Below are 72,089 nucleotides of genomic sequence, written 5' to 3'. Positions count from 1 at the left end.
AAAGGAAGAGAAAGGAGGGAAGAGGAGGCAGAGGAAGGGAAAAAGGGGAAAAAATGGTAAAATGGATACTTGCCAAACTTAAAAACACAGGGTCAAAGCATAGACACATAACAATGTTTATTAAATCACTGAAAAGAACAAGGAAAAAAAAATCCATGCCTTCCCTATAGGGGATTTACATATAGTTAATAGCTGTACTGAACAATAACTCCACTGTCCAATCAATACCTCATTCATATTCCTTCATGTAGTCACTCTGAAATATGCCTGTGTAACTGTGGAGTATAGGCCCTGAGTATATGGTGGTGAATAAGGCAGGCAAACATCAGGGGTCCTGTGGAATTTACAATCTAAGGGCAGATAAAATAAGAAGTAAATTGTACCTTCAATTATTAGATGATGATAGTGCTAAGGGTTAAAAAAGCAAAGGAAGGGACAAAGGAGCTGGGGTAGTTGCAATTTCAGGTGAAGAAGAAATGCTTGGTGGCTATCTGGACTGTAGGGTGGATGTGTATATGGTGGAGATGTGGAGTGATGCAGGTGTGGATTGTGAAGGAGGTGAGCATGGCAGAGCTGTGTGTGGTGGAGGTGTGTTTGGTAGAGCTGCGTGTGGTGGACATGTGCGGTAGCATGGGTGTGTGTGTGTGGTGAAGGTATTTGGTGGTGGAAGTGCGTGGTGGGGATGGTGAATGTGTATGGTAGTGAGGTATGTGATGGTGGATGTGTGTGTAGTAGAGATGCTTGTGGTGGAGCTATGTGTGGTGGTACTGTTGTTTGTGGTGGTGCTGTTGTTTGTGGTACTGGGGTGCCCCTGTAATAGGCACCCCTCCTGGTGCCTCTGGTCCTGGTTCCATCCTGTATCAGTGACCATGGGTTCTGCCTGTTCAAGACTGAGATGAGCCTGAGGCTTTTCTGTCTACTGCTCCAGTGGTAAGCTTTCTCCTCAGGCTCACCCCAGGCTTGTCTACCTTCCTATGCTTTAGGATATGTGGCCTCATGGGGTCAGTATTGATTTTAAGCCTCGGGGTTCTTTTCAAACATAAGTCAGATCAGAGTGCCTTCTGCTTGCTTCCCTAACCCCATGCCTCTTCATTTTTATCATAGGAAAACTTGAAGGCCTACAGAGCCTTCCAAGTGCCCACCAAGCTCTGCACCTATTAATCTTCAGCCTTCCCCCTCTTGCCTTCAGCTTCAAGCACACTGGCCTCTTGCAGGACACTGAACATCCCAGGCTGGCTTCAGCCCAAGTCTTTGAATGAACTGTTGTCTATGCCTGGAATTGTCTTCCCTGGGATTCCTAATTGTCCTCACCTTCTACAGTCTTTGCTCAAATGCTACTTTCCCAGTCACACCTTCTAATGATCACACACCTGCCCCACTCTTCACCTGCCTCCTGCTTTCTTTTCTCCAAGTGCTTGTCATCTTCTAATAGCCTATTTATTTAAAGTCTCCCTCTATAGAAAATTGAAACTCTGCAAGGTCAGGGAATAACATTATATCTCCATTGTGTCCTTGGACGTGGATGTTATTCTGCATTGCTAGAGGCAATTATTATGTATTTTGTTTCCAGTGGAGAGATGGCAGGTGTATGCAGCCACCTGTCAGTGTGATGGTATGTGGGTGCATTTGTGAAGCCACTGTGGAGGTGATTATGTTTGTGGGTATCTCATGTTTATACCTGGGGGGGACACTGTGCAATCCTTTAATCTCTAAGACTGGATATGGGTCCTGGAACATACACATGTATGCGCATGTGTGGGCTGTGCCCACTACATTCTATGAGCTCAGAGTTCTGGAGATTATTGCCTGGTCAAGGGAGAACTCCAGGCAAAGGAGAGTCTCTCCTCCCTCAACCTCTTTCTTTCTTTTTCTCAACATATGACATTTAGGTGTATTCTATTTACAACTGACATGCAAAGAAAAAAGTGTAGAATATTAGTATACTATATATGTGATAATTAAGCTTATCAGTTAAGAATCACATAGCTTATGTATGCCTCTTGGACCAAGTAATTTAGATCAACATTTGTAAAATGTTGAAATGCCATTTAGATTTGAAATCATTTTGAATTGGGTCATAATCATTTAATGAATGAATGACTGAATGGATTTATTTATTTTTTACTTTAGCTTATCCAGAAACACAAAAACACAGAATTTTTTTAAATTGAGGTATAATTGACTTATTGTATTCTATCAGATATACAACATAATGATTTAATATTAGCATGTGTTGCAAAATGATCACTACAATAAGTCTAGTAAACATGCAACACTAAGCAACAACGTCATTACACATTTTTTTCTTTTGATGAGAACATTTAAGATTACTCTTTTAGAGAAATATCTATTTAGATCTTCTGCCCATTTTTTGATTGGATTGTTTGTTTTTTTGATATCGAGCTCTATGAGCTGTTTGTATATTTTGTAGATTAATCCCTTGTTGGCCTCTTCCTTTGAAAATATTTTTTCTCCCATTCTGTGAGTTATCTTTTTTTTTGCTTATGGTTTCCTTTGCTGTGCAAAAACTTTTAAGTTTAATCAAGCCCCATTTGTTTATTTTTGTTTTTCTTTTCTTTTCTTTTTCCTGCATTTTTAGGGTCTTGCCTATGGCATATGGAATTTCCCAGGCTCAGGGTTGATTCAGAGCTACAGCTGCTGGCCTACACCACAGCCACAGCAATGCTGCATCTGAGTCACAGCTTGTGGCAATGCTGGATCCTTAACCTACTGAATGAGGCCAGGGATGGAACCTGAATCCTCATGGTTACTAGTCGGGTTCTTAACCCGCTGAGCCACGTGGGAAATCTGTTTTTATTTTCATTACTCTAGGAGCTGAATCAAAGAAGATATTGCTGTAATTTACGTCAGAGAGTATTCTACCTGTATTTTCCTCTAAGAGTTTTATAGTATTCAGCCTTTCGCTTAGGTTTTTAATCCATTTTGAGTTTATTTTTGTGTATGGTGTTAGAAAATGTTCTAATCGCATCCTTTTACATGTAGCTGTTCAATTTTACCAGCCCCACTTATTGAAGGGAGTGTATTTTCTCCATTGTATATTCTTTCCTCTTTTGTCATAGAGTAGTTGACCATAGGTGCATGGGTTTATCTCTGGACTTTCTATCCTATTCCATTGATCTATATTTTTGTTTATAAGTGGAAGCTTGCGCCTTTTGACCACCCTCACCCATTTTACCCACCCCTTACCCCCTGCTCCTGGCTACCACTAGTCTGTTTTGTTTTTTTGTATCTGTGAGTTCAGAGTTTTTAAAATTATTATTTTATTTAGATTTTATATATATTCTCACCTATCTTTTAAATAAACTAGAGTACAGTTGAGTAGAAAACATTTGAAGGATTGCCTTATTTATTTATTTTGTAGAACTTGTGTTTCATTTATATATTTGGATGTAGTTGGGTATATAGTTACATCCATAGATAGGTACCTCCTGGGTAGTGGGTAGAGATGTAAGATACATTTCTTCTTATACTGGGTCATGGTAAAAAAAGTTTGAAGTCTAGTGAGGCCATTCTAATATTCCTTAAACATAATATATCCTAAACATACATATTCATGAATCACTTTTAGAATTTGCAGTCTGCTGGATGGGGCTCCTCTGACTGGTCTGTCTATGAGGGGCTTTAGTCCATCCCAAATCAACCTGCACCTCCCTACCTTGGGAGGTGCAAGGCTGGTGGCTTTGTCACTCTGCAAGGCTGGTGGCTGTCCAAGGTCCCCTTTACCCACTAGACTTCAGTGTTGCGGGATGAAGCAAACCAAGGTTTGATATTTAGAGCATCTGATATCAGAACAAGGGCTAAACCTAGATCCAGACAGATGTCTCAGTGTCCTACATTTCCTTAAACCCAAGACTATGCACCAACATTAAGGTCTTTTCAGCCTAGTTGTTTATTGCTGTAATTGGATTCTAAATTTCTCTCTTATGGACAAAGCTCTTTCTCCCTCTATCTATCTATCTATCTATCTATCTATCTATCTATCTATCTATCTATCTATCTATATGTATTTTTTTTTTGTGATGCGCCTATGGCATGTGGAGATTCCTGAGCAAGGGATCAAACCTGTGCCACATCAGCGACCTAGCTACTGCAGTGACAAAACCAGAACCTCAACATACTGTGCCACAAATGACTCCTGTATGTTTCACTAAAGAATAACAACCCCATCCCAATTTTATGGGAAGAGCCTGACAATTTTATGGGAAGGCCTTAAAAAGGAGAGTTTTATGAACTTACCTGCCCTTGAGCATCCCAGTGGTCAGATTTTCCTTTTCTTTTTTGTATATGGAAAGGAAGGGGGGCACTAACCCAACAACACGGAACCACCATCAACCTATAGCCAGCACATAGACCCAATGGCAGAGAGACACCCTCTTGCCTTAATGTCATTACAACTACTGCCCTTTTGGTTAAAGCCACTGAGAAAATCATTGTGGGTTCCCCTTTAATCTTATTTGTACCTCATGCAGGAGAAGCCTTCCTGATTTCTCATCACACTCAACATTTCTCAGTCAGATGCCTCACCTCCTGCAAAGTCCGTAAGTTAACTCTCCTTGCACAACTCTTTTATATTCTAATATCCTTAACCCTGCTACTCTCCTCCCCTCCATCTGATGTCTCTCATGACTGTTTAATGCTAACAGATCACCTTATGACTCCTCATGATGATCCACAGAAAATTTCTTTGAGTAACTCTGATTTCTTTTATGGTTCGCTGATGTTTCCTATTTAAAAGGCGACAATGGCAAATATTGTGATGTGTATGCTATTACAGTTCTTTCTGATGTTTTTGAGGCAGCAGCTTTGCCACGGACACTTCATTCCAACAGACTGAATTATACAATTTTGCACAGGTTTGTACTTTAACAAGTTTGTACCAAACTGCCAATATTTTTACTGATATTAGACATGCTTTCCGTGTAGCTAATGATTTCAGAATGTTGTGGAAGCAGCATGTCTTCCTTTCTTCTAGTGAAAATAAAGTAAAAAAAATGGTCCCTGTGTTCAGAAATTATTAGGTGCAATACTCTTATCTGCCACTTTAGCTATTATTAAAATTCTGGGGCATTCTAAATTTGATTTTCTGCAAGGAATACTGCCCTTAATGGGACCAACAGCAGCCATGGTCCAAAGGGAAATTTCCCCAAATGATACTTTAGAAAAGCTGGCTGAGAAGCTTAACAGTTGACCTTGGAAAGGCAAAACAAGATTGGAAATTCAACAATTGTTGGTGTGATGAAGAGAGAAAACTCTGGTTCAGACCAAGCAAAAACCCACTCCTACCAGGGTCTCTTAAATTCCCACTCCCTACCACTCACTGTACATGCATTAAACCATTTGTCTACTGAAAAATAGTAGCATTCATGAGTCAATGTTGGTAGGAAAAAATTAACAAGGCCACAAAAAATTGCCTGCCTTCACTTGTCCCACTTTCTGAAGTACAACCAAGGGACATCTGTTCAAATTGTTCCAGGACATTTTAATTGGCCCAATGGACCATTCAAGTTCTGGTAAATGGATTTTATTTAACTCCTTTTGTCTCATGGATATAAATATATTTTAGTCATGGTATGCATGTTTTCACAATGGTCTGGAGTCTTCCCTCACAACACGCTACTGCCTCTTTTGTGGCTAAAGTCCTCTTGGAAAAGATTATCCCTACCTGGAGAGCTCATCTCAAATTTCATAGTGATTGATGAGTAAAACCTATTTTACTGGCTAGGTACTTTGACAAGTCTGTGCTGTTAGTCAGGTTTTATAACACTTCCACTGTGCTTATCACCCTCTATGCTCTGGTTTAGTCAAATGCACTAATGACATTATTAAGATTTGATTGGCAAATTTCGTAGAGGCCCTCCAAATATCTTGGCCAAAAGCATTACCATTGGTCCTTCTAAATCTCAAGTCCACTCTTTTTGGTACTATAAACTCTCACCCCATGAGATAGTCATATGCCCAGTGGATTTGGCTCTTGCTTTTTTGGACCCAAAACTGGTAAAAGGAGAAATATCTCAACATTGCAAAGACCCAATTGCTTCTATTTAAAATAACCATTCTTTGGTAGAGCAATATTTTCACAGTGCACTTTCAGGATATGCAGACCTTATGCATCATAGCTTGCAACCCAGATATTTCATTTAATGGAAAAATCACCCTCAGAAGAACTCCTTTAACCTCACTGGAAAGGCTTCTGTTGGGTACTACATCTTTTCTCCTGCCAGACTCCAAGGAATAGACTCCTGGATTCATGTAACACACCAATATACTGCGATAGTCTATATGGGAAAAGAATCTGGAAAAGAATGGATGTTTCTATGTGTATAACTGAATCATTTTGTTGTACAGCAGAAATTACAGCAATATTGTAAATCAACTATTCTTCAGTAAAACTTTAAAAAATGAAAAAAAAAAGAAAAAAAGGATCAAACCCTGACTGGACCTGGCCACATCATCTGGTGACCTGAAAGTAAAGATTTATTGGAATTGATGATTGCATCTGATAAGACAACTTTCCCAAGATATCCAGACCAGGCCTGTGAGGATTTTGTTGCCAAATCTTTGATGATACGTAACACTTCAGATCACTTTCAATGTCCATGATCTTGATGATACTGGACTTTAAGTAAAAAGTGCCTGAGACTTATCTCTCCTACCCCTCTTTGTTACTTGAATTTGACCTTAATAGATCTCCAATCTGTGCACTTTCCCTCTAACTTGAGATAATACATCCAGGAAAGGTGCTTCTTGATATTGAGACAAAAAGTCACTGAAAGTAGAAAACCTGACTCTTGATCAGTTATGCTTTCAGAGAAAGATCTTGCTTCAAAGAGGGAAATATAAAAAATTAATAAACAGAAACCTCAATTAAATAGAGTTGGGAGACCAGAAGGGGAAGCTCTCACACCCTGCAATTGTAGCAGAGCCCCATGGGATGAAAAAACTCCTTTTTTTCTGACAAGGACTCAGCCAACAAGTAATTCAGAGCAAGAAAGATGTGGACTCTAACAAAAATGATATAAAAGAACTTACAAAACAGAAACTCAAAAATTTTGAAACCAAATTTATGATTACCAAAGGGGGTTGGGATTGACATATACACACTACTATACATAAAATAGATGGGTAACAAGGACCTACTGTATAGCACAGGGTAATCAATTCAATATTGTGTAATAACCTATTTGGGAAAAGAATCTGAAAAAGAATGGATGTATGCATGTATAGGTATAACTGATTTACTTTGTTGTACATCTGAAACTAACACAAATTTATCAGTCGACCATACTCCAATAACATTTATTTATTTATTTTTTAAAAGGCACGGGCATTTTGTTTTCTACAGCCCCCCCCCCAACTTCCTTTTTCCCCTCTATAAAAGTGTTCTCCTTCCCTTGTTCTGCAGGGACTTGCATGTGGCTCACTATGTTTGCAGACATCAAATTGTAATTCTCTGCTAATCCCAAATAAATCTATATTTGCTAGAGAGATGGCTGGCAGTCTGTTTATTTAAGGTCAACAAAGCTCACATTTGTAGCAGAAAAGTCAGCTCCTAGCCTGGATGGGAAATGCTGAACTGAATTTCAAATCAAGAGGTGGAGATACTTTTCTCCTAAGATCATCATTACTGAGGCCTGAGGCATGTGACAGAGACTGGATTTGGAAGGCAAGGTCAGGGGTCTGTTCTGACCTTTCTAAGTTTTGAGGTGTCTTCAGGACTGTCAATTTGTATCAAAATCAGAGAACCAAATTCTCTGATTTGAGGCTACCAACCCAGTTCACCCTGTGCCAACTAACTCCCTTGTTTTAGTCTGTTTAGGAAGCTATAACAAAATACCATAACTGGGTAGTTTATACAGCAAGCATTTATTTCTCATAGTTCTGGAGCCTGGAAGTCCAAGATCAAGGTGCTAGCAGATTTGGTGTCTGATGGGAGCCCTCTCCCTAAATTCCTAATGGCCGCCTTCTTGCAGTGTCCTCATAGTGGAGCAAGAGAGGGCTTTCCTCCTTTTCATCTTCCCATCAAAGGGGCTCCTCCCTCATGATCTCATCTAAGACTACATACCTCCTGAAGGCATTACCTCCAAATGTCATTACACTTGGGCTTCAACATGTGAATCTGGGAGTGGAGGGCACAAACTTTCAGTAAATAACACCTCTTGCCTCTCTAGTACTCCTCATGAGTAATACCACTGTCCCTTCCGTGTACTGGGGGTTTTATGGGAACAGAAGATTAAAGGTAGAGTAGTGCTGTGCAGCAGAGAAGGGAACAAGTGAGGGCAGGGCTCGAATTGGTTCAGGGAAGGGCAGAACTGACTCATAGTTGTGCAAAAGCAAATGAACTGGGCACCCAAGGCTTCAGTTCCGGGGTGAGTAGTCATAGCAGTTGAGCACTCCGTCTGAGCCATGTTCTGCCCTTTACATATCATAATTCATTTAATGGTACAATTCTATTGCCTCAGTTTTACATATAAAGAAAGCAAGGCTCAGAGACACCACATAATCTTCAAGGCCATACCATATAGATAGAAATGGTGGCTCCTGGTCACTCTGTGTGTCATTCTGGCTCCTAGCAGCAGTAGGAGTGTGTGAGGGAGGGCAATGGCCCACAAGGACTCAAAAGTCAGAGGTAGCCAGAATGCTCAAGGTGTACCATGGTTTCACTGGTCCTGCAAATGTTGGGTCCACAGATGTTATATACATTTGCTTTCCCTTGCCAGAAGTCCCTTTAATGGATGCCAGCTTTCTATAACTAGGCAGACTGCTGGTACTCCCAGTATGAGCCTTGGGGAAGCTAACACTTTGTAGCAAGTGGTTGCTTCAAGTCAAGGAATCTTAGGGATCCACTTAATTCTATAGGAAGAAAGGGGTTAGGGAGGCAAGGCCTCAGAAATGTAGAAAGCTGGGCACCAACATGCTTATTTATCATGTGGTTTCAGCAACAGAACCCTGAACCATAGCGATTCTGACAGCTATATGCTCCTTGGCTGGGCCCTTCTGTAGCTTCTCTGATTTCTTGTTTGGTCAATGCTGTTCACTTGCCGGCCTCAGATAAAAGAGGGCTATTTTGCTACTGTGTGCCCTGTGGACTCTTCTCGGTGGCACCCAGAGTTTGTGTGGGTCTTCCCTGCTTTCCTGACTTCTTCTTCTTCACTCATCCTACCTCTGCTGGAGAATGTTTGGAGCTTATAAGTAAGACTCTGGGTAAGGTGATTGCTAAGTTCCCTTTCCAGGGACCCCTGCACTCTGTAGCTCATTCTTGTCACACTCACCAGCCTCAAACCAGGGAGAATGATGGCCCCATAGCCTCAATAATGGGCCCTTGGACATCAGGCTTATTTCCACACTTAGCTGAGAACCACTACTAAGCATTGAGTGTTTCCCACGCGTTAAGACTTTACTGTGACATTCTGCTTTCTACTGACTTTTCTACCTATTATTTCCCCTGTTATTTAATTTTTAAAAGGAGATCTACAGGAAATACAGTGAGGATGACCCATTCTTTAGCTTCATTTAAGCAATGTCACATGACTTCATTTCCTCAGCTCTGTGTCTATGGGATCCATCCACGTTGTTGGAGTAATAAGAGTGTATTCATTTTATTGCCTGTGGTTCCAAGCTTTGGGCTTTTAAGAATAAAACCAGGGAGTTCCCATCATGGCGCAGTGGTTAACGAATCTGACTAGGAACCATGAGGTTGCGGGTTCAATCCCTGGCCTTGCTCAGTGGGTTAACGATCTGGCATTGCCGTGAGCTGTGGTGTAGGTTGCAGACGCAGCTCGGATCCCGCGTTGCTGTGGCTCTGGCGTAGGCCGGCGGCTACAGCTCCGATTCGACCCCTAGCCTGGGAACCTCCATATGCCACGGGAGCGGCCCAAAGAAGTAGCAAAAAAAAAAAAAAAAAAAAAAAAAAAAAGACAAAAACAAACAAACAAACAAAAAGAAGAAAACCATAAGAAAATGTTGGCATATGCCTTTTGGTAGTTATTTCCAAGCAATTTATTTCCACTGGACATAGGCCCATTCCACCTGAATTTTATTTTATTTTTTTCATTTTTATGGCTGCACCTGTGGCATATTCCATATTCCTGGCCTAGGGGTCGAATCAAAGCTGCAGATGCAGGCCTATGCCACAGCCATGGCAACACTGGATCTGAGCCGTGTCTACGACCTGTGCCACAGCTTGTGGCAACTCCAGATCCTTTATCCACTGAGTAAGGCCAGGGATTGAATCTGCATCCTCATGGACACTATGTCAGGTTCTTAACCCACTGAGCCACAGTAGGAACTACTCCAGCTGAGTTTTAAAGCTTACATCATGAAGGCCTCTCCTCCATGTCCAGCGTCATGAACGATTGTCTTAAGAATGATGTGAATACATTGTATGAATTATCACTTGGCTCTGTGGCCCTCATTAAATTCTACAAGTTCACTAGACATTTGGGAAAAATTGATTAAAAAAACTAGGCAGCTACTACACACCAAACTACAAACTAAGACCAGATAGGTATATTTTTGAAATTGCTTTTATTATTAAATGAAACACAAATAACAGAAAACCAGTGTATGACATAAGACATTTGAGTTGCCACCCTATAACCACTACCCAGATAAAAACAGTCTTCCACTGGTCTCCACATGCCCACCCCAGTCACACTTGCTTCATCCACCACAGTGACTTCCAAATAATTTTATAACAATCATGTCTGCATTTCTTTATAGCTTTATCACCCAAAGTGCATCCTTGGACATTATGATTTAGTCTTATCCTTAATGCATCTCACAATTCACAATCTGCTATAGTTCCTGGGCCTTTGATTTATAGTTTCACCTAATCTGGAGATTGCTGTTTTTATAATCATGGTGCTGTTTAGCCTGCTTCTTTGTCCTCAGAACTTTCTGCAAACTGGTTCAGAGGCTTGTTCAAGTCCGAGTTTAGTCCCTTTGGCAGGAAAAGGAATGGTAGTGGTGCATTCCTTCATTAGGGGGCCCCTCATGTCTAATCCGTCTTTTGTGATATAATCAACTATTGATGCTCAACGCCCAAAACCATTCAGTCCATTACTTCATTGAGGGTTAAAAATGTAATATTTGAATACAATCTTTCTTTTTTAAAATTAGTTGAAATTCCTCTTTACTTTTCCTCTTTACTTTTTATTTTCCTATTGGTATAAATCACATAATAAAGGCAAGGTAAATGCCCTATTTTTCCTTTAATTTACTAGTTTTCAAGCTAGTAAATCTATCATATATTAATCTCCAAGTCTAGGCAAATACTTTTTTTTGGTATCATTATGAGATTATGATTTTTAAGTGTATATGATACATTTAAATATTTTACAATGATTATTGTTACTGAAATTGTCCCATGTTTGGCAGGTGGGAGCCCTTTCAAGTTGACCCTTGGGTTCTTTGTCATGACCTTAGTAGTTCTGCCACTGGCCATCATGGCAAGATGTTCTAGGCTCATTCTTATGCCAGATCTGAAATCAGTCATTTGTTCAAGTCTCCTTGGTTTCTTTAGCAGGGAAATGGTGTCTCAAAACCATAATCTGTTCTGGGAGCTGGAATACTCAATACTACTTGGTTGGTCTCTATTTCTAAGCCTTTTAATTGCGCAAAGCTGAAACATTAGACACTTCATAAATTCACACCTACAAATTAAATTCAGGTCCACAGATTTTTGTAACTAAATATCCTATATATTACATCTTTTTCTCTGTTCTTAAACACTGAGAATCCTGGTTTTCAAGGTAATAGGGAATGATAGAATTAGCATATTTTATTATTATTTGTTTGCTTTTCCCTATATCACATACACAAATTTCAGCAAAAATAATACTAATACAGCCATCAACTTTTTAACGACTGAAAATACATTAATATTTTTGTTGCATTTGTTCTCTCCATTCTCCTTCACTTTAAAATAAGTTTATACTTTGCATGGTTGGGCCATATAGCTGCTGCAAACTACATTCTATGTCTTTCAACTTTCACTCAGTATTAGTTCTACAAGAAATTCTGCATTTAATGCTCACCTCCATTTTTTTATGTCAATTTCTTATGTCATTTTCTTTGTCTGAAGCACATTCTCTACCAGACACATAAAAAATGGCTCATAGGAACAATCTTCTTTGAGCTCTTGCATGATGATAACCATTTATCTATTATCACAGTATTTATCAGTTTTGCTGGTCATGAAATCATTGACCCACATTTTCTTTCTTTGTTTGTTGTTACTCATTTTCTTTTGGCATGAGTATTGCTGTCCAAGAGATTGATGATAGTCTAATTTCTTTCCCTTGCCAGTCGTTTGCTCCCTTTTTCCTACATGCCCAATTGATTTTTTTTCTTTTTCTCTCAAGTCCAACAATCTTACTAGTGTGTGTCTTGGTACCACTCATTCTAGGTTGATATCCTGATTTATGGCATACACTTTCAAATGTAGGTTCAAATCTTTTTTTCTCTTTCTTGAAATTTTCTTGAATAATAGCTTTTAGAATTTATTCTGTTATTTTGCTTTATTTTTCTTTATCAGGTACTCCTATTATCCATATAGTGGATTTTCCTAGTGAAATTTTTTTTTGTCTTTTTTTTTTTTTTGCCTATTTTAGGGCCGCTCCTGTGGCATATGGACGTTCCCATGCTATGGGTCTAATCGGAGCTGTAGCTGCTGGCCTATGCCATAGCCACAGCAACTCGGGATCTGAGCTGCATCTGCGACCTACACCACAGCTCAAGGCAATGCCAGATCGTTAACCCATTAAGAAAGGCCAGGGATTGAACCTGCAACCTCATGGTTCCTAGTTGGATTCATTAACCATTGAACCACGACGGGAACTCCACCTATGTCAAATTTATTTATTTTTTTACTTTTTCTTAAATCTACTTCATTTGCTTCTTTCTTTATTGATTTACATTTTTGAAAATTTCCTTTCCTTTTCTATTTATATTCACATTTTTGTATGTTATTTTTGTGTTCCTTATAGTTTATTTTTTTGTGATAGCAGTTTTTCTGTTATTCTAATGCTTTCTTGAATAAAAAATGAGTTTTCTATGTTCGATTTTGGTTGTTCTTTCATGTCATATTATTTTCATAATGAGTTCTTTTTAAACTCATAAGTGATCTGTTTCATGGGAGACTTTTTCTGGCATGTTTCTATTTTTTGTAGGGATTTTATTCAACTCTCATTTTTTTTTTCTTTCTTATAATAGCATTGGTGGAATTTTGTAACCGAGAAGGACCCTACAGGGGCTTCCTGGGATAGACCCTCCTCCCTACCATGTCCTCTGGGTGCTTTTTTTTGTAGGAAAACTTTATCCTCCTAAGTCTTCTCAGAGTTCCAGAGAACAAATTTAATCATAGAGGTGAGAAAATGCATAAACAAAGGAAAAGAGTTAAACAAGACAAAATAATAAGAGTTTAGCCATTAAACTAAGAAATTTTAGTTCCTCCTCAAAGGCTACCAATAACCTGAGTCATATCCTTGAGCTATTTTGGAGATAGTGAATTCCCCACCAGGTGGAAGAAGTTAATTGCATGCTGACCATAAGCACATAGATCCCAGACTGACTGGAACCAGAAGCTTAGTGATGCTGTGTTCTGATTACCTTACCACTTATAAATCAGAAGAATGTCTGTGAGCTAATCATGTACTCCCCAAACCCTCTCCCTCACCCTATCTTTAAAAAACTTTCCCTAAAGCCATCAGGGAGTTCAGGTCTTTTGAGCTGAGATTAATTCCAGTTTGTACCAACTTGCCCTGTATCAAAACTGGCAAAGTGATGAAGACAGAGCTCTCAGGTACTGCCATATGCCAGGCTTCTTCAGGAATGTTTAGTTTATTGGCATAAAAATAGAAATTAGAATTGTCAATAATATACATGTATTAATTACTATTATCAATATCATCAGCCTGATGCTTGACTATACTTCCATTAAAAGAAATAGTGTTGTCTATATCAATCCTAATGTGACCACCTAAATGAGCTCAAAACTCTGGAACTAATTATTCTCTCATGCTGAAAAATGAGAATGATTGTTGATTTGGTACAAAGGGATTCATTAGTTTCAGGGCTCCTTCAGGGATTGTTGCTGCTCGCTCTGAAAGTTTGATCTCTTTCAACTCAAATTAAACAGCCTCAGGTATTGAATAAACAGTACAACTGAAAAATATTTTCCCAAGTGCTGGGATGGGAAATGGGAGTTGGACATGGTATCCATGTGTGGCTCAGGCCACACAGCACATGTGGCCTGAGCCTGGCCTCTGGGGACAGGGAATGTTGGCAAGGGCCTAGAGATTACCATAATTAGTCCTTCTTAATCAGTACCATGTGGGGTCCTCCCCAGAGTGTTTCATAGGAAACTTTAAAAAAAAGTGGATGCATACTTTCCGTAATAATGGAAGCAGTCAGCAGGGGACTTATACTGGAGGAATCATACTTTCTCAAAAAGCAGACTAATCAGAAACTCTCAGGAAGGGAAATCTCTGTGGCTTGCTGGCAGCAAATTCACTCAACATGGATCATACTTACATATTTATATGCATATATATATGTGTGAATTATGTTTATGCACATAGACACACATTTATTATTTATTTAGAACATATTTTATACTTATAGAAAAGTTAGAAAAATAGGAAAAAGAATGTACTGTTCCTTCAACTTCTTCTAATGAGTATAGTTATCCAAATCGGGAAGTTAACTAAAGTACAGTCTTTACTCGCGTTTCACAAACTTCTTCACTAATGGCTATTTTGTCATTATTAGATGAAGGCTAATCAAGAATGCCACAGAAGGAATGGTATGTCCTCCCCAGAGCATTATATCAGTGGATACCTGATGTCAGTCTGTCTTGTTAGTGATGATGCTAACCTTGATTAGCAAAGACAGGTTTTGAGTTAGGAGATGTTGGAGAAACACACACCACAGCAAACAGAATGTTTCAACCTAGCAAGTGGTCAGCTGTTGTTTTGAGAAGTCTATTCAACTCCTCCAGCAGGGGCACGTACATCCTAAGAAGGCTTTTATTCCTCAGGCCTAGGCCATGCAAAACCACCATCCCTTTGGAGTTCCCATTGTGGCTCAGCGGCTAACGAATCTGACTAGCATCCATGAGGACACAAATTTGATGCCCGGCCTTGCTCTGTGGGTTAAGGATCCAGCGTTGTTGTGGCTATGGCGTGGGCCAGTGGCTACAGTTCTGATTCGACCCCTAGCCTGGGAACCTGCATGTGCCGTGGGTGCAGCCCTGAAAAGCAAAAAAACAAAACAAAAAACAAACACCATGCCTTCTTCAGAGGCTAAAAAATGTGGCTGGCTTGATGGAAGGCCAGCTGGCTTTGGCTTCATCAATCCTATCTTCTGAGTTAGTGTTTCTCATACATATTTGACCATGACCTATAATTGTAACAATAATAAGAATGATGAAAATAACAAAATAATTGCCATTTACTGAATTAGGCATCATTTACATTTATTATTATTTAATTTGCATTCATATATTACATATATGAGTTATATAACATTTATTCTTAAATAATTTATAATATTATTTTAAAATATTTATTATTTTTTTCATTCAATTCTTGTGATAACCTTTAGGTAGGCACTATCATTATTCTTAAAAAAATTGAGACCCAACGAGATCAGGAAATTTGCTCAAGGTCAAAAAGACATAGAGTCAGGAGTCAAGTCCAGGCCTCTGGGCCCTCAAGTCTGACATTACATGCCACACCACACTGCCTCCAACTGGCCAAAGGGCCATAAGTGTAATATATGTTGTGAAAGGACACAGTCCACTTTTGTACACACACCCCCCATATCACACATACATTCTCACTCATTTATGAACACAGTCACACCCACAGTTACACTCACTCAGTCACAACTGAAATACAAGTTGTGCAGAATCTATCTTTACCTGATATTTTTGTCTTATATTCCATTTCATTTTTTAAAATGCTGGACTTTGCCAACGACATTAATGGTTCTCTAAAGGATGGAGAAACCCTGTCTGCTGCCCACTACGATGGGAGATACCCACACTATCCTCTCTTCTATGAGTGACCAGATAGCAGAGGGACCCAGAGAGTGAGGACAGTCCACACTGTCCACAGATATTTCTGGGAAAGCCTGTTAATTATGAACGTGTAATATGGGTTAAATTTTTTGAGTTTCCTCATGTAAATTTTGAAGATACTTGATTCAGTAATTTGTCATCCCTTTTGCTTAATAGGAATTATGTGTTTTTATAGTCACAAGAGAATGGTCAAAGTAATCTTTAAAAAATGTTTTGTTGGAAGTTTTTTAATCACAGTTTCAATTTCAGTACTTGTGACTTGTCCATTCATCTTTTCTATTTCATCTTGGTTTAGTCTTGGAAGATCGTACTTTTCTAAGAATTTGTCCATTTCTTCTAAGTTGTCCATTTTATTGGCATATAATTGCATTTAGTAGTCTCTTATGATCCTTTGTATTTCTGTGATGTACATTGGAACTTCTCCTTTTTCATTTCTAATTTTATTGATTTGAGTCCACTCTCTTTTTTTTCTTGATATACAGATCTGTGGAACAGGATAGAAAGCCCAGAATTAAACCCATGCACCTACAGTCAACTAATCTATGACAAAGGAGGCAAGAATATACAATGGAGAAAAGACAGTCCCTTCAATAAGTAAGTGGTGCTGGTAAAACTGGACAGCCACATGTAAAAAAATGATATTAGAACACTTCCTAACACCATACACAAAAATAAACTCAAAATGGATTAAAGACCTAAATATGAGACCAGATACTATAATACTCTTAGAGGAAAACATAGGCCAAACACTCTCTGACATAAATGACAGCAATATCTTCTCAGACCCACCTCCTAGAGTAATGACAATAAAAACAAAAATAAACAAATGGAACTTTATTAAACTTAAAAATTTCTGCACAGCAAAGGAAACTCTAAACAAAACAAAAAGACAACCCACAGAATGGGAGAAAATATTTGCAAATGAAGCGACTGACATGGGATTAATCTCCAATATTTATAAACACCTCCTACGACTCAATACCAAAAACACAAACTCCATCAAAAAATGGGCAGAAGATCTAAACAGAAATTCTCCAAAGAAGACATACAGATGGCCAAAAAAATACATGAAAAGATGTTCAACATCACTAATTGTTAGAGAAATGCAAATCAAAACCATTATGAAGTACCACCTTACACCAGCCAGAATGGCCATCATCCAAAATTCTACAAACAATAAATGCTGGAGAGGGTGTGGAGAAAAGGGAACACTGTGACACTGTTGGTGGGAATGTAAATTGGTGCAACCACTGTGGAAAACCATATGGAGATTTTCCAGAAAACTAAAAATGGAATTACCATTTGATCCAGCTATCCCACTATCTATCCAGAGAGGGCATTTATCCAGAGAAGGCCCTGACTCAAAAAGATACATGTACTCCAATGTTCATTGTAGCACTATACACAATAGCCAAGACATGGAAACAACCTAAATGTCCATCCACAAAGGAATGGATAAAGAAGATGTGGTACCATATACACAATGGAATATTACTCAGCCATCATAAAGAAAGAAATAACAGCATTTGCAGCAACATGGATGGACCTAGAGATTATTATGCCAAGGGAAGTTAGTCAGACTGAGACACAAACATCATATGCTATCACTTACATGTGGAATCTAAGAAAAGGACACTGTGAACTTCTTTGCAGAACAGATATTGACTTACAGACTTTGAAAAACTCATGGGTTCCAAACAAGACAGTTTGGGGGGGCGGTGGAGGGATGAGCTGGGGGTTTGGGATGGAAATGCTATAAAATTGCGTTGTGATGTTCATTGTACAACTATAAATATAATAAAATTCATTGACTAATTTAAAAAAAAATTTAAATTAAATTTAAAAATATGTTTTGAAGAAAAATCCAATCCTTTGTAGCCAAAGTCTTTATAGGTTCTTACTGTATAGCACAGGGAATTATATCCGAACTCTTGTGATATATCATGATGGAAGATAATATGAGAAAAAGAATTTTGTATAACTGGGTCACTTTGCTGTACAGAAGAATTTTTTTACGGGTTTTTATTATAGTTAATTTACAATGTTCCTTCAATCTCTGTTGTATAGCAAAGTGAACCCGTCATACATATACATACATTCTTTTTTTTTATGCTATCATTGTACAACGAAAAATGACACAACACTGTAAGTCAACTATACTTTAATAAAAAAATAAAAATGTCTTAATAGCTAATTTGTACTTTTCTGGGCAATGACCTAACAAAATGAAAACTCCTCTGTCCTTTGTGGGGTGTTTGCAGTAAAGGGTTGACTCAGCAGATGTGGAGTTTCCAATTCCTGCATATTCCAAAGAAGGCTGTGCCTGGATCCTGGGAGTTAACCTATGAACCCTTAAGATGTTTTGCCTAATAAGAATGTGTTTGTTTACCTGGGGCTCAGGCCACCTCAGATAGTCTATGCCAACAACTTGACTTATGTTGGGGGCCTTGCTGTATCAGCTTGACCTCTGAAAGAGCTGGAGACTAAGGTCAGCCACCCAGGGAGTCAATTACATCTGTGTGACTGACTTTCAGTAAAAGCCCTGAACATCGTGGTTTGGTTGAGCTTCCCTGATTGATAGTACTCTGTATGTGCTCTCATCACTGGAGAACCAAGTGTAAGCCCTGGCTGTCTGTACGACTCCTTTCAGCCTGCTCCTGGTCTTTTCTGGACCCTATATGTTTTACCCTTGCTGATTTTAATCAATATCCCTTCACTGAATACAACAGTTTTCTCAGTTCCGTGAGTCCTTCTATTGAACCTGAGGGTGGTCTTGGGGGACCTCCAACACAAGGCTGTTGCTCGGGAACTTAACAAACAGAAAGAAGCCAGAGGGGTGTGAATTGGCTGCTATCTAGTTTTGCTCTGACTTCGTGGAGAACAGTCCTACCCATGCAATGTCAGTTCTCCCTTTCGAAGGTGAGTGGCCCCCATACATGTGGAAGCCATAAGGCCAGCACAGCTGAACACACACTGGAGTGACAAGGCGGTGGGTATGAGCATCAAGCCCTCTGCTGCTCAAGGGAGTGAGGCTGTGGCAAGACTGCATTTGAGGATCTCATGACTGAAGGACTCTGACTCCGAGAAAGCAGCATAGGGATGAGGGTGGGGAAAGGTTCCTGTTGTCTTTGATGGACCAGGAAAAATAAAGTTAAGATGTGCTTTTTTCAGAACCTCATTAATCAACCCCCTCATTTAACTGGAAAAGTGTTTTCCGATATCTTTCTGGGGAGGATTTAAAGTATAGAGAAATGACCATATTCAGGGATTAGGGAACTGCAGCCTGGGGCTCTTGGCTTCCAGTGGGGAGGTCCAAGTTCAGGGGCCATGTTCTATTAAATATGAATGATTTGAGAATGATCACTGATGAAGTCACACAGATCAATGTATTTCAGGAAGAGTTCAATCTGAAGTTTCTGTTTTATCTCCGCATAACAAAAACTTGAGATGAATACAGAACCTTAAACTCCTTCCTTGAGATTTGTCTGAATTGCCTGGGCTTCTGGGCCATGTCCTCTCCAGCTTCGTAGCTGAGGTCTGCCCTGCAAGGGATTGAAGTTTACTTAGCTCAGACTCCCTGGTGGAGAGTGGCCTGGAAGGGCCTGCTGTGCCATCCACTTACTCTCATGGCTGGTTCTCTCATTCAGATTTGCACCTTTCAATACAATTTATACTCTGCTATACTTGGCTTATGCCAGCTTCTCTCTCTAGCTGGGAACTCCAGATGGGTCCTCTCATAGACTAGGTCAAACAAATCTCCTGATCTCTGTCCATTCCAGGGGGTCTTCCTGGACTCCTCTCACACTCACATCGGCAAACAAATTCTAGCTACTCTGCTTTCAACTTCACAGCACCTCCACTGCTCTCATCCTGGTCTCACCCACTCTTATCTCATGTCTGGATATCTCTGTAGCCTCCCAGCTTCTTTCTTCTCTTTGCATCTGCCTTGCCCTCCTGTGCCCCCCTCTCCCTTTTTTCTGCCTGTGGTATGCTGCTGCTTGATGTGGAATCTCAGTTCCCAGATCAGTAATTGAATGCAGGCCACAGTGGCGAAATCTTTGAGTCCTAGCCACTAGACCATCAGGGAACTTCTTGCCATGCCCCTTTTTGTCTATTGTCAGTATGGCAGCTGGAGACCCCATCTACTTCAGATTTTTACCTAAAAATAAGAGCATTACACACTATGGGTTATAGGACTCCCAGTTAAATTTGAACTTTGGATAAATAATATTTTTTAAAGTAAAAAGAAATAAATATAAAAAATCAAAGAAATGAATTCTTTATATTCATTGCAGCTCTTTTCATGTGCTATGTCTATATATGAAAAAGAATAATTTACTTTTCTGTATGCCACGTTTCAGTGTCTTTCCCCACTTATATTCCTATTAATACTATATATGTTTAATTTTTCCTAGTATTTATTATATGCTGTCATACATATGTATCATGGAGTTAGTATAATATTAATATGACGTTAATGTAAGCACATACATTGTATTCGTGATATATATATTATGTTCAATTTTGCATATATTTATTGTCCCCATAGATATTCTTTACCAAAAGTTACTTAACTAAAGCCATAAAACAGTGCCAACTGAAATAAAAATAACCTACAAGAGTGATTTTAACATTTAAAAATATATGATAACGCCACTCTGCCGAACCCTAAACCTAAACAACTAATAGAACGCATTATTATTATTATTTGCCAGAAAACTGAGTAACAGCTTAAAACACAAGGTGGGATGATTGATGTCCTTGTAGGAAGCAAAAAAGCAGGAGATACAGGGAGAAGACCATGTGAAAAAGAGGCAAAGATTTGATTCATGCAGCCACAGCCAAAAAACACCAAGGATATTCATCAATGGATTTAAAACCCACCTTAATCCATGATCATTTCACCTTACATTTATTACATCTGACAAGACTCTTATTCCAAATAAAGTCATTTTCTGAGGTTCTGGGTGGATATATCTTTTGAGGGGGCACATTTGACTCGTTCCAGGGCTGGTTAAAACATCCAATACCTCAAGTAAAAAAAATGGTTTCTTTATTTAAAACAAAAAAATCCTTCATAATTCCCGACATGGCTTACAGAAATGAATCTGACTAACATACATGAGGACAGAGGTAAGATCCCTGGCCTTGCTCAGTGGATTAAGTATCTGGCATTGCCTTGAACTGTGGTGTAGGTATCAGAGGAGGTTTGGATTCGGCATCGTGTAGGGTGGCAGCTACAGCTCCAATTCCACCCCTAGCCTGGAAACTCCATATGCCGTGAGTGTGGCCCTAAAAAGATAAAATAATCCCTTCAATGTACTCCAAGAAGGTTGCCCAGTGTGAAAATTAATAAAAGGGAACTTCATTATATTAGAGTTATGAGGCCAGAAGAGGGAGCTTCACACATGTACCACACCCTGTCAATACAAATCCCAATAGGAAGAGACATTCTTCATTAGAAATGACCCTACTCTACCACTACCAGCATAAGGAAGAAAGATTTTCTTCTTGCCTGGCAACAGAACAACCAATATGAAGTTGCCCCAACTCAGCCAATGAAAAACCACCAAACTCCCAGTTACGTCAATGGACTTTTTTGTCTATAAGCCCCTCCCAATTTCCCTTTCTCCTTTATAAGAGTTTCCTCTCTTTTGCTTCACAGGACTTGCCTGTGGTTGGCCATAGCTGCATGTCCAAAATTGCAGTTCTTTGCTATTCCCAAAAAATTCATTTTTCTGGTAAAATGACTGGTTGTTTTATTGTTATAAGGTAACACAAGTCAAGAAAAGAGGACCTGAGCCACTAGATGGGCATCTCTGGAGGACACTGGCACCCATTACTCCACCATTCTCCTCTTTCCTCTCTTCTCCACATTTAGTCCATGTTTTCATGACTTTTTCTCCATTTTTGTTCTGTACTTATTTCTCCCTGTATCTTAGATTCCCCCTTTTCCAAATATCTATGATCCTAATAGCCCATAATAGGGACTGATCTTCCTGGTGGTTTGTATGCTGGTTTATTCTGGAAGAGTGTTGCCCTCATTCTCAGAGGCCTTCATCCTCTATTTGAAGTCATCTCTAAATGAAGAGCCATAGTCTCCAGCACAGATATTGCTGTATGAATAGTGAAGTCCTTTCAGACCCCCTTTCAGTCTGAGGAGGAAGAAATTGGGAAGCTAGAATTGAGGGGGAAGATTGGGTTTAATCTCTCCCCAGGTAGAGGTATTGTAAGTATTTCTATTAATCATATAGGGAGGAACCTTAAGTTCTTAGTGGAACAACCAGTCATCCAAGCAAAATCTCTGATTTTTACTGAGCATTTAGGTGGGAGAAAAAGGCCTAGGTTAGGTTCCTACCCATTAAGACAAAGATGGGTATGAGTTAGATAGGCATTTCTCCATCTAGAAAAGATAAGCCAGGCAAGTCACCTCCACTAATTTGCTAAACAAGGTCCCCAAAGAATGAAGATTCCAGAACATTTTTAATATATAATACCAAACTCCTGACCTCCCACCAAACCTGTTTCTTTTGCCATCTTTCCTTTCTCCGTTGATAGCACCACTGTTCTTCTACTTGGGAAGGCCAAAAACCTTTGAGTCTTGCCTGACTACTTTCCCTTATGTTTAACATCCCTCTTGTATCTACCTTCAAAACACTTCCTGAATCCTGCTACTTCTCTCCACCTTCATATCTGGTCTGAACAACTACAATACTCTCCTGCTAGGCTCATTGCTTTTGCCTCACCTCTGAGGGCACTTATAAAAGCTTCATCAGACTGCATTCTTCCTCTGTTAGAACCCTAAATGAATATTGAGGCCAGTCACACTCTGGCACATGATTTATCACATTTTCTTTTTTTTCTTTTTTTTTTTTTTTGCTGTATAGGGCCACCCCCACAGCTTATGGAGGTTCCAGGCTAGGGGTTGAATCGGAGCTGTAACTGCCAGCCTACACCACAGCCACAGCAATGCCAGATCTGAGCCATGTCTGTGACCTATACCATAGCTCATGGCAATGCCAGATCCTTAACCTAATGAGCAAGGCCAGAGATCAAACCTGCATCCTTATGGGTGCTAGTCAGATTCGTTTCCACTGAGCCATGACAGGAGCTCCTTCAACTTCATTTTTTGTGCTCTCCGTGTTCACTCAGATCCAGCTGTGCTGTTCCTCAAAAGTGCTGGGCTTGCTCCTACCTTAGGCCTTACATGTTATTCTCTCTGCCTCAAGTATTTTCCCCCTGAATTCTGCATGGTTTATTCTTCATATCTTTTGGCTTTTCCTTCAAATACGATTTTTTTTTTTCAGGGAGATATTTCCTGACCAAACTATTTAAAACCGGACTCACCATCACTCTTACCAGATTTCTTTTTCTCTCCACAGCACTTTCTACCATTGACATACCATATGTTTTACTTGTTTATTATTTGTTTCTCTCACTGGAATATAAGCAGTGACTGTCACAGATAACATTTCATAGATACTTGTTGAATGAATGAGATATAGGTTCTGGGGAACAAAGCAAGGTTAGAAACACTGCCCTTATATTATTTAAAATAGCATCCCAGTCTCCCAGGGCTCATCTTCTACTCCCTTAACTTGCTTCATTTTTCTTCACAGCATCTATCATTTTTTTAAATTTATTTTTTTATTAGAGTATAGCTGATTTACAGTGTTGTGTCAATTTCTGCCATATAGCACAGTGACCTAGTCATATATACACACATGTTCTTTTTCTCATGCTATTGTCCATCTCAAGAGACTGGGTATAATTCTCTGACACTGTTTCTTGAGTGCCTCCACTATTAGAAAGTGAGTGCCATGAGAACAACTTTCTGTTCTCTGGTGTACCTGGTTTGCAGGGCATCAATATGTATTTGTGGAATAAACAATGACAAACTGGAGTGTGCCTTTGGCTCCAGAATCTCACAAATGGGGATGCTAACGTATTTTTCTGACCCAGGTGATTTGGAACACACTTTACAGTGACCAAAACTCCTATGCAGAAGTACCAGAGTGGAGAAGCAATACAAAACCTTCACTACTTTGCCTTCTTGTGGAATGTTTAGCATGGTTTGGCCCCAAGGATTTTTGTGTTTAGACAAACATTTGGAGGACAAGGCACCCTTTTTTGTAAAGCACACTGTCTTATATACGTGGAAAGGGGATTTTACTTCCCCAGGGTATGTTGTCTGCAGACCATCTTAATTTTAACCGATGAAGCAGGGAGGTAGTATGCTACTGGCACCTAGTGGGTTAGAGATGAAGAGTGCCCCAGATCCTAAACTCAGGGATGCCAGATTTATCAAATAAAAATACCTGTGGATTGAATTGCAAGATGAAATACATAACTCCTACATAAATTTTAATCTTAAAGTATACCTTTGTTTATCTGAAATTCAAGTTTAACTGGGTGCCCTATATTTTATTTGGTGGTCTTAACGATAATACACAGGACAGGTCCCCCGCAAGAAAGAATTATCCAGACCAAAATATCCAGGAGTTGGGCCAGGAATCTACGAATTGTTGGGCCTGGCCCCCTAGTCTCTGATTCCCGGTAGGTCTGGGGGTGGGACCCCAGGTTGCGCATTTTTATGAAGTTCCCAAGTGAAGCTGTTATTGGTCAGGAACCATAAAGGGGAACCAACGACCTAGAGAGAAAAATAGCTTCATGAATAGCAGCAATGAAAGTATGCAGGCTCCAGGAAGGCAAGGGACATTTCTGCAATTAAGCCCTTGCCTCTGAGGTACTTCCCAGTTCCCTCTAGGCGCCACCAAGGCGCCAAAGTCTCAGTGGTCGCTCGGATCGGGGGCGTGTCCTGGGCAGGGGCGTGTCCTGGGCGGGTAGCGGGAGCAGGGTCGAGGCAAGCTGAGAGCTCTCGTGCCGGACGTTGCGCTGCCGCGACGCCCGACGCCGGCGGGGCCGAGGCATTCCGGGCTCTTCGCTGTCCGTGGCATCTGGCGCCAACTTGCGGTTCTTTGGCCTGTTCAGGGTAAGTAGGAGTCGCTCGGCTCGCCCCGCTGACCGGCCCTGCTTGGATGTGGGCGTGGCGGACTCTGGCGTTGCGTTTTCTCAACGGTGCACGAGGCGTTGGCCCCCAGGGTAGGTGGGACCAGGACCGGGACAATGGACCTTCGGGCGCCGAGCTCGGAGGGCCTCACGGGGGCGCTCCCGCCGTGGGACGGGGAGGCGGGGCCGAGGTCGGGATGGGAGCCTTTGGGCAGGGTCAGGCTGCTGGTGGGCGGGGCGCCCTAAGTGGTTGTACTAAGGGAGGAGCGACCTGGACCCTTGGGCGGAATCGGGGGCGGGCCGGCCTGAGGCCTGATGGATTGCGGGCGGAGCTAGGGCTAGGGCGGAGTGAGAGAACATCTGTGGGCGGGGTCGGGCGGTGCGGCTCCCACGCCCCGCCCCCTCGGAAGAGAGGCTGTTCCTTTGGGGGGCGCGCTGAGTGGGGGCGTTTCTGACTTTTCTATGGCTTGGGCCTGCTTTTGGGATCGCCGAGGTTGCAGAGGGTCTTTGTTTCCCCGCCCTCCCCCCCCCCCCCCCCCGTTTTCGTTTAGTGTTGAGATGGGTAGAAGGAGGAGGAGGGCCGCCTATCTCACAAAGGCCCTTCCTGAGCTGTTTTGCGCCAGGCTTAGATTTGAGGCATTTACGTTTATAAAATGTCTTATTAAAAACATCTTTTTGTAAAGTAACTTAAAAACAGTTTACAAACTAGTACAAAGAATTTGAACATTCTAGGCACTTAGGTTCCACCAAATGGTAACGTCTTATTTAGAAGAACAATTAGCAAAACCCGCACACTTAATGTCTACAGGCCTTATTCAGAGCTTTTTTTTTGATCTCAACCATTTCCTTTTTATGGTATAGGATCCAAGTCAGGATTCAGTTACATTTAGTTGTATTTCGTTGGAAAAATTTATATTATAAACAGTGGAGGCTCCCATACCTCCAGGATCCTTCAGAGTGGCCCTGGGAGCACCACATTTCAAAGCGAAGAGGCTTTTCTTTCCGGAATGCCACCGCTGGGCCTCTGGGCAGCTTTGGCACAGGTGATTACCCTCTCTGCCTTGACCTTTTTGGTGCTTCGCTGCTCAGCCTCTCCTGGTTCTCCTGCCCTTACATCTCTGAAGATGCCCTCCTTGACCAGCTTATCTTTCAATGTGGGCTTCCTCTGTGGCTGATCTCTTGTGGCTTCAAGGATTATTATGGCTTTGAGAATTCCACAAATCTTCTGAAAACTCAACTTGTTTGACTTCAGCCTAGGTCATTTCTCTTTCTCAGACCCAAAGTCTATGACCTGTTGGTACTTTTCTGGGTTATCTCAAAAGCATTTCCATCCCAATGTGTGCAAAATATAGCTCCAGATCACCCACATCTTGTCCCCTTCTAGTGCCCCTGGCCTCTGTGAATGGCCCTACCCTAGCCACTCAATTTTAACCCTGGGAGGCCTCCTTGATTAGCCCTTTCCCTACCCCACAATCAATCTAGGCTTGTTGGTTTTTTTTTTTTTTTTTGAATCCCCTTTGGGCTAGCCCACTTTTCCCCATAGGCACCACCATACTGACTTTCTCTCTTTCTCTCTGTGCTCTCACTCAGTTGACTATACCACAGTCAGAATAAACTTTGTTAAAATGCAGGCCTAATTGTGTCATGCTCTGCCTGTAATCTTTTTTGATTATCTTTTGCTGTAGGATAAAGACAAGTATCTTTAACAGTGCCTTCAAGACCCTGCATAGCTGGCCCAGGCTTTTTGTGTACCCTCTCTCCCTCTGGTCTCTGTCCTGTCTTGACTGGCTTTGCTTTCCTCCTTATTTGCTGTTCTTGCTGCCTGGGGTTCAATTCCCTACCTAACAAGAAATTCTTATTCTTTGCTGGTCTCTGTTTAGTCATCTATTCCTTAGGGAAGTGTTTTGTGACTTTTCTGACTATATCCAGGCCCTGTTTTCCAGGTCCTGATCTCTTGCATTGCCTCTTTTTTGATAGCCCTGTTAAAGTGGCAATTTTATACATACATGTGTAGCCATCTAGTAGACACTTCTGATCTTTGCCAAAGAGTGAAGAATTGATGGGGTGCTTAATATGGCTGCCCAGCAAGCTTTGTGTGGAAATCATTTCTATTGGGAATTTGTTTAGCCTCTCGGGGCACGGCTTACTCTTGTCCATTTTCTCTGCTGGTTTTGGTTGGCATGGAACCACACAGTAGGTGTTGGAGGGGCTGGGGAACACAGCCTGAGGACCACGGAAAGGAAGAAATGGCTTCTTCTGTCCTTCCTGCCTAGCTACCCCTTTTGTCCTTGGCTGGGTCCACTGTATTAATTGACTCTCCATTAATAGACATTCCCTATGCATAGTTTCAGAGAATCTTTAGGAATGCATTTTGTTTAGGGTCAATCAGATATTAAGAGTTCCTAGTACTTTTCTAAATTAAAAAAGTACTTAAAGCCAAAAAGTGAAGGTGAAAATGAAAGCCGGCTATAGATGAGGATGACTGCTTCTTACAGCACAAGTTGTTCAGTTTAACAGGTATTTATTAGATGCCAGCAGCTGTGTTGGCTTCTAGGGATACAAAGGTGAATAAATCCTGTATCTGCCCCGTCATCAGAGGGCATGTGGTGGGATCGTGTGTAGTAATCGAGGTAAAAGCTGTGATAGAAAAAGCTTCAACTTGAAGAAGCAGGGTGCAGGGTATGGATTGCCCTGATTCTAGGTGGGAGGAGACTGGGGACTGAGCTGGGAGTGACATTGGCCTGTTTCCAGGGTTTATAGGACTGTGACCTTGGGAGGTTTTCCTTAGGCTATAAGGATGGGCTGGTATACGAATGACTGGTTGGGAACTGTCATTGAATGTTGGTGAGTGCACAAGGGCACAACAGAGGAAAAGATGATGAGATTAGCTGCTGAGGGTAGTGTAACTGTGAAATGGTAACCCAGGTTATATTACCTGACCTAAACCCAACCAGACATGGAAAAAGAATGTTTGAATTTTATCAATATCACACTGAAGCACCCTTCAATCAAAGAATTTCTGCAGCAATATGTATTGATACCTATAGCAATAGAAATAGATTATTATAAAGAACCTCAGATAAGGTTTTGCTGCCAGACAGTTTGTTGCCAAATTTTGAAAAAATGTTTAGTTTTCACAATGTTTTTGACTTTTGAGAATTGCGGGTGAGGGGTTGTGGATCTGAAATTCTGGCTACCACTTGTAGAGCCAGGCCTGTTGTATGTGCTTCACACACATTGACTATAATCCTCATAACAGCCCTATGATAGTTGGCATCACGAAGGTCCCATTTTACAGGTAAGGAGATGAGGGCACAGAGAAGGTAAGTGATTTGCCCACAGTCACTACTGGTGGCTCCATAGTCCACATTCTTACCAGACTGCCTACATGTGAAAAGGAAGTTGGGGAGTTGCAGGACTGGTCTTTCTCCTACACCTCAGATACCTGGGATCTGCAGCCAGCCTGTGTGAGTGTCAAGGAGGGTCAGAAGAGAAGGAAGGCAGGAGCCCTGTGGAGGTTGTGGTCACATATACAGTTTCATTTAATACTTGAATGCTTTCCTTGATACCCAGAGCTTGTGATCTGGTTGAGCATTGAGTTTTTCTTACAAACTGTAGAGGAAGTTAAGTGCAATGTCAAGTGCACTAGAGGAAGAGGAGGTGGGTGGGTGGAGGTCTTTTTCTTTTTCTTTTCTTTTTTAGGGCCACATCTGCGGAATATGGACATTCCTATGCTAGGGGTCCAGTTGCCAGCCGGCCTATGCCACAGCCACAGTGATGCCAGATCTGAGCTGCATCTGTGACCTACACCACAGCTCATGGCAACACCGGATCCTTAATCCACTGAGTGAGTTCAGGGATCAAACCCATGTCCTCATGGATACTAGTTGGGTTCATTGCTGCTGAGCCACTGTGGGAACTCCTTTCTTTTTCTTTGTTTTTACAGCTCTACCACCTATGGCATATGGAAGTTCCCAAGCTCGAGGCTGAATCAGAGCTGTAGCTGCAGGCCACGTTACAGCCACAGCAACACTGGATCTTATCCCCATCTTCGACCTACACTGTGGCTTGTGACAGTGCCTTCACCCACTGAGTGGGTGTCCTTAACCCACTGAGTGAGGCCAGGGATTGAACCCACATCGTCATGGACACTATGTTGGGTTCTTAACCTGCTGAGCCACAGTTGGCACTTTGGAAGGTACTGTGTTAACAAACTGGGATGCAGGTTTCAGGCTGGCTGGGCTTTGAAAATATTCAGGTAAATGATTTCATGAGGATTCTATAAGGAGGTTCTTCATGAGGGACATGGTTTATTGAGTGGAGAGAAGATTGTATTCTAATTTTCTTCCTCTAATTGCAAAAGATGTGTGCTCCAGAATCCCACAGATGAATACCTTTTCCCTCCCACTCCCTTGTCCCCAGAAGGAGTGGGTCAGCTTGATAGTATTTGCTCAGGTGTGTGGGACTGTCCCTGTGCCCCTGTGAGTGTGCACAGTATGCATCCAAAATATATATAAGGTGCATAGTCACGAAAGAACTTTGGACATTCCACTCAGTTTCAGAAACAAATACCTTGTCAACAGCATAGAAATCCCCTGTACGTCTGCTCCAGTTGCATTTTTCCAAACGTAACCACTATCCTGAAATTCCTCTTTTTTTTGGGGAGGGGGGCATGTGGAAGTTCCTGGCCAGGGATCGAACCCATGCCACAGCAGTGACATGAGCTGCTGCAGTGACACTGCCAAATCCTAAACCTGCTTTACCACCTGAGGTTCCTCTTAATCATTTACTTGTCTTTTTTTTGCAGTTTTATCATGTGTATGTGTCCCCAGGTAATATGTTTTTAATTTTATTTTACTTTTTGGTCCTTATAAAATGAAATCATGTAGTGAACTTTCTTTTCTTTTTTCTTTTTCTTTCTTTTTCTTAGTATCATTTATTTGCTATCCATTCAGTGGTGTGTGTGGTTCAAGTCCTTCACTCACTTTTTCTGCATCCATTCCATTTTGATGATGGCTATTTGGGCTGTCTCTAGTTTTTGCTACTGTAAATAAGCAGTGCTGCAGGGGGCATTCTTGAGCTGGTCTTCTGCAGGGGTTCAGTAGTTCTCAAATGGGTTAGGGGGGGAGATGGGGTAAGAGAAGAAAGGGAGACACTTTTGGTTGTCATAACTGGGAGGTGGTGTCTTTAGTAGATAGAGGCTCGGCATGCTATTAAACATCCTGCAGTGTACAGGACAGCCTTCCCACCTCCTCCAGCCCTCTCACGCAGCAAAGCATTGCCTAGCTCCAAATGCCAGTGCTGAGGCTGAGAACCCTTGCTCTAGGGTAAATAACTGGGATGGACTCTTGGGTGGGTGAGTTTGTGTGTGTGTTAAATTTTAGTAGATACTAATGTACTGTTTACACTCTTTTCAGCAGTATGTGGCCTCTTGCATTACTCATTGTCCTTTTTAAAACTTGATAATCTCTGCCTTTAAAATTTTTATCCACTTGATGTCTCTGAAATGCTATCTCAATGTGTTTTTTTTTCATTTCCTTTCACGTCTGTCTGCTTTTTGTATTTCCTTTGAGAAGTGCCTTCTGATATCATTTTACCCGTTTATGAGTTTATTCTGATGAACAGAAAAGTTCTTAATTTAAATGTAGTAGAATTTATCAATCGTTTTCTTTATGGTTAGTGCTTTTTGCCAGTTGACTTGAATCCTGCCAGGAGGATCCCCAGGTAGATGGGACTGCCTCCAGGACCACACTAGAGCAGTATTGAAATCCAAGTCTCAATGCTGCCTCAGGACCCAGCTGGCACTAAGGTCGTTGGGCCTGCTACCAGGGGCACAGATGGGTGTTGCTGGGTCCCTGGGTGAGCAGGAGTGAGGGCAGAGCTAGACCAGATCACAGGGCTGCTTCAGGATCTGCAGCCTGGTCCAAGGCTGGGAGGCCTGGTACCAGGGATTTGGATAGCATGGCTCCTCCTGGGACCCTTATCAGATGAGACTGCTTACAAGACTAGCCAGGGAGGTCTGGAGCTCAGTCCACAGGGAGTTGGGACTGCTTTCAGTTTGTTGACAGAACCATGTGAGCTTGCCACCAGGGTGTGGGTCTGCCTTTTCAAAGAAGCTATCCTTGGTTTTGGGGTACACTGGGGTTTTGCAGCCTCCTACCTGGATCCCAAAGCTTCCCCAAAGGCACTTTTGTCTATGGTTGCCTAGCAAACCATCATTTGTGTAGGGAGATACAAGCTAGGGACTTCCTATTCCACCGTCATGCTAATGTCACACCCTGTCTCTGATTACATAGGACAAATATGTCAGTTTTGCTGTTCAAGTTTCAGTAATTTTGGCTGCCTGACCATCAATTACTGAAAGAGGTGTGTTGAAATCTCTTACTATTATGATGGATTTGTCAGTTTCTATAATTATATTAATTTACTGTGTTTTGAAGTTATATTATTAGATGTATAAAATTTTAAAGTATTATATCTCTCTGATGAGTCAAATTTTTTTTCCTTGTGAAGTTACCCTCATTTTCTCTGATAATGCTTGTTTTAAATTTTCTTTGTTATTTTTAATAGTTAATAAAATTTACCAAATTAATCACTTTTAAGTGCACATTTCAGTAGTTTTAAGTGTATTCATTGCACATTGTTGTGCAACTAATCTCCACGACAATTTTATCCAACAAAACTGAAGCTATCCTTTCTTGCCTACAGTGGATCATGTTGCTATGAACCTGGGTGTCTCTTTGAGAGCTTGCTTTCAATTCTTTTGTTTAAATGCCCAGAAGTAGGATTGCTGGATCATATGGTAGTTCTATTTTTAATTTTTTGAGAGCCACCATACTGTTTTAGTGGTTGCACAATTTTACATTCCTGATAGCAGTGTACAAGGGTTCCAGTTTCTCCATGTCCTAGCCAACATTTGTTATTTTCTATTTTCTTTCTTTCTTTTTTTTTTTTTTTTTTTTTTTTAACATGGTCATCCTAATGGGTATGAGGTGATATCTCCTTATGGTATTGGTTTGCATTTCTTTAGTGATTAGTGCTATTGAGCATCTTTTCATATGCTTATTGGCTATTTGTATATCTTTAAGAGAAATGGTTGCTCATGTTTTTTGTCCATTAAGAACATTTTTAAAATTAAAATATAATTGATTTACAATGTTGTGTCAATTTCTGCTGTATAGCAAAGTGACTCAGTCATAAATATATATATATATATTCTTTTTTTAAAATTGTATTTCCATCATGGTCTGTCCCAGAAAATTAGATATAGTTCTCTGTGCTATACAGTGAGACCTTGTTGTTTATCCATTCTGAATGTAACAGTTTGCATCTACTAACCTCAAACTCCTAGTCCATCCTACTCATATCTCCTCCTCCTCCTTGGCAACCACAAGTCTGTTCCCTATGCCTGTGAATGTTTTGTTTTTGTATTCATTTTTCTTTGTTTTGGTAGATAGGTTCATTTGTACCTTATTTTAGATCCCACATACAAATGATATTATATGGTATTTGTCTTTCTCTTTCTGATTTACTTCATTTTAATTGGGTCACTGTTTTGTTGTTAAGGTATATAGCAAGCAGTATTATACACACACACACACACACACACACACACACACACATATGTGTATATATATACATTCTTTTTCTCACATTATCCTCCTTCATGTTCCATCACAAGTGACTGGATATGGTTCCCTGTGCTATACAGCAGGATCTCATTGCTTATCCACTCCAAATGCAACAGTTTGTATCTATTAACCCCAGACGCCCAGTCCATCCCACTCCCTCCGTCTCCCCCTTGGCAACCACAAGGCTGTTCTCCAAGTCTGTGAGTTTCTTTTCTGTGGAAAAGTTCATTTGTGCCATATATTAGAGTGCTTTATATGTTCTAGATATTAACTCCTAACTCCTTATAAGTAGATAATTTGCAAATATTTTCTCCTGTTCCATGTATTCCCTCTTTACTTTGTTAATTGTATCCTTTGATGAATTTTTAAGTTTGATATAGTCCAATTTGTCTATATTTGCTTTTGTTGCCTGTACTTTTTAAAAAAATTTTTATTTTATTTTATTTTATTTTATTTTCCCACTGTACAGCAAGGGGATCAAGTTATCCTTACATGTATACATTACAATTACATTTTCTTTTCCCCACCCTTTGTTCTGTTGCAACATGAGTATCTAGACAAAGTTCTCAATGCTACTCAGCAGGGCCTGTGCTTTTGATGTCATATTCAAGAAATTGTTGCCACATCCAATGTCATAAGTCTTTTAACCTATGTTTTCTTCTAAGAGTTTTATAATTTTACCTCTTCCATTTAGGTCTTTGATACATTTTGAGTTAATTTTTGTGTGTGGTGCAAGTTAAGGGTCCAACTTTATCCTTTTTGAATGGATGTCTAGTTTTTCTAACACCATTTGTTAGAGACTGTCCTTTCCTTATTGATTGGTCTTAGCACCCTTTTTGAAAATTACCTGACTTTATACATGAGGGCTTATTTCTGACTCACTTTTCTGATTTACTGATCTGTATGTCTGTCTTTATCTCTGTATCATACTCTTGTTTTCTGTAGCTTTGTACTTTGTATTAGAATGAGGAAGGGTAAGGCTTCCAACTTTGTTTTTCATTTTCAAAATTGTTTTGGGCATTTGGCGTTCCTTGATATTCTGCATGAATTTTTGGATAGATTTTTATTTTTGCAAAAAAAATGCTATTGGTATTTTGATAGAGATTGCCTTGAATCTGTAGATCACTTTGAGTAGTACTGATATATTATCAATATTGTCTTCCAGTCTATGAACATGAGATGTCTTTCCATTTGTTGGTTTTTTTTTTTTTTAAAGTGCTTTCATTAGTATTTTGTCAGTTTACAACTCTTTCACTTCCTTGGTTAAGATTGCTCCTAAATATTTTATTCTTTTTAATGCTGTGGTAAATGGAATTATTTACTTAATTTCCATTTCAGATTGTTCATTGTTAGTGTATAGAAATGCAGTCGATTTTAGTGTGGTAATTTTGATCCCTACAACTTTGCTGAATTTGTTCTAACAGTTTTGAAAATAATCTTTAGAGATTTCTGCATATAAGATCATGTCATCTGCAAACGGGTAATGCTATTTCTTCATTTCCAGTTTGGTCGTCATTTATTTATTTATATATAATTGTTCTGGCTAGGCCTTCTAGTATTATGTTCAGATGGACATTCTTGTCTTGATCCTGTTTGTAGAGGAAAAGCCCTCAGTCTTTCACTGTTTCATATGATGTTAGCCGTGGTTTTCTCCACATATGGCCTTTGTTGTGTTGAGATCATTTCTTTCTATTCCTAGTTTATTAAGTGTTTGTGAATGTTGAATTTTGTTAAATTCATTTTCTGTATCAATTACTATGAACATATGGTTGATTTCTACATGATTTTTACATTGGTTGATTTTTACATATTGAACTGCTCTTGCATTCCAGAAACCCCACTTTGTTGTGGTGTATAATCCTTTTAATATACTGTTGAATTCAGTTTGCTAGTATTTTATCAAGGATTTCTATATTAATATTCATGAAGGCTGTTAGTTTTTAGTTTTTTTCTAGTGCTTTTGTCTGACTCTAGTATCAGGGTGATGTTGGCTCAGTTATTCTATTTTTCAGCTCTAGGATTTCTCATTGGTTCTTTTTATAGTTTCTATCTCTTTGTTAATATTTTCATTTTGTTCATGTGTTTCCTGATTTTAATTGTCTGTCTCTGTTTTCCTTTAGGCTCACTGAATATCTTTAAGAAGTAGTTTTGAATTCCTCATTAAGAAATTAAACAGTCTGATTTTCTTTAGGGTCCATTCTGCAGTTTTATTTTGTTCCTTTGCTTGAGCCATGTTTCCTTGTTTCTTTGTATGCTTTGTGATTTGTTTTTGAGATTTGGCTATTTGACAAGACAGTCTTTTCTCCTGATCTTAATGGATTGGCCTCATACCTTCACCAGTCAGCCCACATGGAAGTTGGGACCTATCCATCTTTTTCTAGTAATAATTCTTCTCTGGGCTTGTGTGTTTACATTTGCTTGTCTCTGTTTCCACAGTCTGGTTGTCCTTATTTCTTCTTAGGAGCTGGTAGTAATTTCTTAATTTCCCAGGCATCTGCCTGCTGAATTGTAGAATCTCTGCAGCTACTGTGCTGTAGCACCTGCCTACATTTTTGGTGGCTTCCAAACCTTGCCACCATGCCCATTACTGGTCCAGGTCTGGTGATACAGAAATCTGTCCCTCAGGCAGCCCCCAGACAAACCAGAATGGTGGGTGCATGGCTCACTTATTTCTATCCCAAAGGAGCGCCCATATACAAGGTTTTCTCTCATTTGCATCTAATTGCATTGGATTGGATGAGACGTATGTGTGTGCAAAATTCCCTGAACTTTGAAATGGAATCCCTTGGTTTTCTTTTGGATTGGGTTTTCCATTGGCCTCTGCCCCTGGTTCCTGGCACAGGAGAACCAGGAAAGGCAGAGGAAGGATCAAGAGACTAGTTTTTGCAGGGTGGAAATTTTTATATCATTATTAAGGAATAAGGTGAATAAAGTAAATATCGATAGTGGTGAAGCAAAGGGGAAACAGAGAGGGGAGAGTCATAGGATTTGTCTCAGCGGGATGGAAATCTTGAGATGATTGTTAAGAAGTGGGGTGAATAAAGTGGACATTGATGGGGTTAAAACAAAGATTTAGTGAAGATACAGTGCTACCAAAGGTTGAGTGGACCAAAGAGACCTCCTGCTAATTCTCCAGCATTTAGGAATCCCAAACAAAGCTGCTTTATTTACCCCAGTTTGGAGAAATAAACAGCCAGAAGGCAGAGAATACAATGAGAATCTTCACCAGCAGTCATTTGGGGAAGATGGTTAGACAGATTAATCAAGTTAATTGACAAAAGGGCCAGGATCCATTTGCTCATCCCTTTCCGGTTACCCAAACCCTTTTGCACGTGAGTGGGTAAAATGGTCTGGAGATTGATACAGGAGTTCTCAGAATTATGGTACCAAAACCTATTGGTGAATCCCTGACGTGAGCTACAGTTAGATTGAAAGAGCATAAACGGGTGAGAGCCAAGAAGACTGTGAAGTTTGAAATGTTTAAGCTTTATGTAAAGAGGTTGTGTCTTCAATACCTGATTTTTTTATGGAAGTGTATATTGTGTTTGGCTGGGGAACACTTTCACTACCTAATATTGTAAAACAAAACTTGTTGATACGATCCTGAAGGAGGGTTGGGGTATAAGCATTGATAGAATTAAGATTAAAGTTTGTAGGAGAATTGATATGTGTGAACAGGCTTTATGTGAAGTGGTTGTCTCTTTTTTCTGGTTTTATTTTGGGGATGAACATTGTATTTGGGGAATGTTTCCCCTACCTAATACTGTAAAATAGAAGGCATGTAACTCTGCCCTTTGAACAGTGTTAATTAAACATTTTAAATAGGAACCAGTAAGCTCACCTGAGCCCACACAGTGTGAAATAGAAGTTGGAGTGCTGGTAGGGACTGATTCTCTGTGCAGTAGCTCTATGGGGAGCCTAGATTAGGGTTTGTGCCAAAACCCTGCACGTGCTTTCCAGCTATCAGTACTGGGATATGTATGTAAATAGCAGAGAATTTCCATCTGAGGGGCATTTGCTCTCTTGTCATATGACATTATTAATTGAAGCTACTCCTATAAATGAAGGACATAAGATGATCTTAAAACCTGTAATACTCATAATGTGTAGAATGATGTTGGAGAATCACTCTAATGGGGACGGCAGTGCCCAGAAGAATTTTGTAGTAAAATGGTTTATACAGGATTATGCTGCTGGGGAGTGCAAGGAGACAGTTATGAGTAGGGGGCTCCTTCTTATTTAGGGCTGACCCTGTAACTGTGTGAGGAGTTGCTAGATCTTTTGTCACTTGTATAATGCCCTATAAAGACCTGTCAGCTGAGCAACAAAAAGCTTTTTCATTTATGGATGGCACTTACAAGGTGAATGGATGGCATCTTATTTGGAAGACCACCACTCTGACTGAAGAAGGTAAAATGAATCAACTTGGTGGGCTGAATTGCATTCTTTTTTCATAGCAGTGATGGAAATATTGAACAGTGGTAAAGGCCCCTATGTTTGAGTTTTCACTGATTCATGGGTGATGGCCAATAGCCTGGCCATGTTTGTCAAGCGGGAGGGCAATAGTAACCTGACCAATTGAAGGGGTGTCCTTGTGGGGCACAGCCTTGTGGAAATTCTAGGGCTGCATTAAAGTAGGACATGTTATTGCTCATCACAAGAGCTTTCTTCCAGGTTTGGAAGGTGACTGGAGTCAACAAGCAGATATACCTCTGTTACTGTGTGCTCCCTTGAGATGGCCACCTGAGTCTACACTCTTGTATATGGACATAGGAGTCACAGCAGCAAAGCAGAGATGGGTTGAATTTAGACATAAATGCTGGTAAGAGCTGTTCTCTCTGTCAGCAAGAGAGCCAGAGACTTCAGGTGACTATGTGGCAGATTCTCTGGTGGGAAGGCTCTGATCATGGCTGGCTAGTGAGATGATACTGGTGGCCCTAGGGGGCTACATATAATGCCTAACTGGGAATAGACATGGACTCTGGACTGGGCTACCCCTACCCAGTGGTAGGTGAAAGTGCTCAGAATACTGTGAAAAGACTGCAACAAAAGATATTGCACCAATTTGGATTGCTGACACTCATTTCTTTAGACAAAGAACACATTTTACAGCCCATGATATCCAACAATGGGCAGAGAAATATTCTCCTCTGAGTACTAATTTGATAGAGTATTGGAATGACCAGTTGAAACATTTGTTGTCTAAAATGGGGAAATATAAAGGCATGAAGGACTGGCTTTACATACTTTCGAAAGTGTCTGCTCACACTCAATATGAGTGGGAGTGTCCCCACTGGATAGATTCCTCTATTTCTGGTGTATCTGAGGAAGTGGAGGTGAGAAAGGATGCTGATATGATGTTATCTTCTTGCCAAAGGAGGATGATATTAGTATAATGACTTTTTTTTCTTCTGTTTCTTCCCCATTATCACCTCAGTTTTTTGTTTTCCCTACCTGATGGGACTGGTCATGTGACCAGGGCTGCAAGCTCAACTGACAGAAGCAGGAATGATTCCTAAGCAATAAACTATATATGTGTGTGTGTGTGTGTGTGTGTGTGTGTGTGTGTGTGTGTGTGTGTGTGTATATATATACACATATATATGTATGTATATATATATGTGTGTGTGTGTGTATATATATATATATATATATATACCCTTGTCTCCTTCCTTCCTTCCTTCCTTCCTTCCTTCCGTCCTTCCTTCCTTCCTTCCTTTCTTTCTTTCTTTCTTTCTTTCTTTCTTTCTTTCTTTCTTTCTTTCTTTCTTTCTCTCTTTCTTTCATCTCTCTCTCTCTGTCTGTCTGTCTCTTTCTCTCTTTCTTTTTAGGACCACAACTGCAACATATGGAAGTTCCCCAGCCAGGGGTCAAATTGGAGCTGCAGCAGCAGGTCTATGCCATAGACTTGGCGACACCAGATCCAAGCCACATCTGTGATCTATGCTGCAGCTTGTGAATCCTTAATTCACTAGGCAAGGGCAGGAACTGAACACGTATCCTCATGAACACAATGTCGGGTTCTTCACCCACTGAGTCACAGTGGAAACTCCAAGAAACTATATTTTAAACATTTAGTCAGAATTCCTAAGGGCCTGATGGGGCATAATGTTCCTTCATCCTATCTGGCAGAACTGATTGCAGCTGTATTGCTTGGTTGTAAAGATAGTCCACACATTCTGTGCCTGTGTAACCTTACCCTGTCTGAATAGGAGTGGACTGAAGGAAGGCACCTGTTAGACTAATAATTGCTTTCTGCAACCTAGACCCAGCACAGTGTCTGAATCTAATGACCCTTGCAAAGATGAAGGAGTTTGGGTATAAATGAAGAGAAGGAGGAATAGTAGCTAAAGGTAAAGAAGTGATAAATGAGTTAGGTAGTAAATTAAATTCATTATTACATTAATACCTCAAAAGAGGCTCAAAGCAAGAGAAGGTATTGTGTAATAGCTCAATTATATGAGATATCTGAAAGGGTGAAGCCATAAGTTTATGGAGACTACTCCTGCTCTTGGAACCTAACAATATCAAATGAAGACTGCAAAGTTAAGTGGCCTAGCCCTGGGAGACATTCTCATACAAGAAGATGGATTGGAATGATTAATAACTGCAGGGGATTCTAGTAATGTGCCAGTATCTTTTGACTTGTGTATCATTTTGCTGTAAGGGGGCTGTGGCTGTGAGATAATAGAAAATATTTATTTGATTCTACCCCCAGTTCCTGGAACAGAGCTCCTGAAATCCTTGTAATTTCTTATGTAATAAGAGCACTAGGAGCATCTTTTGTCCTACTATTTGGTCTTTGACCTGGATTCCTGACATAGGACTCCTGAAACCCTTGTAATTTCCTGGATGATAGGAATATCCTTTGTTCTAATGAGGCAACTCTGGGTGGGAGGATTGGTCACCAGAAAGACCAAGCCATGATTAAAAGCTTGGAATTTCTAGCCCCATCCCCCATTCTCTTGAGAAGGGAGAGAGCTGAAAATGGAATTAATGATAAATCATGCTTATATGATGAAGCCTCTATAAAATTCCCCAAAGTATAGGATTTGGAGAGATTCCAGATTGGTGAACATGTGGAGGTGCTGGGAGAGTGACATCCCTGGAGAAGGCATGGAAGCCCTGCACCCTTTCCCTTACCTTGCCCTGTACATCTCTTCATCCCTTACCTTGCCCTGTACATCTATATCCCTTATCATATCCTTTAATAAACTGGTAAACATAAAGTGTTTCCTTGAGTTCCATGAGCCACTCCAGCACATTCACTGAACCCAAGGAAGGGACTATGGGATTTGTAGCCAAGTCAGACAGAAGTTGTGGGTAACCCGGGGACCTACTACTTGTGGTTGGCATCTGATGTAGGGAGCAATTTTATGGGATTGAGCCCTTAATTTGTGGGATCTGATACTATCTCTAGGTAGATAGATAGTGTTAGAATTAAGTTAAATTGTAGGACATCCAGTGGTGTTGCAGAGAGTTCCCCATCCTGCTCTGAATTTGGTGACTAGAAGTATCAGAAATGTTCTGTGTGGGTGGTAAAGGAGACACATAGGAGATAAATAGAGGAGGGGAAGACTGGTTGTTTTCCTGTTCAGCAGGAGGAAAACTGGGATTTTCCAATTTAGTAGAGTTCTCACAAAGGTATTCTGGTCCACATATTGATGTTAACTTGCATTTCCATGGGAAATGAGAACCTAGAGCTTCCTGGTCCATCATCTGTTGGTAGCACCTCCCCCATATCTATATTTTGGTAAAATTAAATACCTATTTACATTAAAAATAATTACTGGTAAGAAATTTTTGCCAAATTGCTGTTTGTTTTGTGTGTGTGTGTGTATGTTTCACAGCTTTTTTTTTTTTTTTTTTTTTTTTTGCCTTTTCTAGGGCCGCTCCCTTGGCATATGGAGGTTCCCAAGCTAGAGGTCTAATCAGAGCTGTAGCCGCCGGCCTACTCCAGAGCCACAGCAACGCAGGATCTGTGCCACAGCTCACGGCAACACCGGATCCTTAACCCATTGAGCGAGGCCAGGGATAGAACCTGCAACGTCATTGTTCCTAGTCGGATTCGTTAACCACTGCACCACAACGGGAACTCCCCACAGCTTTTTTTTTTTTTTTTTTTTTTTTTCTTCCCCACAACCATGGTGTATGGTCAGGGTTTAAATCCAAGCCACAACTCTGACCTATGCCATAGCTGTGGCATTGCTGGATCCTTAACCTGATGTGCCACAGCAGGAACTCTTGTCTCACAGCTTATTTCCTGCATTACTACCTACTTTTTTTTGTATTTGTTGATTTTTATTTTATTGATTTTTATTGTAGTGACATGTCTTGATTTACTTTTATTTTTTTATTTTTATTTTTTTATTTTTTTCCACTGTACAGCATGGGGACCAAGTTACACATACATGTATACATAATTTTCCTCCCATTGTCATGTTGTGATGTAAGTATCTAGACATAGTTCTCAGTGCTACACAGCAGGATCTCATTGTAAATCCATTTCAAGAGCAATAGTTTGCATCCTTACACCCCAAGCTCCTGATCCCTCCTACTCTCTCCCCCTCCCCTGGGCAACCACAAGTCTGTTCTCCAAGTCCATGATTTTCTTTCCTGTGGAGAGGCTCATTTGTGCTGTATCTTAGATTCCAGATATAAGTGATATCATAGGTATTTGTCTTTCTCTTTCTGACTTTACTCAGGATGAGAGTCTCTAGTTCCATCCACGTTGCTGCAAATGGCATTTTTATGGCTGAGTAGTATTCCATTGTGTATATATACAATGCATCTTCCTAATCCAATTGCCTGTCAATGGACATTTGGATCGTTTCCATGTCTTGGCTATTGTGAATAGAGCTGCAATGAACATGCAGGTGCATGTGTCTTTTTTAAGGAAAGTTTTTTTCTGGATATATTCCCAGGAGTGGGATTGCTGGTAGTTCTAGGTATAGATTTCTAAGGTACCTCCATACTGTTCTCCATAGTGGCTGTACCAGCTTACATTCCCACCAACAGTGCAGGAGGCTTCCATTTTCTCCACAACCCCTAGAACTTGTTATTTGTGGACTTATTAATGATGGCCGTTCTGACTGGTGTGAGGTGATACCTTGTGGTAGTTTTGATTTGCATTTCTCTAATAATCAGGGATGTTGAGCATTTTTTCATGTGCTTGTTGGCCATCTGTATATCTTCTTGGAGAAATGTCTATTCAGGTCTTTTGCTCATTTTTCTATTGGTTTGTTGACTTTTTTGCTGTTGAGTTGTATAAGTTGCTTGTATATTCTAGAGGTTAAGCCCTTGTCCATTGCATCATTTGAAACTATTTTCTCCCATTCTGTAAGCTGTCTTTTTGTTTTCTTTTTGGTTTCCTTTGCTGTGCAGAAGCTTGTCAGTTTGATTAGGTCCCATTGGTTTATTTTTGTTTTTCTTTCTGTTGCTTTGGGAGACTGACCTGAGAAAACATTTGGAAGGTTGATGCCAGAGACTGTTTTGCCTATGTTCTCTTCTAGGAGTTTGATGGTGTCTCATCTTATATTTAAGCCTTTCAGCCATTTTTTTTCCCACTGTACAGCAAGGGGGTCAGGTTTGAATTTATTTAGGTGCATGGTGTGAGGGTGCGCTCTAGTTTCACTGATTTGCATGCAGCTGTCCAGGTTTCCCAACAATTCTTGCTGAAAAGACTGTCTTTTTCCCATTTTATGTTCTTGCCTCCTTTGTCAAAAAGTAGTTGACCATAGGTGTCTGGGTTTATTTCTGGGTTCTCTATTCTGTTCCATTGGTCTGTCTGTCTGTTTTTGTACCAGTACCATACTGTCTTGATGGCTGTGGTTTTGTAATATTGCCTAAGGTCTGGAAGAGTTATGCCTCCTGCTTGGTTTTTGTTTCTTGGGATTGTTTTGGCAATTCTGGGTCTTTTGTGGTTCCATATAAATTTTTGGATTGTTTGTGGCAGTTCTGTGAAAAATGACCTGGGAAATTTGATACAGATTGCATTGAATCTGTAGATTGCTTTGGGTACTCTGGCCATTTTTACAATGTTAATTTTTCCAACCCAAGAGCATGGAATATCTTTCCATTTTTTTCCAACTTCTTTAATTTCATTGATTAATGTTTTCTAGCTCTTGGCATATAAGTCCTTTACCTCCTTGGTCAAGTGTATTCCCAGGTATTTGATTTTTTGGGGTGCAATTTTAAAAGGTATTGTATTTTTGTATCCCTTTGCTCATATTTCCCTGCTAGTATACAGAAAGGGGACTGATGTCTGAATGTTAATCTTATGTCCTGCTACTTTGCTGAATTTGTTAATCCATTCAAGTCGTTTTGGGGTTGAGTCCTTAGGATTTTCTATGTATAGTATCATGTTATGTGCATACAGTGACAGTTTTACCTCTCCTCTTCCTATTTGGATGCCTTTGATTTCTTTTGTTTGTCTGATTGCTGTGGCTAGGGCTTCCAATACTATGTTGAATCACAGTGGTGAGAGTGGGCATCCCTGTCTTGTTCCAGATTTTAGTGGGAAGGCTTTCAGCTTTTCTCCATTGAGTGTTAAGTTTGCTGTGGGTTTCTCATAAATGGCTTTGATTATATTCAGGAATGTTCCCTCTATACCCACTTTGGTGAGAGTTTTTATTATGAAAGGATGTTGGATTTGTCAAATGCTTTTTCTGCATCTATTGAGATGATCATATGGTTTTCGACTTTTGTTAATGTGGTGTATGGTGTTGGTTGATTGGTGTATGTTGAAGCATCCTTGTGCACTTAGGATGAATCCCACCTGGTCATGGTGTACGATTCTTTTTTTTTTTTTTTCTTCTTCTTTTTTTTTAAACAAATGGCCGCACCTACAGCATATGGAAGTTCCTAGGCTAGGGGTCAAGCCACAGCCACTGTAGAAGCAACGCCAAGTAGTTATGTTGTGAGCCACACGGGAAGTCCATGTACGATCTTTTTGATATGTTGTTGGATTCGGTTGGCTAAAATTTTGTTGAGAATTTTTGTGTCTATATTCTTCAAAGGTATTGGCCTGTAGTTTTCTTTTTTGGTGGTATATTTGTCTGGTTTTGGAATTAGGGTGATGGTGGCATCATAGAATGTCTTTGGGAGTCTTCCTTCTTCTCCAAACCTTTTGAAAAAGTTTAAGGAGGATGTGCACCAGATCCTCTTTGTATGTTTGGTAGAATTTGCCTGTGAAGCCATCTGGTGCTGGGCTTTTATTTGTAGGGATTGTTTTTATAACGTATTCAATTTCATTTCTAGTGATATACTTTTAATCTCCTTTCATGCATATTCTTTAGGTATTTTTTCCAGTTACCATGGGATGATATAGAGTATCTTTGTAACCAATTTCAGTTGATATCAACTTTAGTTGCATAGATAAACTCTTATAAAGTTCTTCCCCTCTTATATTACTGATATCAAAAATTACGTCTTTAATATATAATTTTTAAAAAATTTTTAAAATGATTTTTATGTTTTCCACTATAGTTGATGTATCGTGTTCTGTCGATTTTCTACTGTACAGCAAAGTGACCTAGTCACACATTATCCTCCTTCATGCTCCATCACAAGTTACCATATATAGTCCTCAGTGCTCTACAGCAGGGTCTCATTGCTTATCCATTACAATGAAGTAGATTGCATCTATTAACCCTAGATTGCCACTCCTTTCCCCTCCTCCTTGGCACCCACAAGTCTATTTTCCATGTCTCTGAGTTTCTTTTCTGTGGAAAGGTTCCTTTGTGCCATATATTAGATTCCAGATATAAGCGATATCATATGGCATTTGTCTTTTTCTTTCTGACTTACTTCACTTAGTATGAGATCCTCTAGTTCCATCCATGTTGCTGCAAATGGCAATATTTTGTTCTTTTATATGGCTGAGTAGTATTCCATTATGTATATACACCACATCTTAATCCATTCATCTGTCAATGGACATTTACTTTGTTTCCACTCTTGGCTATTGTGAATAGTACTGCAATGGACATATGGGTGTGTGTGTCTTTTTAAGGAAAGTTTTGTCTGGATATATGCCCCAGAATGGGGTTGCTAAGTCGTATGATAGTTCCATATTTAGTTTTCTGAGGTACCTCTACACTGTTTTCCATAGAGGTTGTACCAATTTACATTCCCACCAGCAGTGTAGGAGGGTTCCCTTTCCTCCACACCCTCTCTAGCATTCATTTGTTGACATATGATAGCCATTCTGTTGACATATGACATATGATAGCCATTCTGACAGGTGTGAGGTGGTACCTCATAGTAGTTTTGATTTGCATTTCGCTAATAATCAGTGATATTCAGGATTTTTTCATGTGCTTGTTGTTCATCTGTATGTCTTCTTTGGAGAAATGTCTATTCAGGTTTTTTACCCATTTTTCCATTGGGTTGTTGGCTTTTTTGCTGTTGAGCTGTATAAGTTGCTTGTATGTTCTAGAGATTAAGCCCTTGTCCGTTGCATCATTTGAAACTATTTTCTCCCATTCTGTAAGTTGTCTTTTTGTTTTCTTTTTGGTTTCCTTTGCTGTGCAGAAGCTTGTCAGTTTGATTAGGTCCCATTGGTTTATTTTTGCTTTTATATCTGTTGTTTTGGAAGACTAACCTGAGAAAACTTTTGGAAGGTTGATGTCAGAGAATATTTTCCTATGTTCTCTTCTAGGAGTTTGATAGTGTCTTGTTTTATATTTAAGTCTTTATGTCATTTTGAGTTTATTTTTGTGCATGGTGTGAGGGTGTGTTCCAGTTTCATGGATTTACATATGGCTATCTAGTTTTCCCAGCACCACTTGCTGAAAAGACTGTTTTTTTCTCATTTTATGTTCTTGCCTCCTTTGTCAAAGATTAATTGACCATATGTGTCTAGGTTTATTTCTGGGTTCTCTATTCTATTCCATTGGTCTGTCTGTCTGTTTTGGTACCAGTACTACACTGTCTTGATTATTGTGGCTTTGCAATATTTCCTGAAGTCTGGGAGAGTTATGCCCCCTGCTTTGGCAATTCTAGGTCTTTTATGGTTTCACATAACTTTTCATTTTGTTTGTTTTAGTTCTGTGAAAAATGTCCTGGGTAATTTGATATGGATTGCATTGAATCTGTAGTTTGCTTTGGGTAGTATGGCCACTTTTATGATACTAATTTTTCCAACCCAGGAGCATGGAATATCTTTCTATTTTTTTGAATCCTCTTTAATTTCCTTGATTAATGTTTTCTAGTTCTCGGCATATAAGTCCTTTATCTCCTTAGTCAGGTGTATTCCCAGGTATTTGATTTTTTGGGGTGCAATTTTAAAAGGTATTGTATTTCTGTATTCCTTTTCTAATATGTCATTGTTAGTATACAGAAATGTGACCGATTTCTAGATGTTAATCTTGTATCCTGCTACTTTGCTGAATACGTTGATCAGTTCAAGTAGGTTTTGTATGGAGTCCTTAGGGTTTTCTATATATAGTATCATGTTGTCTGCATACAGTGCCAATTTTATCTCTTATATTCCAATTTGGATACCATTTATTTCTTGTAATTGTTTTTTATACTTTTATCTTAGAATTTTTTTTTCTTTTTATGGCCACTCCTGTGGCATATGGAACTTTCCAGGGCTGAGGGTTGAATTGGAGCTTCAGCTAGCAGCCTACACCACAGCCAGAGCATTGCTGGATCTGAGCTGGATCTGCAACCTATGCTGCAGCTTGTGCAACACTGGATCCTTAACCAGTTGAGCATGGCCAGGGATCGATCCTGTATCCTCGTGGGTACTATGTTGGATTTGTAACCCCCTGAGTCACAATGGGAATGCCTATCTTTAAAATTCTATAGAAAATAAAAAGGTGGAGTGAAAAACTAAATGACAATATTTTTTTAAAATATTGGTTTATATAGTTCCCTTTGCTGGTAACTTCATGTTTTTTTGAGTATGGCTTTGAATTACTGTCTAGCATCCTTTCAACATCAAGGACTCTCTTTAGTATTGGTATTTCTGTTTGTCTGGGAATATCTTAATTTCTTCCTCCTTTTTGAAGGACAGTACTGCTGAATATAGAAATCTTGGTTTGTAATTTTTTTCTTTCAGCACTTTAATAATATCATCTCACTGCTTTCTGGCCTCTGAGGTTTCCTGATAAGAAATTGACTAATGATTTTATTGCAGATCTTTTGTAATATGAGTTGCTTCTCTCTTCTTTGTTTAAAGACTCTTGCTTTGGTTTTGGCTAGTTTAATTACAGTGTGTGTTGGTGTGGGTCTCTTTAGTTTATTCTACTGCAATTTTGTTGAGCTTCTTAGATTTGTAGATATGTAACTTCTCTCAAATTTGGGAACTTTCAGGCTGTTATTTTTTTCAAGTAATGTCTGTGCCTGTTTTCTTTTGATTCTTAAAATGTGTATGTTGCCTCACTTGATGGTGACCCTCAAGTCTCTTAGGGTTTGCTCACTTTTCTTCATATATATTTTCCTGTTGTAAGATTTGATGATTTTAACAGTCCTATATTCAGTCCTTTTTTCTCCCTTCACAACTCTGCTGTTGAACTCCTTATCCAGTTCCCTCTATCAAATCTACTACCTCTGGTAACCACAAATCTGATTGTTTTGTATGAGTTTATTTATTTATTTATTTATTATTTAAGATGCTACATAAGTGGAATCATACAGTATTTGTCTTTCTCTGTTTAATGTGTTTCACTTAGCATAATGCCCTCAAGTCCATCTGTGTTGTCACAAATGATAGAATTTCATTCTTTTTTTATGATTGAATAACATTCCGTTATATACACACACACACACACACACATACATACATACATACCACATTTTCTTTATTCATTCATCTGTTAATGGACATGTCTTGGCTATTGAAAATAATGCAGCACTGAATGTAGGGATGCAGATATTTCTGCAACATAGTGATTTCATTTTCTTTGGATATATGCCCAGAAGTGGAATTGCTGGATTGTATGGTAGCTTTATTATTATTATTTTTTGAGGAACCTCTTTTCTATTTTCTGTGCTGGCTGCTCTGATTTACATTCCCATTAATAGTGTGCAAGGTTTAAATTTTCTCCACATTTGTTATCTCTTGTCTTTTTGATGACAGCCGTTTTAACAGGTGTGAGGTGATGGCTTTGATTTGCATTTTTTTGATGAGTGATGTTGAGCATCTTTCCATGTACCTGTTGACCATTTGATATTTTCTTTAGAAAAATGTCTAATCTCTTCCATATATCACCAGAACTGAGGCAACCAATCCGTAGCTTGAATGGCTCAATTCCCAGGGCAGGAGTCTGCCCTTGTAATCTCCCTTCCTCTGAGCGCCCTTTCAGGGGCACAGGTCCTGACCAGATGATCTTTTCTTTGCTTCCTACCCAGTCATGTATATATCTTTCCTACATCTGTCTTTGTACAGTAGTCCTTCTGCATACTGTACAGTTAGTTTTCAGTGAGAATTTTTCCATATATAAATATATTTTTGACATGTTTGTGGGGAAAGTTGGGCTCCATGGCTTCTCACTCTGCCATCTTGATGTCCTTAACTACTGTAGCTTTATGATATAGTTTGAAGTCCTCCCACATTGTTCTTCGTTTCAGGATTGCTTTGATTATTTGTGATCTTTTGTGGTTCCATACAAATTTTAGGATTGTTTTTCTTACTTTTATAAAAAATTCCATTGAAATCTTCTTTTTTGTTAATTATTTTTTAATTGTTATTTCCCCAATACAGTTTTTTTTTTCTACTGTACATCATGGTGACCATGTTACACATACATGTACACATTCTATTTTCTCACATTATCATGCTCCATCTTAAGTGACTAGACATAGTTCCCAGTGCTACACAGCAGGATCTCATTGCTAATCCATTCCAAAGGCAATAGTTTGCATCTATTAACCCCAAGCTCCCAATCCACCCTACTTCCTCCCCCCTCCCCCTTGGCAACCACAAGTCTATTCTCATTGAAATCTTCTTGATGGGAATTGCACTGAATCTGTAGGTGGTTTTGGGTGGTATGGGCATTGTAACAATATTAACTCTTCCAATACATAATCATGGGATATTCTTCAATTTTTTTCTATCTTCTTTCATTAGTGATTTGTAGTTCTGGTATAGAGATCTTTCACTTTCTTGGTTAAATTTATTCCTTTATATAGTTTAATGCTATGTGTGAGGTAGTATTCTCCAGTTCTTCATGATGGAATTCATTTTTTTTTTCTTTTTAGGGCCATGCTTGCAACTTATGAAAGTTCCCAGGGTAGGGGGGAGTGCAATTGCAGCTGCTGGTCTATACCACAGCCATAGCAATGAGGGATCTGAGCTGCATCTGTGACCTACACCACAGCTCATGGTAACTCTGGATCCTTAACCCTCTGAGCAAGGCCACATATTGAACCCACATCCTCATGGATACTAGTCGGGTTTGTAACCTGCTGAGCCACAATGGCAACTCTTGAGAATTCATTTTTAAAGTATAATAATACCACTGATTTACATATGTTGATTTTATACCTGCAACCTTACTGAATTTGTTAAATTTTTTTTAAGTCTTTAGGGTTTTCTGTATCATATGTCATCTGTAAATAGAGCCATTTTTTCCTTCTTCCTTTCCAATTCTGAAATCTTTTATTTCATTTTCTTACTTTATCACTCTGATTTTATTTTTATTTTACTTTATATTTTTACAGTCCAGGAAAAGCATGTTTTTTTTTTTCTTTTTTTTAAATTTTTTTTTTTGAAATTTTATTTTTATTTTTTACAGAATAAAATACATACATTTAAACACAATTACATTCACACAGATTATTATATCATGGATCTTAAGAAACAGACTAAGTGACTCCCACTGGAGAAGTGGAATGAAACATATGCTGAGACAAATAGGAAATTTATTCTATACTTTATCCCATTTTTATGGCTTTCATCTTTACTACTTAGTTTTATCCATTACATTTCAATTTTTCTTTAAAAATTAGCATTATATTAAAATTGTTACATTATGCAACTAAAATTTATAAAGAAGAAAGCCTTATATACCATTAAATATTTTATATAGCATAATAAAAAGAATAACAACTGGTAAGAATAACAAAAATAATACACCCTCTGAAAATAAGTAAAATATAACATGCATAAATTGGTTAAAAAACAATGTAACTATATAAATATGTGCTCACAATTTGTTACATCTTATTGATTCTTCAATATAGGCATTACACCATTCTAGGTGATGTGATAAACAAGACATTATAGACCTTACATTGTACCATGGAGAGAAATGGTTATTAATAATACAATTGTAAAACTGTATTATTTAATTGCACAGTGGCATTGTTTAATTATAATTATCATAAATTCTTTGATGGAGAGGAAATCAGAATCAGATGTAAGACTTCAGCATTCCAAGAATGATGTCAAATGACCCCCTTCATGGTGGATTATGCACTTATTTACTATGAGATATATTTCTTCTCCAGAGATGCCTTGTTTGTGTATCAATTGTAGATTTTTGGTTTGCAGTTATTCTGAAGTTTTGATGTAAGAGTCTGTATGTATATGAGATTGATTTAAGTTGTTGTTCTTTTAATTGCAAGTTCATCTTCAGTGTCCCGCATTTGTACCCACCTCTTCTCATGATTTCTGATTTTGATGGTATAATTGTGCATGGATGATTTCGTATCTTTACTGTATATATACCTTTACTGGTGAGCCTCGTCATTTGTGCTATTTTTGTTTCCTGTTGCTGTCTTTTCTTTCCTGCCTAGAGAAGTTCCTTTAGTATTTGTGGTAAGGCTGGTTTAGTGTTGCTGAATTCTCTCAGCTTTTGCTTATCTGAGAAGGTTTTTATTTCTCCTTCAAATATGAATGAGAGCCTTGCTGGGTAGAGTAATATTGGTTGGAGGTTTTTTCCTTTCATCACATTAAGTATATCATGCCACTCACTTCTGGCCTGCAGAGTTTCTGCTGAAAAATCTGCCAATAACCTTATTGGGGTTCCCTTGTATGTTATTTGTTTCTTTTCCCTAGCTGCTTTCAAGATTTTCTCTTTGTCTTTAATTTTGGTCAGTTTGATTAATATGTGTCTCGGTGTATTCCTCCTTGGGTTTATTTTATATGGTACTCGTTGTGCTTCCTGGATTTGAGTGAGTGACTCCTTTCCCATGTTAGGGAAATTTTCAGCTATTATCTCTTGGAATATTTTTTCTGTCCCCTTCTCTCTCTCTTCTCCTTCTGGCACCCCTATAATACAGATGTTGGTGCATTTAACATTGTTCCAGAGTTCTCTGAGACTCTCTTCATTTTTTTTCAATCTTTTTTCTCTTTTCTGTTCTGCATATGTAATTTCTTCTAATCTGTCCTCCACCTCACTTATTCGTTCTTCTGCCTCCTGTATTCTGCTGTTAGCTGCTTCTAGTGCATTTTTTATTTCCGTTATTGTATTTTGCATCTCTTCTTGTTTAAGTTTTATATCTTGTATCTCTTTGGTCAGTGTTTCCTGTAAGTTATCCATCTATGCCTCCAGTTTATTTCCAATGTCTTGCATCATCTTCAGCATCAATAGTCTAAAATCTTTTTCCTGGAGGCTGAGAATCTCCTCCTCACTTAGCTGATTTTCTAGGGTTTTTCCTTTCTCCCTCATCTGAGTTATAGTTCTCTGTCTTTTCATTTTTATAGGTTTTTGGTGTGGTGACCTTTTTATAGATAATAGAGCTGTAGCCTCTCTTTCTTCTGGTGTCTGCCCCCCTTGTGGCTGAAGTCTGTATGGGGACTTGCTGTAGGCTTCCTGATGGGAGGAGATGATGCCTGCCCACTTGTAGGTGAAGTTGATTCTAATGCCTCTGGTGGGTGGGGCTTAGTCCCTGGATGGGATTAGAGGCAGCTGTGTGCCTGAGGCTCTTTAGGTAGCCTGTTTACTGTGATCCCACCCGGATTGTTGTTTGCCCTGGGGCTTCTCAGTGCTGACTGATGGGTGGGGCCAGATTTTCCCAAAATGGCCACCTCCAGGGAAAGGCAGCTGCTGAATATTCCCGAGAGCTTTGCTTTCAATGCCCTTCCCTCACAACAAGCCACATTCACCCCTGTTTTCCCAGGATGTCCTCCAAGAACTGCAGTCAGGTTTGACCTAGGTTCCTGTGGAGACCTTGCTCTGCCCAGGGACCTAGTGCATGTGAAAGTCTGTGTGCGCCTTTTAAGAATGGGGTCTCTGTTTCCCCCAGTCCCGTGGAGCTCCTGTGCACAAGCCCTGCTGGCCTTCAATGCCAGATGCTCCAGGGGCTCTTTCTGCCAGTGCCAAATCCGAGTATGTGAGGGTTTGATGTGGGGCTCAGAACTCTCACTCCTGTAGGTGAACCAGTTAGTTTCCAGTCTGTGGAGCTTCCCACCTGGGAGGTATGGGGTTGTTTATATCACGAAATCACCCCTCCTACCTCTTGATGGGGCCTCCTCTTTTTCTTCTGGAGTAGGGTATGGGTTTCCGGTCCATTTGGGTGGAGATTGCTCAGTCTTTAGTTGTGAATTTTGTTGTTTTTAGGAGAGAAGTTGAGCTCCAGTCCTTCTATTCTGCTGTCTTAATCCCGTCTCCTTCCCCTCTCCCCTAATTATTCTTTACATTGGTAAAATTCACCTTGAATCCATCTGGTTCTTGGCTTTTCTGTATTGGGAGGTTTTTCAGTACTGATTTGGTCTCCTTACTTGTAATTGGTTTGTTCAAATTTTCTGTTTCTTTTTGATTCAGTCTTGGTGTATTTTTTGCCTCTAAGAATAATCCATTTCTTCTAGGTTGTCCACTGTCTTGGCAGTGGAAGATAAATCTTTGTAATACCCTATACGACCCTTTGTGTTCCTGTGATATTAGTTGTAATGTTGTCTCTCTCATTTATAATTTTGCTGATTTGGGTTTTTTTTTTTTAACCTCCTTGCATAGTTTAGCTAAAGGTTTGTCAATTTTGTTTATATTTTCAAAGAACAAATGCTTAGTTTTGTTCATCTTTCCTTGTTTTTCTCTTCTATTTTATTTCATTTCTCTTTTATTTCTGATCCAATTCTTTCTTTGCTTTTAGTTTGTTCTTTTTCTAGTTCCTTGAGGTGTAAAGGTAGGTTGTTTGAAATTGTTCTCTTTTCTTTATGTATGTGTTTATAGCTATAAACTGCCTTATTAGAACTGCTTTTGCTACATCCCATGTTTTCATATGTTGTGTTTCCATTTATGTTTGTCTCAGGATACTTTAAAATTGTTCTTTAAATTCTTCTTTGATCCATTGGATGTTTAGGAGAATTATTTTCTTTTCTTTTTTCTTTTTTGTCTTTTTGTCTTTCCCAGGGCTGCACCCATGGCATATAGAGGTTCCCAGGCTAAGGGTCTAATCAGAGCTGTAGCCACTGGCCTATGCCACAGCCACAGCAACTCAGGATGCGAGCCATGTCTGCAACCTACACCACAGCTCATGGCAACGCTGGATCCCCAACCCACTGGTCAAGGCCAGGGACTGAACCCACAACCTCATCGTTCTTAGATTTGTTAACCACTGAGCCATGATGCGAACTCCATGGAGAATTATTTTCTATGTGTTCTCGAGTTTTCCAGTTTTCCTCCTGTTATTATTAGCGTTATGCCATTTCAATCAGAAAAGAAAGATTCTAAGTATGGTTTCAGTTTGTTGTATTTGCTAGGACTTTTTTTGTGTGTCCTAACATGAATCCTGTTAAATGTTCTGTGTGTGCTTAAGAAGAACGTATTTTGCTGTTGTTGAATAGAATGTTCTGTGTATGTCTGTTATGTCTGTTTGATCTATAGTGGTGTTCAAGTCTGATGTTTTCATACTGAATTTTGATTGAGTCATTGTTGAGGGTGGAATATTAAAATCCCCCACTATTATTGCATTGATATTCATTTCTCCATTTTGTTCTCATTGTATTTGGTTCATATATTTAGGTGCTCTGATATTTAGTGCATAGATATTTACAATTGTTACATCTTTTGATGGATTGTTGTTTCTCATTATGTAATGACCTTAGTATAAAGATTTTTAGTATAAATCTTTTAACCATTTTTAGGATAAAGTTTATTTTGACTGACATAAGTATAGCTATCCCAAGCTTTTAATTTTTTATTACTATTTGCTTAAAATATCTTTTTCCATATTTTTACTCTCAGCCTTGATGCCCAAGATCAAGTGAGTATTTTGCTATTCACTCAGCCATTCTGTGGCTTTTGATTAGATAATTTAATCCACTAACATTTAAAGTAACTGATAGATAAGTCTATTTTTATCTTGTTCATTGTTTTCTGTTTTATGAATCCTTTGTTTTTTCTATTCCTGTTGAGTTCTTTTATGAATTGTTTAATTGTTATCCTTGACTTTGTCATATTCTTTTGTGTAACTACTATAAACTATTGTGTTTACCATGATATTTACATAAATAATCTTAAAATGATACCACCTTATTTTAAACACCTTAACTTCTATAGCTTTCTAAATTTTATTTCCCTTCTCCCTCACATTTTAGATTACTGATGTTACAATTTATATATTTTTTAGTGTGTACCTAATAGTGTAGTTAAAATTGTTTTAATATGTTAATTTAAAAAATTTTTTAGGATTTTTTAAAAAATTTATTTATTTTTCCACTGTACAGCATGGGGACCCAGTTACACATACATGTATACAATAATTTTTTCTCCCATTGTCATGCTGCGTTGTAATTATCTACACATAGTTCCCAGTGCTACACAGCAGGATCTCATGGTTAATCCATTCCAAAAGCAATAGTTTGCATCTATTAGGCAAGAATATGCAATGGAGAAAGGACAGCTTGTTCAATAAGTGGTGCTGGGAAAACTGGACAGCCACATGGAAAAGAATGAAATTAGAACACTCCCTAACACCATACACAAAAATAAATTCCAAATGGATTAAAGACCTAGATATAAGACCAGACACTATCAAACCCCTAGAGGAAAACATAGGCCAGACACTCTCTGACATAAATGACAGCAACATCTTCTCAGATTCACCTATCAGAGTATTGACAACAAAAACAAAAATAAATAAATGAGACCTACTCAAACTTCAAAGTTTCTGCACAGCAAAGGAAACACTAAACAACACAAAAAGACAACCCTCAGAATGGGAGAAAATCTTTGCAAGTGAATTGACTGACAAGGGATTAATCTCCAAAATTTATAAACACCTTCTGTAGCTCCATACCAAAAATACAAACAAGCCTATCAAAAAATGGGCAGAAGACCTTTACAGACAGTTCTCCAAAGAAGACATACAGATGGCCAAGAAACACATGAAAAGATGTTCAACATCACTCAATATTAGAGAAATGCCAATCAAAACCACTCTGAGGTACCACCTTACACCAGCCAGAATGGCCAGCATCAAAAGTCTACAAACAGTAAGTGCTGGAGAGGCTGTGGAGAAAAAGGAACCCTATTACACTATTGGTGGGATTGTAAATTGGTGCAACCACTGTGGAAAGTAGTATGGAGAGTCCTCAGAAAACTAAATATAGAACTACCATTTGATCCAGCCATTCCACTCCTGGGCATCTACCTAGAGAAAACCGTGACTCTCAAAGACACATGTACTCTGATGTTCATTGCAGCACTATTTACAATAGCCAAGACATGGAAACAACCTAAATGTCCATTGACAGAGGAGTGGATCAAGAAGATGTGGTACATATACACAATGGAATATTACTCAGCCATTAAAAAGAATGAAATACTAGCATTTTTTGCAACATGGATGGACCTAGAAACTATCATGCTAAGTGAAGTCAGCCATACAATGAGACACCAACATCCAATGCTTTCACTGACATGTGGAATCTGAAAAAAGGACAGACTGAACTTCTTTGCGGAACAGATGCTGATTCACAGACATTGAAAAACTTATGGTCTCTGGAGGAGACAGTTTGGGGGGTGGGGGGATGTGCCTGGGCTGTGGGATGGAAATCCTGTGAAATCAGATTGTTATGATCATTATACAACTGCAGATGTGATAAATTCATTTGAGTAATAAAAAATTAAAAAAAAAAGAATGAGAACACACACAAAAAATAGTTTGCATCTATTAACCCCAAGCTCCCAATCCCTCTCACTCCATCCCCCTTCCCCTGGGTAACCACAAGTCTATTTTCCAAATCCATAATTTTATATGATATCACTCATATCTGGTATGTAATATACAGCACAAATATGTTTATTTTTAACTTTAAACCTAGAGTTGTTAGTAAATTAGGCACTGCTATACCATAATAGAAAACCTGACTTTATATTTACAGTCACCAATGAGTTTTACACTGTCTTCATGTGATTTTATGATGAACCCTCTCAGCTTTTATTTGTTTGGTAAAGTCTTTAGGCTGCATTCATTTCTGAGGGACAACATGCTGGGAATAATATTCTTGGTTGATAATTTTTTTTCTTTCAAAATTTTCAATATATCATCCCATTCTCTCCTGATCTGAAAAGTTTCTGTTAAAAATCTGTGTTTATGGGGATTATGTGTTATGGGGATTCCCTTGTATGTGTTATGGGGATTCCCTTGTATGTGTTTCTTCTTGCTACTTTCCAGATTGTTTCCTTGTCTTTAATTTTTGACAATTGTCATGTGTCTTGGTTTAACCCTATTTGAGTTAAACCCATTTAGGATCCTTTGGTCTTTATGGATCTGGGTGTTCATTTCTCCTCTCTGGTTTGAGAAGTTTTCAGCCATTATTGCTTTAAATAAACTTTCTGTCCCTCTTTGCCTTCTGAGATTCTCATAATGTAGATAGTTTTTCTTCTGAATGTGTTCCACAAGTCCCAGATGCTTTTCCCACTTTTTTAAGAAAAAATTCTCTTTTTCTTTTTGCTTTTCTGAATGGATAATTTCATATATTCTGTCATCTTGATCATTGATTCTTCTTCATTGTTGAGTCTGCTATTGAAGCTCTCAGTTGAATTCCTCAGTTTGGTCATTGTGTTCCTCAGCTCTATAATTTGTGTGTGTAGTGTGTTTTAATGCTTTCTATTTGTTGAACTTCTTGCTCATGCAAATTTTGTTTGTTTGCTTATAGTTCATTAAATTTCTTTAAGCGGCATACTCTGAATTCTTTTTCTGATAATTCATACATCTCCATCTCACTTTCTTTAGGCAGTGATTGGAGCTTTATTTATTAGTTAATTTTTATAGTATCATATTTACCTAATTCTTAATGATCTTTGATTTTTATCTGACACTTTTATATGACAATTTGGATAGCAATATTTTTTAGATTTTACAGATTCGCTTTGGCATAGACAATCTTTCAATTTGCTTAGCTTGGGGTTCTGAATTTGTCAGCTGGTAACATCTTTGGGCAGGTGGGACTTGCTGTCAGGGTCTGTTTCTGGGTGAGGCTACAGCCCAACCTCTGAGGATGGTGGTAGGGAATGCCACTGGCTAAAAACAGTTGGAAACAGTTGCTGGCTTGGTTCCCCGTCCAAGAAAGACTCTAGAATGGGTTCTGTGGTTGCTTGGGTTTTCTTGTCAGCCTTCCTTAATGGTCGGGACTGGGTAGTACACTGAGAAGTAGTCAGTGCCATGAATTAGCTTTCCTGCCTGGATGAGGGAGCAGAATAAGCCCTAAGACCAGCATGGCTCATTCATTTGGAGACCTGAATCAGGTAGGACTATGCCATTAAATACCTGATGAGGTGGAGCCACTGGTTTTTGCTGTGTAGATAGAGCCATGGACTGTGTTCTCTGCTCAAATGCCATTATAAATGGGCCTGTAGGATGGGTTACCCAGCTTCTTGTTTACTGTTTTTAGGCTGGTTTCCTGGTTGGGCAATAGACTGCTGAATTTAACAGTGGGCAAGGCTAGGGATTAGTTTCCCAACTTAGTTGGGGCCAAGATGTCTTTTTTATTGATTATTGGCTTGGTTGCTATAAATCTTTAACTGCTTTCAGAGCTCCTACAGAGTTGGTTCACACAATTTCTGGTTGTTTTTTCACTGTTACTGTGGGATGAGAGTTAGAGCTTCTTTGTCCTCTGTTTTGCTGATATCACGCTTGTTTTTCACTCTTTAATTTCTTATTTATGTATCTTTATATTTGGTTCTCTCTTGTTTTTCTTTTTTGTTTTTTGTTCTTTTTGAAATGTGGTATTAGTTATTTGGTGTCTTGGTAGTTTTTGGTTATTTGGTTTTTTAATTTTTTTGGAGTATTTTTAAAAATTTTTTATTTGGTTCTTGTTTTTGCTTTTTCTGTTAAACTTTTTATTTGATTTTCTTTAACTCTAATATTTCATTTCTACATTTCTTATTTTTTATTTGTACTGTTTCTTGTAATTTATAAAACATGCTTAATTTTATATTCTTTTTTGTAGTTACAATATCTAGGTCTGAGTCTACTGTTCATTGTTTCTGCTGGTTCCCATTCATGGTACTTTGTTCCTATGTTTATTTTGTGATCATTGCTTTTTTTTTTCTCTTTCAGACTGTTCATGTTCTTTGAAACTGTTGTCAGTAGAGTTTTTTGATGTCTTTGTTGGGATATGTTCCTTCTGAGAAGTTTTGTTTGTCTTCACCATTCCCCTGGCAGGAGGCACTACCAGTGAAGGTCATTTTCAGTTAAAATTTTCAGTTGAGGTTATTGGAATCACTAAGAAATATTAATTGGCCTTATAAACCTTCATTTTTACAGATTCTTAGGAGATTCTTTCCTCTTGCAGTGGCAAGTGCGAATCAGACATGTTCAGTTTCTGACCACTTCTACACAGTGGAGCTATTTATCATTAATCCACATTTCCTGGGTATAGCACTTTGGTAGGGCCTTTATTCAGTCCTGTTGTATTAGCTCTTTGTGTAGTCCTGTTTTTAGTCTCGAAATTCCATGTAATTCTCAGAATAGAAGCCCAATATCACCTGGGCTCATGAGAGCTCCTTAGCATGAAAGCTAGCTAATGAACTAACTTACTTATTTGGGTTATATTTTTCTCAACATTTAAAAGGAATTCTTTATATATTCTGGATGCTGGCTGTTTGCTGCCCATGTACATTGTAAGTAACTTCTGACAGACTATGGCTTAGGCTTTTGTTTTTAGTGTTTTGTTGTAAGATGTTATTTTTGTTATTTATTGCTGTATCACAAATTACCCCACAACCTGGAAGCTTAAAACATTTACTGTCTCTCAGTTTTTGCTAGTTTGGAATCCAGGTGTGGCTTACCTGAGTTCTAGTTGGCTTAAGGTTTTGTTTTTGTTTTTTAGGGTTTTTTTGGGCTTTGCCTATGGCATGTCGAAGTTCCCAAGCCAGTGATCAAACCCGCACCATAGCAGCAACTTGAGCCACTGCAGTGACAATGCCAGATCCTTTACCCACTGAACCCCAGGGGAACTTCTGGTTTGGGGGTCTTTTGTGAGGTTGCTGACAAACTGTCAGCAAGGTCTGTGGTCTCATCTGAAGGCTTGACTTCCTCATGATTCAGTTCCCTGTGGGTTGGTGGGCTAAGTTCTTAGCTCCCTCTGGCTGCCAACGACCTCCCTCAGTTCCTTATCCTGTGAGCTGTTCCCTCAGATAACTCAGAACATTGTAGCTGTCTTCCCTTGGATTCAGTGAATGAAAGAGCAAGAGGGAGAATGTGTATAAGGTGGAAGTTTCAATGTATTCACAGTCTAATCTTAGAAATTTATCCTATCACTTTCACCAAATTAAAATTTTAAAAGTAAGTCACACAGTCAAGCCCACTCAAGGGGAAATTACACAATGGTGTAAATACCCAGAGGTAGGGATCTTTGGGGGTCATCTTAGAGGCTGCCTACTACAGATTTCTTGGAAGATTGATGTAGTTAAAATCATCCATCATCCTTTTTTTCCCTGTTTTTTTGTTTTGTTTTGTTTTTTTGTTTTTGTCTTTTTGCCATTTCTTGGGCTGCTCCCGTGGCATATGGAGGTTCCCAGGCTAGGGGTCGAATCAGAACTGTAGCCACCAGCCTACACCAGAGCCACAGCAACACAGGATCCGAGCTTCGTCTGCAACCTACACCACAGCTCATGGCAATGCTGGATCCTTAACCCACTGAGCAAGGCCAGGGATCGAACCCGCAACCTCATGGTTCCTACTCGGATTCGTTAACCACTGAGCCATGACGGGCACTCCTCATCCATCATCCTTTAAGAAAGGTTTCCCTATGCCGTGATCATTAATGTATTTTAAAAGTTTAAAAGTTTTGCTTTTTTTTGCAATTAGTATTTAATACAGCTAGGATGTCACTGTCTAATACAGTAGCAGTAGCTGCCATTCACATATGAATATTTAAATTATCATTAATTAAAATTACATAAGATTAAAATTCATCTTCCATCATACTAGGCACATATCCAATGCTTAAGGCTCATGGCTACGTATTGGACAGCATTGATACAAAACATTTCTATCATTGTGGCAAGTTCTATTGGCAATACTGGTATATGACAGTAGTTTTCAACCAGGGAAGATTTTGCTTCCTGCCCTCCCCATGAGGGACACTTACAATGTCTAGAAAACATTTTGTTTTTCACAACTGGGGAGGGTGGTTATTCTATTGGTATCTAGCTGATGGAGGCCTGGGGTGCAGTTAAACATCACACAATATGTAGGGCAGACCCCTAAAACAAAGACTCATTCAGTCCAAAATGCCAGTAGTTCCAACTATAGTAAACCCTGCCTAGAATGTACTTTGTTGTGAGGTGAGATGTGGGAGCTTGTTCTTTTTCCCTCTGAGTAGCTGGTCAATTGGATACCATTTCCTGTGAGTACTTAATTCATTTCCCTCAGGTTGGTAGGGAGTCTAGAGATGCTTTTCCCTTAGATGGTAGAGAAGATCCACTTGCCTTGCTAATTAAGATATGCTTCTTTAAAACTGACTTCTGTTGTGTTACAGATTCTTAGACTCTGCAAGTAAAGACAACCTTATGTTCCCAGTACATGATGGCTTCATCTTCAAGGTAGGAATAATGATTGATGAAAGGCCTTATGCGAGTACAGTTGACTCATGAACACATGGGGGTTGTGTTGCTGCCCTCTGTGCATTTGAAAATCTGTGTATAACTTTATATAGTTGAGGCCCTCCATACCCGTAGTTTTAACCAACTGATGGTCACGTAGTACTCTAGTATATATTTATTGGAAAAAAAATCTGTGTATAAGTTGACTCACATAGTTCAAACCTGTGTTATTCAAGGGACAACTCATCTACTTTTGAAAGGTCAAATCCTAACATTTTCAGCTCTTAGTACTACTGGTCACCCTAGGCAATTGGTGTCTGTGAAGTACCAAGGAAGGGGAGAAGAGAGAAAGATTGGAGAAAAGACAAAGCATTCAAAGGAGTATGTGTGTGGTACAGTACTGGTACAGCGGTACAGCTTTTGATCTAAAAACATGATTTACTTTCCTCATCTTTTAAGATGCAAGATGGTTGTCTCCAGGGCTGCCTCAGTTCCTTAAGGCTTTTATACTCCCAAGAGTTTAAACAGCCAGGTTCTGAAGATGTTTGAGAGCCTGTCAGTGAGCAGCAGCTTGAGTGGTGAGACTACTAGAGACCGCTTGGATCTACTTCTGCAGACCAGAGAGGCTGGGGGAGGCCTGAAGATGGCTGATGCCCTTTGAGAACATGTCTTAGTTCAAGGCCCATGGTAATGAAGGACTTGATGTTTGCTCTCCCTTCCTGGCTGGCCCATGGAGAGCTTGAGTTATACCTCACCTCCGCAGAGGTCAGACCTCTTGTGCCTTAGCCTCCAACATGGGGACTGGTAGTCAGTATCCTGGAAGTGAGGTTAGAATGACTCTCTAATGCAGCCTAAACTTTCAAAGTCTAAGGGCAGGTCTGCAGAGAGATAGCCTTTGTGGTAAAGCCTGCATCCTCCCTTTGGTACATAGCTTTTATCATGCAGAGGCCAGCGCATAGGGTAGCAGCAGTGCCCATCTTCCCAAGTCCAATCTATTCTCCTAGCCAGTATCTGACCCCTCACTACCCTACTCTGCTCCCTTCAGGGGCTTCCTGTGATAACCAAGCACAACTAGAAGTCCTGATGAGGACCCCTGGAGCCCTGTGGGGTCTTGGCCCTGCACCTAGCCTGCTCTGCTCTGCTCTCTTCCCCTCACTACGTCTGTAGCCTCACTGACCTCCTTGCTGTTCATAGATATCAAGTCCCTTCAAACATAGGGCCTTGTACCTACAGTTCTTTCTGCCTGGGATGCCCTCTCTCCAACTTTGCAAGGCTCACCCCTTTACTTCTCTAGGCTGTCTGGCCTTTGAGCCTTCCCTCATCATCTGTCTAAAATAGCACCCCCAGCCTTATTCCTTTGCTGTACTTTCTGTCCCTTTCTCAGGATGGCCCTTATCACTACCTGATGCTGACATGCATAGTTACTCTTTGTTTATCTGTAATTGATCTCTACCATTTTTTTTTTTTTTGTCTTTTTCAGGGCTGCCCCTGCAGGCTAGGGGTCAAATTGGAGCTATAGCTGCCAGCCTACGCCACTGCCACAGCAACAAGGGATCTGAGCTGCGTCTGCTACCTATGTACCACAGCTCACAGCAATGCCAGATCCTTAACCCACTGAGCAAGGCCAGGGATCAACCCACAACCTCATGGTTCCTAGTTGGATTTGTTAACCACTGAGCCACAACAGGAACTCCTGATCTCCACCATTTGGAAACAAATGCTGTGCAGGTTGGGGAATGGTATGTGCCCACTGGAAGCACCTGCTAGTGGTTTGTCCTCATTAAATACAAGTGTCTCTTACTATTCATTTGGTTCCCACATACACAGGGAGAGTTAGAATGGCAGGGGTTTTCATGTTGCCAAATCTGTTTGGCAGTTAGTATGGGGTAGGATATCAGATAGTGAGGGAGCTATGTGTAGATCTGTATGAATCTGTTTTGGTCCTGAATTTGGATAGTGAGAGTTCAAGTAGGGAAAATTTGAGAATTTGTAAAGTAAGGAAACTTATATTTGCCAAATGAATAAGAGAAAAGGAAGAGATAGGTAAAGCAGAAGCATGAAAGCAGAACTGCTAGGGACGCTGAGTCAGGAGACATCAGTGGGTGCCACTTTAGCGGCCCAGGCTTCCTGTTGGTGGTTACTGTTAACCAGATAATGACTGGCACCTGGATTCCTCATTGGAAGGGATCCTCTATTCAGAACATTTTATTTAAGAAGGAAAGGAAATACGGACTACCACTTTAGAATGCCTGTCATGGGAATTCCCATTGTGGTACAGTGGAAATGAATCTGACTAGTATCCATGAGGATTCAGGTTCAATCCCTGGCCTTGTTCAGTGGGTTGAGGATCCGATGTTACTGTGAGCTGTGGTGTAGGTCACAGACACAGCTGGGATCCCTCATTGCTGTGGCTGTGGCATAGGCCGGCAGCTATTACTCCAATATGACCCCTAGCCTAGGAGCCTCCATAAGCCATGGGTGGCGCTCTAAAAAAAAAAAAAAGAATGCCTGTCATCATTAATCTCTTTTGTGTTTAAAAGAAAAATCTGTTTATCTGGAAAATTCACCTTTCTGGCACTATGAGGTGCTATTGCAATGGGAAGTCTTTTAATTGGGTTTTCTGCTGAAGCGCTGGCTTTCCTGCATTGCCTCTCTTCACTCTTATTTCCTGTCATTGCAGCAGCCTCACTACTGGGAGAGGGGTTGGCTCAAAGCTAAAGTCCGTGAAGTTGCTCGAGGTTCTGAATGCTCTAGAGGAGGAGGAATCTGGCCACAGGAGGGAAGAGATCTTCATTGCACCACCCAACAATGCTGCAGGGGACTTCACTGATGAGGACTCGGTGATGAAGACAGCCGGCGAGGAACCCATCTGCCTGGCAATGTGCTGCATGCCCTTGTTGTCCCCGAGGACTCTGGCACTGGGGAAGAGGATGATGACCTGCAGCTGCAACCAGCTGTGAAGAAGCGGAAGGGAGTAATGGAACCTCAACGTGTTTGGACCAAAAGAGATATCCACCCGGACTTCAGCAGTTGGACAGCATCTGATCCTCATATGGAAGATCTCAAAAGCCAGGAACTGAGTCCTGTAGGCCTCTTTGAATTGTTTTTTGATGAAGGAACAATTAATTTTATTGTTAATGAAACCAATCGTTATGCTTGGCAGAAAAATGTCAACCTGGGTCTCACAGCCCAGGAATTAAAGTGTGTTTTGGGCATTTTGATTTTAAGCGGGTATATCTCCTATCCAAGGAGAAGGATGTTTTGGGAAACATCTCCTGATTCACATCATCATCTTGTGGCTGATGCAATTAGAAGGGACAGATTTGAACTGATCTTCTCATACCTGCATTTTGCAGATAATAATGAGCTTGATGAAAGTGATAGATTTGCCAAGGTCAGGCCTCTCATTGTTCGCATGAACTACAATTTCCAGAAGCATGCACCCTTGGAAGAGTTCTACAGCTTTGGTGAGTCCATGTGTGAGTACTTTGGACACCGGGGGTCCAAGCAGCTGCCTGCAGGGAAGCCTATGCGGCTGGGCTATAAGATCTGGTGTGGGACGACTAGCAGGGGCTATCTGGTGTGGTTTGAGCCCTCACAGGGCACACTCTTCACTAAGCCAGACAGAGGGCTGGACCTGGGAGGCAGTATGGTGGTAAAATTTGTGGATGCACTTCAGACGCGTGGCTGTCTGCCATATCACATATTTTTTGACAAGGTTTTTACAAGTGTCAAGTTGATGTCCATTTTGAGGAAGAAAGGAGTGAAGGCCACAGGAACTGTTCGTGAATACAGAACTGAGCGATGTCCTCTTAAAGATCCCAAAGAACTGAAAAAAATGAAGAGGGGTTCGTTTGATTACAAAGTTGACGAAAGTGAGGAGATCATTGTATGCCGCTGGCATGATAGCAGCGTGGTCAACATCTGCTCCAACGCTGTGGGCATAGAGCCAGTGGGGCTGACCAGCCCTCCCTCAGGAGTGACCAAGACACAGACCCAAGTTCATCAGCCATCCCTCCTGAGGCTGTACCAGGAGAAGGTGGGAGGTGTCAGCCGGATGGACCAGAACATCGCCAAGTACAAGGTAAAGATCCGGGGTATGAAGTGGTACTCAAGTTTCATTGGCTATGTGATCGATGCTGCTCTTAACAATGCATGGCAGCTGCACCGGATATGCTGCCACGATGCCCAGGTGGACCTTCTGGCCTTCCGGAGATATGTGGCCTGTGTATACCTAGAGAGTAACGCGGACACGTCATCCCAAGGGAGGCGAAGCAGGCGGCTGGAAACTGAGAGCCGCTTTGACATGATTGGGCACTGGATCATCCATCAGGACAAGAGGACCCGGTGCGCCCTGTGCCATTCACAGACCAACACTCGCTGTGAGAAGTGCCAAAAGGGTGTCCATGCCAAGTGCTTCAGGGCATACCACATCCGGTAATACCTGATGGGCAGAGGGAGCCCTCTGGATGTTTGGTTTATGATGAGATATTTACAACTAATTATATATAGCATTTGGGGCACTTGTGTGTGTTGTGTTAAAAAGAGACCTGGATTCTTGATAATATGGCTTTGTATTTTTTCCCATCTTTATTGCAGCTCTCTTTTTTTTTTTGTCTTCTGTTATGCTTAAATGTAATATAAATTAATATTTATATTATCAATCATAAATCTTTGTAAATGTATATTTCATGGTGTTATTTATTTCAACTTATAGGCCCCTTTTTATTCAAATAAAAAACTTGCTTTAGTGTTAAGCTGTCTTGTAAGAACAATCAAATGTAACCAGAACTTTTAGAGAAACTTTTGTGAACAGTAAAAAAAATTTTATATATAGTGCATGCTATCAGTTATAATCTAAGACAATAGGCAATAATAGTATATAAATATTGTATCAGTATGATGAACATCTTAATCGTATTTATTTCAATTTAATTGAATGCTAGCAAACTGTCCAGAGATAGATATCTGCCATGTATTTATCCAGATGACTAGATTTGTAGAGTTTGTATTTTCTTGATAAAAAATATTTTCCTAACACACATATATCCATGTGGAATCCATTTTTATAAATAATGTGAAGTAGGGAGTTTTTTCCCCCTCAAATGATTTAAATTCTACCTTCAAAAATTCCTGGATTTGGGGGAAAATATTGAAACAAAGAAAAAAGTTTATGTTGGAAAGCCTAGCAGAATATAATCCAAAAGGATAAAAAGAAATACATGTAAAATTCGGATGTATCAAGTCTAAGAGAGCATACTCAGTATCTTTATTTGGGAAAGAATTTTCTACAACAGCACACATTAAAAAAAAAAAAAAGAACAGGAGTTCCTGCTGTGGCACAATGGGTTAAGAATCTGACTGTAGTGGCTCGGGTCACTGTGAAGGTGTGGCTCACATTCAGTCCCTGGCCTGGGCACTTCCATGTGCTGTGAGTATGGCCATTCAAAAAAAAAAAAAAAAAAAGAATAGGAGTTCTCTGTTGTGATATAGAGTGTTAAGGATCTGGTGGTGTCATTGTTGTGGCTCAGGTCACAGTTTTGGCAAAGATTTGATCCCTGGCCCTGGAACTTACTCATGCTGTGTGCACAGCCAAAAAGAAAAAAAAAATCAATATATTTGACCATTTAAAACTAACATTGACACCCATTAGCAAAGGTAAAGAAATTGAGAAAATATATTTCAAATTATTACATTTGCAGTAATAGCCTCAGTGCAAAAGTGCTCATTAATGCATAGGTGGCAGGGGTAAAATATGCAATGTTAATATAAAAAAATGATGGAAGATGAAAAACAAATGAACAGTAAAGGTACATAGGAAGCTTCACTTTGGTGGGCATAAAATGCAAAGATAAGCAATGGCTATATATACTTTTTTTAAAAAATGAATTTGTTTATTTTACAAATTACTCTTGATGGAGTATAGAAAGGTGGCAGACTTGTGCAGTTCTTTGAGGATATGTAAATCTATGCAACCTTTCCGAAGGCAGTTTAACAGGTCCATGTACAATCTTAAGAATTTCTCATATTCATAGAAAAGAAAATATTTATTTGGTTCATAGTGATGTATATAAATAAAAGGAGGAAATGAAACATATTCTCCCTTCAGTAGAATCCTCATTAATAAATGTAGGAGGAAGAATGGACATAAAATACTGCTACTTGGCAAATGCCACAGCAATATTTTTTCAGGCATGAGCTGTCAGTGGATGCTAAACTTAGTAGCATAAGGCACTTATCCAAAGGGGGATAAACAGTAACTACTTAGTGAAGGAATCAAGCAGATAACCACCACGACCAAGCAGTCAAAGTTAATACAACCAGTATTGAGACATATAGATATCATGTATCCTACTCCCCTCACCCCAAGTATGATTGGAACACTTTGATATTCCTCCTCAGGATGTATAGCCTGAATTCCAAATCATGAGAAAACATGAGACAAACCCAAATTGAGGGACATTCCACAGTTGACTAGTACATTTTGAAAGTGTTGAAGCTGTAAAAGAATGAAAATGAGGCTCTGTCTAAGTTTAGATGAGACCATGGAAGTATGACAAAATGCAATGTATGACATTGGCTGGGTTCCACTAAAAAGGTTTCAAAAAAGGATGTTAGTGGGACAATTGATGAAACTTGAATAAGGTTAATACTGTTTTATAAATATTAATTTCCTGGCTTTGACAACTGTTCTACAGTTATGCAAGATGTCAGCATCTAGGGAAGATAAGTAAAAGGACCTATTTGTATCACTAGAACTTTTTTGTAATTTTGAAATACTTTCAAAGTGAACATTAAAACATGTTTATAGTTTTGGTGCACTATTTCCAGCTTTAGAAATCTAGCTTCAACACTTTAAAGCATTTGTCTTAAGGAAAAGTTTGTTGAGCAGATTCTACTTTTCAGTTATCATCTCTTGCATCATGATGATCCTGATATATTAGCAGATACTTATCATGTATTTTTTTTGTCCAGATGAATTAATTGAATGGTTGTGAAACAGTTTGCAAGGCTTCCAGAAGCTACAGAATGGCCAACTGTGATCCTTACTTTAAGTGCTGAAGGAAATATTGCCACTGAAATGGATGGATAGTCTCAGGTTGTAATTGTTGTAAGAGCATGTGCAGTCTAAGGCCACTAAATGAAGCCAAAACTAACATAGTAGAAGACTGTGTAGACAATATCAAGTGTCACAACTGGGTTTCAAGGCCAGATGACATTCCTTGTTGGCATATTCCCAAAGGAAGAAATGAAACTGTAACCAGTCACTAATCCTACAAAGGGGGAAGCACTTGAATGGATTGTCTACCTTGTCTGTTCTAGTATTACAGAACCATTCATGAATCTTTTAACTGGAAAGGATGTGAAACTTGTCCCATTTATTCTGAATGACATTTCAGAATCCCTCTAGTTGCTAAGAAACTAGCCAAAATTAAAAACAAAAACAAAACAAAAAAACTTAGTATACCAGACTGTGGAAGCAAGAACAACACTGAAGCTCTTCAAATGAACATGAAAATGATTTTGTCTACAAGTTCATAGATTGCAGGCAGTTATATGTCTTTTAAAGAAATGTGGCAAAACATAACAAAATTTACCATTTTCATTTGTTTTTAAATGTATATAGTTCAGTTGTGTTATGTTCACATTGTTGTGTAAAAGATCTCTAGAAATTGCTCATCTTGCAAAACTGAAGCTCTGTACCAATTGAACAAAGCATTTTCTTCCTTCATCCTGTGACCAATAAACTTCCAGTTTTTGTTGTGGACCTCAGTTTGCATTTTGGGATGTGCCATCCACGTTCAGTTAGGCAATGTAAACTTCACTTCATCTTTAACTAGAAGTGATTAGGGCCTCCTCAGGTTATTCCTGAGAAACTGCACATCCCTGGGAGTATACACAATCCTATGAAAGCACATGGCCTTCAAGAATCCCAGGAATATGTTAGAGCTTTTTCAGAGTCTGCTATAGACTGCTTGTTCACCATTGTTTTCTATTTAAGCTTTTTGGTTAACCAATTTTTACCCGACTGTTATCTCTTGCCTTTGGCAGTCATGATGTCCAACAGTTGCCTTTGATTGTTTTTTCCAAATGCTGCTGGGGCCAGTTTGTATTGGGTGAATGGTGAGGCAGATCAAATATAGTCTTGCTAGTGGGGTCTTCTGGGGAATCAACAAACAGGTTAAATGATAATTCTCTGGGGATGGGCCTTTGAAGGAGATCCAATCCTGTCTTTCCCCTCTAGTTACTGCCCTGCTCCTTTTTTTTTTTTTCTTTTCCACATCATTGCAGGCTGTAGGTTTTCAAGGTTAGAACAGGAGAAGGGGCAATAAAAATAGATGAGTTAGGAGTTCCCATTGTGGCTCAGCAGGTTAAGAACCTGATAGAGTCTCAGTGAGGATGTGAGCTCCATCCCTGACCTTGCTCAGTGAGTTAAGGATCTGGTGTTGCCACAAGCTGCAGCACAGGTCAGCTTGGATCGTAGCATTACCTTGGCTGTGGCATAGGCTGGCAGCTGCAGCTCTGATTCAACCCCTAGCCTGGGAACTTCCAAATACTGTAGGTGCAGCCCCCTGCCAAAAAAAGATAAGACATGGTGCAGCAGAAATGAATTCGACTAGGCACCATGAGGTTTCAGGTTAGATTCCTGGCCTCACTCAGTGGGTTAAGTATCCGGTGTTACTGTGAGCTGTGGTGTAGGTCACATATGTGGCTCAGATCCTGTGTTGTTGTGGTGTTGGCTGGCAGTGGTAGTGCTGATGGGATCCCTAGACAGGGAAACTCCATGTGCTGTAGGTATGCCCCTCAAAAGAAAAAAAAAAAAAGGGTTAAAAGGCCATAAAACTCATTAATTTAGTAAGACTCAGTCATTTTTCTTGAATAAATTCTCCTCAGATTGCTGAAAGCCTTTAATTTTCAGAATTTGAAGAAACTGATTTTGGAAAAATTTCCAGTGTTTTCATCACTTTTATGGATATAAAATTTATTTTCACTAGTCCTTACTCTGCCACTTTTGCTAACATTATATCACCTTCATTTTTGAAAAGGTATTTTTGCTGCATATAGAACTCTAGGTTGCTAAGTTTTTCTCTCTATACTCTAAAGATATCTGTCCACTGTCTCCTTGCTTTCATTGTTTTTGATGAAAAACCTATTGTAAATCTTATTACCTTAGTTTTGTACATAATGTGTCTTTTTCTCTCTAGGCACTTTAAAGTTGTCTATCACTGATTTTCAGCTATTGTATTATTCTGTACCTTGTAGCTTTCTTCATATTTCTTTCTGTTGTTTGGGGTTATTTGAGCCTCTTCAGTATGTGGGTTCCTAGTTTTTATCAAATATTTTGTTTAAATGTGTTAATACTCTTCAGGACTATCAGCAGTTCCTTGTTTCTTGAATGATAGATGTGGGGTGTTGGTGTGGGTGATGAAAAAAATGTTTTCTCTGTAGATGGGTGGTCTCTGTTGTTGAAGATTTAATAATGGTTGGACAATAGTAGGGGCTCAGTACTTGGGGGAAGTACATGGGATGGGGGAAGGTAAGTTATGAAAGAAACACAAAACCTGAAATCTAAAAACTGTCAAGTAAGCTATCTTCAGTGGAATTTCAGGAGGGTAGTGATTTCACAGAAGAAATATGTAGAGACAGTGATGCATTGGTACATTAGCTCTCAAAAAATCCTAAAACAAAACAAAAGCCTTGGTTGGTAGTGTTTATCAGTTCCAGTGGTGTAAATACTTCTATCATGGCCAATTATAAGTTACCAATGCTTTAACAATCAACTTGAAAATTTATTTAACAGTTGGCTCTTGTGAGTCAGTATGGACCAGCTCGAGAGTACTGGTAGTGGAGTATAAAGCTCAAGCCATAACGTTTAGGAAAAATAAGCCATTTATAACCTAGCACTCAGCAGATATTTCACCCAGGCCCTTGGAAGGGTGACAGCCATAGATTAGTCAGAAAACGCAAAAGTCAAGAGGAAACATTTAGAAAATAAGATGTCAATGAAAGAAAATATGTGCCCCACAGATCTTTTGTGAGAGCTTCCTTATTCTTTAGAAGCTGGAAGCTGTCTTGGGTATGGTGGTGGATGAAGCTAGGACAAGGAAGGAGGTGCATATTACATAAAGGAGAATCAGGACTGTGTTTGCAGGGTCAGGAACCTGGAAAGAAGATGAATGGAAATGAGGTAGCAAAGAAGCCCTTAGAGAATTGTTCTGGAAAATGAAGTCCTGTGTTAACTTTTATTTCCTTGCTTCATGTTTTAGCTCCAATTGGTTTCACCTGAAAAATTTTGGGAAAACTGGAGAGTGTGTTTTTGTAAATTTTGCAAAAATTTTCTATTTTTTAAATTTAAGTATAGTTGATATACAATGTTTATTTAATATCTATTGAACAGCAAAGTGACCCAATCGCACAGTTCCCTGTGCTGTATGGTAGCTCATCCAACCCAAATGTAAAAGTTTGCATACACCAAGCCCAAAGTTCCTGTCCATTCCACTCCCTCCTCCCTTTCCCCTTGCAACCATAAGTCTGCTTTCCATATCCATGATCTTTATAGATAGGATCATCTGTACCATATTTTAGATTCCACATATAAGTGATGTCATATGGTATTTGTTTTTCTCTTTCTGAATCACCTCACTTAGTATTAGAATTTCTAGTTCCATCCACATTGCTTCAAATGGCATTATTTTGTCCTTTTTATGGCTGAATAGTATTCCATTATATATATGTACCTTAATCCATTCATCAATTGATAGACATTTAGGTTGTTTCCATATTCTTGCAGTGAATAGTGCTGCAATGAACATACAGGTACATGTGTCCTTTTCAGTGAAAGTTTTGTCTGGATATATACACAGGAGTGAGATTGCTGGGTCTTATTGTAGTTCTATATTTAGTTTTTTGAGGTATTTACATACTATTTTCCATAGTGGTTGTACCAATTAACATTCCCACCCACAGTGTAGGAGGGTACCCTTTTCTCTACATCCTCTCCAACATTTGTTATTTGTTGACTTCTTAATGATGGACACTCTAACTGATGTGAGGTGGTATCTCATTGTTTTGATTTGCATTTCTCTAACAGTTAGTGATGCTGAGCAATTTTTAATATGCCTGCTGGCCATCTCTATGTCTCCTTTGGAGAAATGTCTATTTAGGTCTCCTGCCCACTTTCAATTGGGTTGTTTGTTTATTTGTTTTTTGTTGTTGTTGAGTTGTATGAGTTGTTTGTATATTTTGGAGATTAAACCTTTGTTGATTGAGTCATTTGCAAAAATTTTCTCCCATTCTGTGGGTTTGCTTTTTTTTTTTTTTAAATGGTTTCCTTTGCGTGCCAAAGCTTTTGAGTTTAATTAGGTCCCATTGGTTTATTAGTGTCTTTATTGCCTTTAT

General features: G+C 39.5%; 1 protein-coding gene across 1 annotated transcript; it reads left to right on the top strand.

Moving 5' to 3' along the window:
• Positions 24,688–66,346, top strand: PGBD2 (piggyBac transposable element derived 2). The gene is given in 4 exon segments (XM_021083387.1): positions 24,688–25,094; positions 60,626–60,689; positions 63,370–63,524; positions 63,527–66,346. Coding segments are annotated over 3 exon segments (1,779 nt in total). The 5' UTR covers positions 24,688–25,094; positions 60,626–60,669; the 3' UTR covers positions 65,131–66,346.

The sequence above is a fragment of the Sus scrofa genome, chromosome 2 (assembly GCF_000003025.6).
Source record: "Sus scrofa isolate TJ Tabasco breed Duroc chromosome 2, Sscrofa11.1, whole genome shotgun sequence".
Taxonomy (NCBI): Eukaryota; Metazoa; Chordata; class Mammalia; order Artiodactyla; family Suidae; genus Sus; species Sus scrofa.
Note: the sequence above shows the minus strand (reverse complement) of the source record. Positions and strands in the feature narration are given on the sequence as shown.